Here is a 72,089-nt window from a genome sequence, read left to right on the forward strand (position 1 = left end):
TGGGACCAAATAAATATTTTGAGATATATGAGCTGTGGAATGGGTGGGAATAATTGTTCTTCTCATATCAACTCATATTCAGAAGCCTATGTTCCTATATGCTCCATTTAGCTTTTATGCTGAACCAATTGATACGGGCAATTAGACAAGCAGATCATGAGGAGATGATACAGATTTTGGATGCTGTCTGCAATTATCAGCTACAGCCTGTTCTGTTGGGCTCTCTGGTAGAATCCTCCCAAAAATTCACAGGTACAAATTTCAGACACACACACGTTTGAAAATTCAAAACAATGTTCTTTATAATGAAAATTCACTTAAACTAAGCCCTCTTTTGGTATAGCAAAGAGCACTGGTCTCCAAACAAACTGGTAATTTGTACAAGTCCCTTATCAGTTCTGTGATACTTAGCTTGCAGCTGTGAGGCAATTCACAGTCCTTCTTTCACAAAGTGAAACACACTTTGCTCTGGTTTAGTTTCAAAGTGGGGAAAAATCAGCACACACAAAAAGTCAAAGTCAGTAAAGCAGTCACGAAACACAACGATCAGATAATCCTCCACAATGGCCAAACCCACAGGCTGCTATTTATAGCAGCCTTGCTAATTACCACAGCCCCACCCACCCACAGGTGGCCTCATTTTCTTTGATAATAATCTCTCAGTTGTTGTTGCCTATGCATCGCTCTCCGCATGCGTGGCTATATCATTAACTCTTGTTCTGAATCCAAGGAGGAGCTAGATAATGGATCTCCTTCTGTGTTGTCTGCCACACTCTCCTCCTCCCTATCACTCATGTCTTCTTGGTCAGAGGAGCCTTCATCAGCAGATTCCACCGGGGGCAAAACAGGCCTGCAGCATGTGGATGTCATTATTATTATTATTATTATTATTATTATTATTATTATTATTTATTGGATTTATATGCTGCCCCTCTCCAAAAACTCGGGGCGGCTAACAGCAATCATAAACAGTATACAATAATAATCCAATACTAAAAGCAAATTAAAAACCCCTTAATATAAAAAACCAAACATACATACAAACATACCATACATACAATTGTAAAGGCCTAGGGGGAGAAGGAATCTTAATTCCCCCATGCCTGGTGACAGAGGTGGGTTTTAAGTAGCTTGCGAAAGGCAAGGAGGGTGGGGGCAATTCTAATCTCTGGGGGGAGTTGGTTCCAGAGGGCCGGGGCCACCACAGAGAAGGCTCTTTCCCTGGGTCCCGCCAAGCGGCATTGTTTAGTTGACAGGACCCAGAGAAGACCCACTCTGTGGGACCTAACTGGTCGCTGGGATTCGTGCGGCAGAAGACGGTCCCTGAGATAATCTGGTCCGGTGCCATGAAGGGCTTTATAGGTCATTACCAACACTTTGAATTGTGACCGGAAACTGATCGGCAACCAATGCAGACTGCGGAGTGTTGGTGTGACATGGGCATATTTAGGGAAGCCCATGATTGCTCTCGCAGCTGCATTCTGCACGATATGAAATTTCCGAACACTTTTCAAAGGTAGCCCCTTGTAGAGAGCGTTACAGTAGTTGAGCCTTGAGGTGATGAGGGCATGAGTGACTGTGAGCAGTGACTCCCAGTCTAAATAGGTCGCAACTTGTGCACCAGGCGAACCTGGGCGAATGCCCCCCTCGCCACAGCTGAAAGATGTTTCTCTAAGGTGAGCTGTGGATCGAGGAAGACGCCCAAGTTGCGAACCCTCTCTCAGGGGGTCAATGTCTCCCCCACATCCACAGTCCTTAGGGCAGGAGCTGGGCCAGAGCTAACCACAACACCACCAATACAACTAGGATATGTTTTCGAAGAAGGTTTCCAAGCCTCATACGCTAATGTTGGAAAAAATTCTGAAGAGAATATATCACTAACTTTAGTACTCTTAACTTCAGAATGCAGAAAGCAAGGAAGACTCTAAACTAGTGGTTGGATTCCCAATTGAATGCTACCGGTTCTGCAAGCTTACTTAGTATTCAACATTATCCAGCATTCTACAAGAGTTCATCAATTTCCAATGTATTCTGATTACATAGAAATAAATACAAAACATCATGAGAAATCCAAACTTAGATCTATAACTAATCCTAGAACCTAAAAAGCCCTTAAAATATAATAACATTTAATTAAGACTAATCCTAAAAGCCCAAGAATTAAAAACCATTCAACTACATTCATCCCAAGTCTGCGAAAAGGGGTGGCATACAAATCTAAATAATAATAATAATAATAATAATAATAATAATAATAATAATAATAATAATAATAATAATAATAATATTTGACTGGAGCAAGACATCAGTGCTCAACGGTCCCAGGCCTGCCGGTAAGTGTGTTTTTAAAGACTTGTGAAAGGCCAGGAGAGTGGGTGCAATGCAGATCTCTGGGGGGAGTTGATTCCAAAGGGCCGGGACCACCACAGAGAAGGTTCTTCCCCTAGGGCCCACCAGCCAACATTGTTTGGCTGATGGGACCTGGAGAAGGCTGACTCTGTGGGCCCTGACTGGCCACTGGCAATGAACTTTCAGTTGCCAATGAACTTTCTCAGGCATATGGTCTGGGGAACCTGCCCCCTTTGATGTATGACTGAGACCTATCTGAGCTCTGAAGTGAAGGTGATATTTTTATATACCCTACTGGGTTTCCAGTAGTTTTCAGTGAAGGCCATGGATTGTGGGAGGAGAGGTAATTATAATCCAATTATCATTTACAACATATAGGGGTGCTGTTCCACAGATCACTGGATCTATGACACCCTGTTCATTAAGATGACTTTAGGGCATGTCAGCATCCCAATAGCAATCCGAGAAATAAATCAAAGTCCAAATCTTGGCCTTCTTCCAAGCTCAGATTTATTAACATTGCCATGTGGGAACAGAACTGTGCCAAACCGATACTAATTTATCCTACAGTTCTCCACCCAAATTAAAGTTCATCCCACATCCCCATGCCCCAAAATTTCATCACATTGACCACTCCAGCCCTTCAGCATCCAGGGTCCACCCCCCACCCCTCCGGTATCTTCTGCTGGTGCAGAACAAAATATGACCTTGAATCTTCTGGAAGGAATGTATCCTGGCTAGTAACTTTCCCCTCTCATTCAACCACTCCTCCCCAACTCCCATAGAGTACTCTAATTGTGGCAGGCCAAAGCCTCTACTCCAATGAAGGCTTGGGCCTGACACTGAGATTGTTGCTGTGGCACCAGCTTCCCTGCTATAAAGCAACCTCTCTGCCTGATGTCCTTGACTCTATCTCTCAGTTGGAAAAGAACTGTTGCAGACATATGGTCTGGGGAATCTGCTTCCTTAGGAATGGAATTTGAGGTTACTCAAGAATTCAAGATAGTGGTCTCATCCTGGATGTTGTTCCTGCTTCAAAGTGTGTGGGGAGGTGTGCACTCAGGGATTTGGATCAGATCATATTCATGTGACCTTACATTCCTCAGTGTTCCTCAGATATGTCTAGAGCAGGGGTTGGCAAACTGCGGCTAATGAGCCATGTGAGGCTCTTTGGCCCCTTGAGTGTGTCTCTTATTTTTTTGAGAGAGAAAGAGAGAGAGAGAAAGAGAGGGAGAGGGGTTGTCTGCACACAGCCAGACCTGCTCTTTGTCGATAGCGGCATAATAAATCAAGATGTGGGAAGGGGGCGGGGTCTCGTGACTGCAGCACCAGAATATTTCCCTCTCTCCAGGGAAATGTCCCCAAGTCCCATTGCCCGAGGGTTTTGGTCCTTTTGGCCCAGACCGGATCTCTCCTGCAGGGAGAGTGACACATGGGATGTTGCCAGAGGCCTGGCAGGGGCTGGCATGCCCCGCTGGGTGAACTGGCTTGTCATGCACCAGCTGTGATGAAGCCGGACAGGCAGCCATGCCTATTCTGACACAGCTGCAGAGACTACCCAAGCCGGGAGGGTAGCCGAATGATTCCATCTGGAAAGAGAATTGGAAAGAGTTAACTTGCAGAGGGGAAGCAGAGTTTTTCTGTCTATGATGGTAAGCAGAGAGTGCCTGAATGGGATTTTAGACCTTTGTTTCTCGCTTGGTTGCTGGACAGAGCTAAAATGGCCTGAGATTGAAGAAGGCAGCTAACTATGCAATATGGCCTTTCAGTGAAAGTTTCTAAAATAGCGAAATTGCTCATCATTTGAATTATTTTCAACTACCTAATTGGTTCTCTTTGAAATTTGCCTTTTGGAATTGGAAGATTTTAACTTTTGTTTTGGAATCCTTATCTTTCTGTCCTCTTTAAACAAAGAACATCTAAGACAGGAAGTACAAACATGGAAGTTACAGTAAAAGAGTCATTTAAAGCTATTCAGAGAAGAGCCACATACAGAAGGCTTGGAGAATTGATCACTTAGTGACATCATGTGGCTGGAGGAAATATAGCAGTTTGCTACTGGTTTTAAATACAGTATGAATGACTAGCCAATGCATTAAGGAAGTCAACTTTCAAGATGAAATTATTTGAACTGAATTAACTGATTTAAATTGATTTGATTTAATTGGATTGATTGATTCACACTAAACACACGCTTTGATGGTGATGCGAACCAGTAAAGAATATAAGCAGAATCACCCCTGAAGGAATTAATGTAAACATAAAGCATATTCTTAAAGCCAGCAAGGCAGACAAGTAAGTTGGACTACTACTTAAATCTTCTTAGAATGGGAACTGAGGAAAAAAACCTCATCGTGCACCTTAACCATGTATTCTCCTTCAAATTGATTCCCCCCTTCACAGGACTTTATGACAGTTGATTCCTATGACTCATTTTGATTCAGCATATTTAGAAAGCCTTGACATTGCCAAGGTCAAAGGTAACTTAGCCTATTTCCTTCTTTAAATACATACAGTGTGTATGTGAATGTCAAAATCTGTTGCAATCTCTCATCTGAAAAATCATAGAAAGTACTGTGTGATTGTCACACTTTATTTCCTTCACATGGCAATATCCTGCCTTCCATACCTTATTTTTCTGCGAAGGCAGGGGGTCTTGTGCACAATGTCCCCATTGCTTTTAGACTGATGCACTCCATATACTTGTACTTGACTCATAAATAATTACCTCTTAACAACTGCTTGAGGAGAACTTTTCCTCATAATTGTTCAGTGAGTCATAACTTATACTGTAGAATGGCATTGAAGGGCTTCTCTAATTCTGACAATAATATCACAAGGGATCAAATGAATGTTTTGAGATATATGAGCTGTGGAATGAGCGGGAACAATTGCCCTTCTCATAACCACTCATATTCAGAACCCTATGTGCCTATATGCTCCATTTAACTTTTATGCTGAATGAATTTAGACAAGCAGATCACTGAGGAGATGAGAAACATTTTGGATGCTGCCTGCAACTATCAGCTACAGCCAATATGACTAGCATATGTTTTCTGAGAAGATTTCTAAGCCACAATCTTACTACACCAATCCTTGAAAAAAAATCTAAAGGAAATATATGTTTCAAAATGCAGAAAACAGGGAAAACCCTATACATATAAGAGTTTATGATGATCAGTAGGAGACCATAAGAAAGATATATGTATTTTGCTTCAAAATACTGCAAATCCTGAACAAAAAAAGGATTTCCATCCTAATAATTCTAGGCTATAAAAAAATAAAACGACTTGCACACTTTCCCCTCTCACGTTCTCCTATATGTCCTGCTAGCCGTAAATCTGAGCAATATGTTCAAAATGCAATTTGAAAAGGCACCAGGGATTAATTTCTGCATGAAATTTATGAGGCCCTTGTTATCTGTGGGGGACAACCAAGAGCAAAGAAATAGCTGAGCCCCTGTGGCCCTCTGCCTTTTTCGAACATGCTTTTTATTTTTTTATAACAATTTTTTTGTGTATACAAGTATAAAAGATTAACTGTACTAATTAACTGTACCATTAATTAATGATTAAATAATTTAATTTAATTATTTCAATTTGTATGCCACCCAACTCCCAAAGGACTCTAGGCGGCTCACAACTAAGATAAAAAAATACCATATAATATTTAAACCCCCCAAACAATTTAAAACAATTACATTTGACAGGTAAGAACCATAGATTTCAATTTATGGCCGAATATTGATGGTACACCATCAGATCAATGGCCCCAGGCTTGCCAGAAAAGCCAGCTTTCCGGAAGGCCAGTAGGGTGGAGGCAGCCCAGATCTCAGTGGGTAGCTGGTTCCAGAGAGTCAGAGCAGCAACAGAGAAGGCCCTCCCTCACAGACCCGTTTGGCTGACAGGACCTAGAATAGACCAACTCTGTGGGTCCTTATTGGTCACTGGGAGACATGTGGTAGAAGATGGTCTCAAAGATACATATATAATACATAACATATAGTATACAGACAGATCATGTCAAGGTGTAATTGCTAACTAAACAGAATATCTAATTAATCTTTTATCTTAGACAAACAGAAGAGTTTTAATTAACTTAGATAAACAGAAGCTGAGTAAATAATCATTTCCTTAAATAAATAAATAAATAAATAAACAAACAGACAAACAAATAAATAAATAAATAAATAGGATTAAATAAGTAGGTTTGCTTAATCACATTAACCAGACAGGCATTCCACATTCTTGGCAGAGGTATTGATAATCAACCTACAGTTTCATTTGAGTGTGACTATAATATTTATGAGTGTATTTTGTGGGCAAAGTGGGGAAATAGTCTCTAGATATCCGGATGGTGCTAAGAAATAGTGAAGCCTGTCTGGGGTATAAATGGACAACAGTGGGAGCTAGAGACCTGGATTGGAAGATGGGACTGCCTTTGATGGGTGGTAAGGGCAGGTCAAAGTATAATAGTGCTGACAGGCATGGGGTGATATGGTGGGAGACATGGAATAGTTTTTCCATGGAAAACAGAGCCATTGTCTTGTGGTTCCACATTCAGGAAACTGGTCACCAACCATGTTTCCAGTTAGTGGCACCAATTTCTAAATGTTAGGTTGGTTTGCAATAGGCCTCTCATTGAATAGATAATCCTTGATGAGAGGGCTGTCTTTTGATGCATTACTGAGACCTATCTGAGTCCTGAAGGTAGGCTGGTACTTTCAGAAATAAGCCCAACCGGGTTTCCAGCTAGGATCATGGATTGTGGGGGGAGAAGTGATTGTCATCCAACAATCTTTTTTCAATTTATGGGGTTGCTGCTCCACAGATCATTGAATCTGTGATACCCTGTTCTTTAAGATGGCTTTAGAGATCAACTGTGATTGTTGCTGCGGCACCAGTTTCCCTGCTACAAAGAAACCTCTCTGCCTGATGTCCATGACTCAGAATGACCTTTCTCAGAACCTGCTGCCTTAAGAATGGGGTCAGGAGTTAATGGGCCACACAAGATAGTGGTCACATTCTAGATAGTGTTATGGGGATGTTCCTATCAGAAGAGTGGCTATGTTATTTGAAATTGAAGGAGTCTTGGTGTCTTCCTTATCAATGTCAGATCATACCTGAATTATCATGAGGTTCTGTATTACCATTATCTGATGCAGTGAGTCTTGATCCATTACATTGATCCATCCTGGTGACTGATGGACACAGAGAGTTCCAGGCAGAGCTGATAATTATTCCACCTGTTTTGCTTGGTCACTGCTTCAAAGCCTTGGTCACTGCTTCAAATAGGTGGGAGGGCAAGGATTTGGATCAGATCATACCCGTGTGACCATTCATTTTTTATAAGCCACATCACTCCTCAGGGTTCATTGAGAATTGAGGCTATTGAAAAGAGAAAAGAGATGTCTACAGCATTGCTGATGCTTAATAAAGACTGAAACTAACTAAACATTAGTTAAGATTACTATTAACCCTACCTTGTGTCATTAAGGGTGGCAAAGTGTCAGTATTTCTGCATGCTCATTGCATCTGCAGATATTTAAACCATGGTTTTGTTTTCAGGCGACAGATGCTTTCTTGGGTGAAGGGGGCTCTGAGAGCATCTGGCAGGGGCATGTAAAATAATCTTTTCAGTCTTTGTCAAATTGAGTTTGAATCCTGGACCACACTATACTGGGTCATTTTCATTCAGTTTCACCCATTTTCATCTAACTTTCCTCTTTTGGGAAGAGTAACTGAGAAAATGGACCTTAGATGAAACAGATTATCTGGATCCCCTTCAGGGAAATTTTGGTATGTGGTGAAAATAACATTGGTCACCCTTTGAATGATCTCTGCTGTGGGTGAGATGGTGATCCTTTTGATAATCCAAGATGACGTCTCAATGTATAGTTAGATCTGGATACACAATGAATTATTTCATTTGTTATATTTTATTTTAGATTAGTGTCACAGTTTTCAAGTACAAGCACAATGACTAATTCAGCTTCAACCGCAACAACACAAGAGCACGCAACATATTCAAACTTAATATTAACCGGTCCAAACTTGACTGTAAAAAATATGACTTTAGCAATTGAGTTGTTGAAGCGTGGAACTCATTACCGGACTCAGTAGTGTCAACCCCTAACCCCCAACATTTTTCCCTTAGACTATCCACGATTGACCTCTCCAGGTTCCTAAGAGGTCAGTAAGGGGCGTACATAAGTGCACTAGCGTGCCTTCCGTCCCCTGTCCAATTGCCTCTCCTTTATCTCATATATCTTTTCTTCCTTTCATATATCTTCTCCTCTATTTTTATATCCTTTCTTCTATCCTTTTCTTTATATATATTACTACATGTCTATTCTCTTCAATGTGTATTGTGTATTGGACTGACTGACTAACTAGCTAACTAACTAGCTAACTAACTAACTAACTAACTACATACATACATACATACATACATACATACATACATACATAAATACATATATACATAAATACATACATACATAAATACATAAATAAAGACTGAACCCAACTAAACATTGGTTAGGACTACTACCCATGTTTTCCTGAAAATAAGACCCTGTCTTTTATTTTTTTGAACCCTGATATAAGCACTTGACCTTATTGACTTGCCTTCGATTGGGCTTATTATCAGGGGATGTTTTATTTTGGGGAAAGCAGGGTATAAAGCCTACCTTGTGTCAGTAAGGGTGGCAAAGTGTCGATATTTCTGCATGCTCGTTGCATCTGCAGATATTTGTTTCATGGTCTTGTTTCAGGTGACACATGCTCTCTTGGGTGAAGGGGGCTCTAAGAGCCTCCTACAGGGAGGTACCTAACCTCCCTATTTTGGGGAAGGTGACTGCGAAAATGGATGCAAAGGGCCTTTGATGAAATAGATTATATGGATCCAGAGGTGGGCTGCTAAGGTAGAACAGTGATGTGTGTTCGCCCCCGTGGCTCTGAATGCTAGTGGAGTCCAGTGCAATTCTGCTACGGCACCTGTACCTAGGAGACTAGTGTGCTACTGCACCTGCACCTAGAAGATCTCCAAGGTCCCTTTCCTTATTCTATTCTGTTCTATTCTATTCTACTTCATGGTCTCCCATGGATTTCATTTCCTTGTCTATAGCTTTTTTCCATTTTACTTGTTCAACTTTAGGTAATGCCAACACTTCCTTATAATTTCTTGGCTCATACCTTGCTGTGAGCCGCCCCGAGTCTGCAAAGAGGGGCGGCATACAAATTTAAATAATAATAATAATAATAATAATAATAATAATAATAATAATAATAATAATAATAATAATACATTGCACACTTTAACTTAACTAGCAGAATACCTGTCAGGTGGCATCCCTTTGTTCCATCGTTCTGACCTGTGTGGCATTTACTATTCCTTTCAATCCTTTCAATTAGTTTTTAGACTAATGCACTTCATATACTTTTATTTAGAAATTATTACCTCTTATCAGTTGCTTGAGGAGTTTTCCTCTTAATTTTTCAGTGAGTCATAATTTATACTGAAGAATGAGCTGAAAGGCTGCTCTAATCCTGAAGACAATTTCACATGGGGCCAAATGAATGTTTTGAGATATATCAGCTATGGAATGGGTAGGAGCAATTAATCTTCTCTTAACTATTCAGAAACCTACGTGCCTTCAGCTCCATTTAGCTTTTATACTGAACCACTTTGGATGGACTGTTACATGAACTTCAGACCCTAAGCAATTTTCAGGTGAACCAGTGAGAACCGGCTGCATTTCACCTGTGCTTCAGACCCTATATAAAGTCCAATCCAAAGCAGGGGTGCATTCCTCCTGATTTGGACCATTTTGCCCAAACCGGTAATGATGACTCGCTGATGATGTCACTGGACCAGATCAGTCGATGCCAGTCTGTGGGTGCCGCCACCTTTTTAATTTTTTTCTCTTTTTTTCTTTTGAGCATGTGCAGAAGCTGAGTTGCCATCTTGAGGAAGTGAACCAGCAGCCATGTAAGTGGAACCCACCACTGCTTGGGTCCCCTCAACTTTTCAGTCCCAGAAAGCAGCTGAAAAATGACCTTTTCCTGTTTTGCAGCTATGCACCATTTTCTATCCTTGCCTCCTTCCTGTTTTAATTTGGTTTGCCATCCCATTCTGAAAGCAAAAGGAAGTGGCGGGGGGAGAAGGATCCGGGAGTGAGAAGAGAAGGAATTGGAAGAATGAGAATGAGGAGGGCTTCCCAGCTCAAGGAAGGCTTGGAGTCTGGAATCCAGAGCAGGCCATTCCCCTTCTCTCTTGCAGTGCTTTTCTTTCCAAAGCTCCCCCCCCCCCCCCAGTCTCTTTTCCTAAAAACAGAGCTCTTGGTCCAAAGCAATTGGCATGAAATGAAAGCAAGATTTAAAGGACACAAAGTTAAGCTATTTTTTTATTTTATTTATTTATTTTGTCCAATACACAATGAGGGTTTTAGTGAGTATATATCAATAGACACATAGTAAAATACATGATGAAGGTTATAGAGGAGATACTCATAGTAAAATATATCTAAGAAAGAATAGAAAAGAAGATATAGGAATAGAATATATAGGAATAAAATATATAGAATATATAGAATATAGTAACAGAATATATATATATATATATATACATATACATACACACACATATATATATATATACATACATATACACATACACATACACATACATATACATACATACATACATACATACACATATATATATATACATATATATACACATATACATATATACATATAGGAATAGAGTATATCATGAAAGAATAGAAGAAGAGATAGAGGATATATAGGAGAGTAATAGGACAGGGGACGGAAGGCACTCTAGTGCACTTGTACTCGCCCCTTACTGACCTCTTAGGAATCTGGATAGGTCAACCGTAGATAATCTAAGGGTAAAGTGTTGGGGGTTTGGGGATGACACTATGGAGTCCGGTAATGAGTTCCACGCTTCGACAACTCTGTTACTGAAGTCATATTTTTTACAGTCAAGTTTGGAGCGGTTAATATTAAGTTTAAATCTGTTGTGTGCTCTTGTGTTGTTGTGGTTGAAGCTGAAGTAGTCGCCGACAGGCAGGACGTTGCAGCATATGATCTTGTGGGCAATACTTAGATCTTGTTTAAGGCGTCTTAGTTTCTAAACTTTCTAGGCCCAGGATTGAAAGTCTAGTCTCATAGGGTATTCTATTTCGAGTGGAGGAGTGAAGGGCTCTTCTGGTGAAGTATCTTTGAACATTTTCAAGGGTGCTAATGTCTGAGATACGATATGGGTTCCAAACAGATGAGCTGTATTCGAGGATGGGTCTGGCAAAAGTTTTGTAAGCTCTAGTAAGTAGTGTGAGATTGCCAGAGCAGAAGCTACGTAGGATTAGGTTTACAACTCTTGAAGCCTTCTTGGCTATATTGTTGCAGTGGGCTTTGGCACTTAAATCTTTTGTTATTAGTATACCAAGGTCTTTAACCGAGTGGGGATTATCTGTGATAATTTGATTATTCAATTCGTATTTGGTGTTCAGATTCTTCTTCCCAATGTGTAGGACAGAGCATTTGCTAGTTGAGATTTGGAGTTGCCATGTGTTAGACCACTCAGAAACAGCATCAAGGTCTTTTTGGAGAGTAGTTGTGTTATCGGTGGTGTTGAAGAGTTTTACATCATCGGCGAAGAGGACACAGTTGCTTGTGATGTAATCGCAAAGGTCATTGATGTAGAGAATGAAGAGCGTTGGTCCCAGTACACTACCTTGGGGAACACCGCTTTTAACTGGGACGGGAGTGGATATGGTGCTTCCTATTTTGACCACTTGTTGTCTGTTTGACAGGAATGCTGTAATCCATCTGTGGAGGGATCCTGAGATGCCATAGGATTTGAGCTTTAGGAGTAGTTTGTCGTGGACCACTGAATCAAAGGCTTTGCAGAAGTCAATATAAATTGCATCTGTAGATTTCCCTTGATCTAGATGAGTTGTCCATATATTTTTGCAGTGGAGGAGCTGCAGGTTGCAGGATAGTTTTTTTCTGAAACCAAATTGTTTGTTAGAGAGCAAATTTTTAGTTTCTAAATGGAGAGTAATTGATTTGTTTATAATTGATTCCATGACTTTGCATGGGACGCAGCATAGTGAAATTGGTCTGTAGTTATCTACAAGAGAGGGGTCTCCTTTTTTGAAGATGGGGATGACCATTGCTTTCGACCATAGCTTAGGAAGTGTGCTGGTTTATAAGCTAGTTTATAAGGAAAACAAATACAGTCAAGGTTCAGTGCAAGCCATATTAATATTCCAAATTAATGAGTCTTAATGTCTGGTTAAAATGAGTAGTACTTCCATTTAAAGAAGAAAAGCCCATGGGTTTGCTATGATTGTTTGCTCCTATATTCTGCTGTTTAGGTATAAATTTTGTTAATGTAGAAATTTTACTTAAAGCCTAGCTAGCTACCTGCCTGCAATCATATGTAACTATTAGGAGTAAATCCCACTGAAAGAGAGTAGCTTTACTGCGAAGTAAATATGCATATGCCGAGTCTGCGGAGAGGGGCGGCATACAAATCTAATAAATTATTATTATTATTATTATTATTATTATTATTATTATTATTATTATTATTATGTAGTTGAGAGACAGGGTATTTATTGGCATCACATATATTATAGAGAGAAATAAAAACTTATGAACAATAGATACTTTGTGCCCAGACTAGGTTATATGTGTGTGTGTGTGTGTGTGTGAGAGAGAGAGAGAGAGAGAGAGAGAAAGAGAGAGACGAAGCAAGACAAAGAGAGAAAGAAGAAGGGAGAAAGAAAGAAAGAGAAAGAGAGAAAGAAAGAAAGAAAGAGAAAGAAAGGGAGAGAGAGAGAGAGAAAGAAAGAAAGAAAGAAAGAAAGAGGGAGGGAGGGAAGGAATGAAGGAAGGAAGGAAGGAAGAAAGAAAGAAAGAAAGAAAGAAAGAAAGAAAGAAAGAAAGAAATCCTTTGCCTAGGATATCACATACAAGAGAACAATTAGAGTAATTTGTAAACACAACTATGAGCAATTCTGGTTGCATTAAAAAATAATAATTGTTTAAGACTTTGAAATGAATTTATGCACATCAATGAAAAAGAAGCCAATGTGATAAAAGTGTTGATTTATTTCCTCTTTATACTGCAGTCAGTTTCAACATTCTGTTTTCCAGAGATCGTATTAATAAATTAAAGAATGGAAATACTCGTCAGTGGAAATTCCCTTCCAATGGATACCATAATCCAATTTGGAAATATCCTGTTCATGATAAGCATACTGGTCAGAAACATAATCAGACAATCTTTATCCACAATAACTAATATGGATTATGGATATTATTGGGTAAAAAGTTTACTTGGCTAGTAAACCATTCTTTTTTTTTTTTAACAGCAGAAATAAGCCAATAAGCATTTCCAGTCGTGGAGTCTGGCCATTTAAGGAAAATACCACCTCTTCCAATTGACATCAAGACAAAGAGAAAGAACCAATCCGATTGTTCCTCTGTATTGCTGTCATTGATATTTGCATTTATAATGAAATGTACATCCCATGATGATTATTTAAAAGATAGAATGCAACATATCTTCTAGGCTTTTTTGGAGATTGGACTAGAGAAGAATAACCAGCCACCTTGAACTTGCCATAACCATGAAGCCTTGGTTTGTTCTTCTTTTCCTCACTTTTGTGATTTTTTCTGATCTGGGTAAGTCAATTCTGATGAAACTTTTACAATAACATTTATGATGAAGAGCCAGAAAAAAACATGTAATTAATCCAAACTGAATCTACCAAACTGAACAGCAAGTCAGATACAATATTTGCATACTTGATTCAGTATTTTAGGGTTGGTGTTATAAACTGCTTTGATGTCCAATTTTTGAATTTTTTTGGAAACCTTATCAAAACTGGGAAACAATAATCAAATCTTTTAAATTTCTGGTTATCATTTTGTCTACAAAAAAACAACAAATCTTCCCCTTTCCCCCCCTAGGCGGCTCTTTTTAAAAGTGTTCTTCCTAAAATAATACATGTTACTTTTCTAGGAAAACAGATCTACAAAATCTTTTAAAAACATGTTCTGGTGTTTGATTTCTCTTTTTCTTCCAGTTCCAGGGGAAGCAAAGAGCATAACAGATTGTGTTGCATTAAAAGGTTTTTGCAGCCAATATTGTCCAACCGGTACAACGAAAGTAGAAATTTGTAAAAACAACAATCCTTGCTGCTTAAAGTAAGATGCAAAAATTGAAATATTCCTAGCATTTATTTTATTTTACACCAAGGAAGTTTAGAAGTGTCTACCAGATGAGCCTTGTCTTCCATGAAAATCTATATGTTGGCAAATTAGATGTCAAACTTTCTAATAATAATAATAATAATAATAATAATAATAATATTATTATTATTATTATTATTATTATTATTATTATTATTTAGATTTGTATGCTGCCCCTCTCCAAGGACTCAAATTATCAAATTATTTCACTTGAATTTCCACTTTCATATTTTTCTATCTGAATACCAGTGAAGGTGGTGGGAGATCTTTTGCTGCCACTCATTTTTCAATTGAGAGATACTCACCTGACCTGGAAGAGGTAGAATCCCCCTTTCTCATGTAAACTATTTTAATTGGATTCCCAATTAGGTTTCCCCCCTTTTTACACAAATTTCAGACTAAATGGTGATTGCATACATGCCAAACACTGGAGTACCAAAAAAAGATTAAAAAATAATAAAGGTACCAAAATAGGAGTTTGAAATGGTATGTTAACCACAGGCAACTATCTGAGACTTGGGACTGAATTACCCTCCGTATCCCATCTAGAGTCATCTGCTTTCTAACTCTAGGGATGAGTCTCATTGAGAACCAAACACACACACACACACACACACACACACACACACACACACACAGATAGACAGATAGACATAAAATCTACGCCAATTTGTTATCCCACAAATCCCATTTTCTGCATCTGAAAGGAAGTACAGTGGCAATGATTTGAGTACCCTTGAAACATTGGGGAAAAAAAGAAAGGAAGGAAGTCTGAAATATTTTCAGATATTGCTTGAATGAGTTAATGGGAATGGAAGCATTTGGATGAAGAAAAAAAATGAGGAAGACATGGAATTCCATTACATTAACACTGGAAGCAAAATGGCCCATAGAGATCCATGGATTTAAAATTGTGGGTGGAATGGACGGACTATGTGCCACAATATTTAGCAGAGAAACCTGTGGCTGCAGAAAAAGGAATAAGGCAACTTCATAAACCAACCTGATAAATAAGAGTTATTAGATCCATTCATATTCTCCTCTCCTCCCAAGTAGAAATCATGTACAAAGGTTGAACTGAAAGGTATTTTGTGGGTTACTATCTGCACAAAGATAAAAAAAATAATTGAATGATTGTACTATACCAATTTATTTCAAATTATTTCCAATCATTTAGGAATTCCAACACATCTTCCACATGAATGCCCAATGGAATCTGGATTATAGAAGCTTTAAAACTATGCAAAAAATCCTTGCTGATTTGAATACTTTCAAACAATTATTCTTATTAAACTAATCTGGATTTACAAACCGTTGTATGTGCTGTTCTGTGTCTGAAAATCATTGAAAGACGTTCTTGAAATGTTCAACAAAATCCAATATTTATCCAAAGTGTAAAGCCCCCAAAGATCCCACTCAGTAATAATCATTAAACACTTGTGACCTATACAATAACTGACAATTCTGGTCAAAATCATACTGGTCAGATAAGACCTGAGTAGCACCACCCTGCTTAAGAAGCTAAAGTAATTAATAGACTAATACAGAAAGAAAGTGATGAGGGAACAGGGAAGGAGGGAGGGAGAGGGAGGGAGAGGGAGGAAGGGTGGTAGAGGGAGGGAGGGTGGGAGGAAGGTTTCCAATGCTCTCTTCTGGCTTCCTATAAGGAAGGCTTTCCATAAGGAAGAACAATCTGTCCTTCAGTCACTCTGGAGGTTGAGGTCCTGACTTTCCACTTCTGCTTAATAATTCAGGAGAAAACAAGGCAATACCTTCTTGCCATAATTGAAAAAAATAATGATAAACTCATGGCCACTTTTTTTTTTTTGCTGTTCATTAGAATGAAATGAAATTGCAAATTGCTAGAAGTTATTTCAATGTTTCAAAAGCTATCATCCTTTCCTTTATATTAATCTGAATAATATTGAATAATATCAGGAATACTGGGAAGAATCACAGTAATCAGGATGAATATTCTACATAAGATTCTTTTCCTATTTTAGACAATTCTGATAAAATTGAATCAAGAATATTTCATAAACTTAAATAGATAACAAGGAAATATATATGGCAGCCCAAAAAACTTAGAATTAAATTAAAATTATTGCAAGAATCAAAAGACAGAGGAGGGCTAGGATTGCCCAACTGGAAGGGTATTATCAAGCGGCAGTATTGTGTAGGCTAAAGATTGGATAAAACTAGAAGATAAGAGGATCTTACAATTAGAAGGCCATGATTTATAGGTGGGGTGGCACTCTTTTTTGTGGGATGGAAAACATATTGTACATCATTATTTTATATATCATTACATAAGAAGATTGTTGTTAAGCATTTGGTTAAAGACTAAAAAACAAATATATAGAGACATTATATATTGGTATTCTCCCTTAGAATCTTAAAAAAAAACAGGAAAATCAATAACAGATACAGAATTGATGAAGGAAGAAGGATCTCTCAAAACCAGAATAGAGTTAAAAGAAGAAGGGATTGATATGGAATAGTGGGAATATTTACAGGCAAAATTGAGTTATAAAAAAGATAAGAGAGAAAGGGGAATAGAACCAAAAACAGCATTAGATAAAATTTTATTAGAAACAGATGATAAAATGATTGATAAAGAAACTTCAAACCAAAAAAAGATCTCTCTGGGGTAAAAGCAAAATAGGCCAAGTAACCAACTTCAAAAGCCGCTACAAAAGCATATGCCAGCAAATAAAAGCAGAATGTCTCAACTATCACAGCAAACAAGAGGAAAACCTCCTTCGTACCAAATCTAACCGAGCCTTCTACAACTTCGTCAACAACAAACTCAATGACTCTAGACCTATTCCTCCTCTCATAGGACCCAACAACAAAGAATACCACGGTGATCCATCCAAAGCTAACCTCTTCAACTCTTTCTTTACTCTGTCTTTGTTAACAGTAATGGCTCATCCACCATCTTTGCAAATCGCACTTCAAACTCTCCCAACAACTTAACCCAAATAAACTTCACTATAGACCACGTTGAAAAAGCAATCCATGACCTCAAATATTCCTTATCAGACGGACCAGATGGTCTTTGTCCATACTTCCTTAAAAAAGCTCTCTTCTGCTATAGCTGGACCTCTAAGCATTATCTTCCAAAATTCCTTCAGGACCAGCACACTCCCCAAACTATGGTCAAAAGCAGTAGTCATCCCCATCTTCAAAAAAGGAGACCCTTCTTTCATTGACAACTACAGACCAATATCACTATGCTGCGTCTCATGTAAAATCATGGAATCAATCATATATCAATTATAAATCAATCTATCACCCTTTGCTTAGAGTCTAATAACCTACAGTCTAACAAACAATTTTGATTCAGAAAGAAATTATCCTGCAACCTACAACTACTTCACTGCAAAAACATATGGACTACCCAGCTAGATCAAGGAAAATGCATTGATGCAATTTATATTGACTTTTGCAAAGCCTTCGACTCAGTAGTCCATGACAAACTACTCCTAAAACTCAAATCCTATGGCATCTCAGGATTCCTCCACAGCTGGATTACTGCATTCCTGTCAAACAGGCAACAAGTTCTAAAAATTGGAAGCGCCATTTCCATCCCTATCCCTGACAAAAGTGGTGTTCCCCGGGGCAGCGTGATAGGTCCTACTCTCTTCATTCTCTACATCAACGACCTTTGCTATCACATCACAAGCAACTGTGTTCTTTTCGCCGATGATGTAAAACATTTCAACACCACGGACAACACATCTACTCTCCCAAAAGACCTCAACTTTGTCTCAGATTGGTCTAACACCTGGCAACTTCAAATATCAACCACCAAATGCTCTATCCTCCACATCGGCAAAAAGAACCCGAGCCTCATATATAAATTGAATAAACAAAATCTCACAGCCAACCCCCACTCAGTAGAAGACCTTGGAATTCTAATATCAAATGACCTAAGTGCCAAAGCCCACTGCAACAATATCGCCAAAAAGGCTTCTAGAGTTGTTAACCTGATCCTATGCAGCTTCTGCTCCGGCAATCTCACACTACTCACAAGAGCCTACAAAACTTTTGCCAGACCCATCCTTGAATACAACTCATCTGTCTGGAATCCATACCACATCTTGGACATCAACACCCTCGAAAATGTCCAAAGATACTTCACCAGAAGAGCCCTTCACTCCTCCACTCGAAACAGAATACCCTACGAAAATAGACTAACAATACAGGGTCTAGAAAGCTTAGAACTACCCTAAAACACAATCTAAGTATTGCCCACAAGATCATATGTTGCAATGTCCTACCTGTCAATGACTACTTCAGCTTCAACCGCAACAACACAAGAGCACGCAACAGATTCAAACTTAATGTTAACCGCTCCAAACCTGACTGTAAAAAATATGACTTTAACAATCAAGTTGTTGAAGCATGGAACTCATTACCGAACTCAGTAGTGTCAACCCCTAAATCCCAACATTTTTCCCTTAGACTATCCACGATTGACCTCTCCAGGTTCCTAAGAGGTCGTAAGGGGCACACATAAGTGCACCAGTGTGCCTTTTGTCCCCTGTCCAATTGTCTCTCCTTTATCTCATATATCTTTTTTTCCTTTCATATATCTTCTCTATTTTTATATCTTTTCTCCTATCCTTTTCTTTATATATATTACTACATGTCTATTCTCTTCAATATGTATTGTGTATTGGACAAATAAATAAATAAAAATAAATAAATCAACTGAGATTGTTGCTGCAGGACCAGCTTCCCTGTTACAAAGAAACATTCTGCCTGATGTCCTTGACTCCATCTCTCAGTTGGCAATGAACTTTCTCAGACATATGGTCTGGGGAAAGTGCCCCCTTAAGAATGGGGTCAGGGAGTTCATGGTTGTGGTTTCATCCTTGATAGTGGTTCCATCCTTGATAGTGCTGTTCCTGTCAGCAGAATGGCTATGTTATCTGAAATTGGGGGAGTCTTGGTGTCTCCCTTATCAATGTCAGATCATACATAAATTATCATCAGGTGCAGTATTGCCTTATCTGATGCAATGGGGCTTGACCCGTTAGGTTGGTCTGTCCTGGTGACTGATGGACCTGGATGAGTTTCAGGTGGAGTTGAGAATTATTCCATCCCCTGCTGCACAGTCCAATTAAAGCCTTGGTCACTGCTTCGAATAGGTGAGAGGTCAAGGATTTGGATCAGATCATACCCATGTGACCATTCCCTTCTATAAGCCGCATCACTCCTCAGGGTTCATTGAGAATAGAGGCTGTTGAAAAGAGGAAAGAGATATCTATAGCATTGCTGATGCTTAATAAAGACTGAACCTAACTAAACGTTAGTTAAGATTATTATTATTATTATTATTATTATTATTATTATTATTATTTATTGGATTTGTATGCCGCCCCTCTCCGCAGACTATTAAGATTACTATTAACCCTACCTTGTGTCATTAAGGGTGGCAGAGTGTCTATATTTCTGCATGCTCATTGCATCCAAGGGCATGGGGTGAGGTACCATCAGTACGCAGATGATACCCAGCTGTACATCTCCATCCCATGTCCAGTCAACGAAGCAGTGGAAGTGATGTGCCAGTGCCTGGAGGCTGCTGGGGTCTGGATGGGTGTCAACAGGCTCAAACTCAACCCGGATAAAATGGAGTGGCTGTGGGTTCTGCCTCCCAAGGACAATTCCATCTGCCCGTCCATAACCCGGGGGGGGGAATTATTGACCCCCTCAGAGAGGGTCCACAACTTGGGCGTCTTCCTCGATCCACAGCTCACATTAGAGAACCATCTTTCAGCTGTGGTGAGGGGGACGTTTGCACAGGTTCGCCTGGTGCACCAGTTGCAGTCCTATTTGGACCAGGACTCACTGCTCACAGTCACTCATGCCCTCATCACCTTGAGATTCGACTACTGTAATGCTCTCTACATGGGGCTACCTTTGAAAAGTGTTCGGAAACTTCAGATCGTGCAGAGAGCAATCATGGGCTTCCCTAGGTATGCCCATGTTATATCAACACTCCGCAGTCTGCATTGGTTGCCGATCAATTTCCAGTCACAATTCAAAGTGTTGGTTATAATCTATAAAGCCCTTCATGGCATCGGACCAGAATATCCCCGGGACCGCCTTCTGCCGCACAAATCCCAGCGACCAATTAGGTCCCACAGAGTTGGCCTTCTCCGGGTCCCGTCGACTAAACAATGTCGTCTGGCGGGTCCCAGGGGAAGAGCCTTCTCTGTGGTGGCCCTGACTCTCTGGAACCAGCTCCCTCCGGAGATTAGAACTGCCCCCACCCTTCTTGCCTTCCGTAAACTCCTTAAAACCCACCTCTGCCGTCAGGCATGGGGGAATTGAGGCATTCCTCCCTCCCCCGGGCCTATACAATTTATGTATGGTATGTCTGTGTGTATGTCTGGTTTAATAATGGGTTTTTTAAAAAATTTTAATTTATTAGATTTGTTGTGAATTGTTTTATTGTATGTTGTGAGCCGCCCTGAGTCTACAGAGAGGGCCGACATACAAATCTAATAAATAAATAAATAAATAAATAAATCTGCAGATATTTATCCTATGGTTTTGTTTCAGGTGACACATGCTCTCTTGGGTGAAGGGGGCTCTGAGAGCCTCCTGCAGGGGCATGTAAGAGAATCTTTCAGCCTTTTGTCAAATTGACTTTGAATCCTGGACCCTGGACCCACACTGTACTGGGTCATTTTCATCCAGTTTCATCCATTTTCATCTAACGTTTCTCTTTTGGGAAAAGTAACTGAGAAAATGTACATTAAATGAAATAGATTATCTGGATTCCCTTCAGGGGAATTTTAGTATGTGGTGAAACTAGCATTGGTCACCTTTTGAATGATCTTTGCTGTGGTTGAGATGGAGATCCTTTTGATAATCCAAGATGACATCCCATTGTATAGTTAGATCCGGATATACAATGAATTATTTGTTTATTTGTTATATTGTATTTTAGAGTCACAGTTTTCAAGTACAATTTTTAGATACCGTACTTGTAAAAATATTCATTTTTAAAAGGAGCAATACTTTGAGGCCGGTCTGAGCCTGGTGACTTTGAATCATCCAGTGAGTTTCCATAGTTATAGGTGACTTGGACGTAAGTGTATCCAATTCTAGTCCAACTTATATCACATAGGTTCTCAAGGTTATTTCCAGAAAGAAATCATTTTTAAATTCTTATGCTTTTTTAGGAAACCAAAATGTTTTTGTCCATAATTTAGATTTCTTCCCTAGAAATATTCATGAGTATTTCCACTGTAATTTTCAGTGATCTGCACTAATATTCATTTATTCACAAGCATTAAATATATGAAATAATTTAACATAAGATTCTAGCATCTCTAATATGGACAAAATGCGGACATTTAATAGTGAGATTTTGATTAATCAAAAGAAACCAAGGTTAGGTTTTTTCCTGGACAGGAATGTTACCTTTATTTATTGATTTGTGTTATCAAAACCTAAAGCCTTCCTTCTCATCACAGATGGAGTTCTATGGAAGTCTTGTTCATTTGAATGATAATTATAAAAATATACAATAATTGCAACTTTTATCTCCATTACATGGAAATTGCCACTGTTCTAGAACTTACTGTTCAAGATTTATGGATGCTCATATTGTTCTTTCCAGATTATTACCCTGTGTAGTGTTTCAGATCCTTCCAAAAACCATGACCTTCTCATAAATTATACTTAACTGATTGGTACTTTTTTAAAAAAAGAGTGAAAAGATCTTCAGAAACTGGAACCCAGTTAGTATATCCACTCAGTTGACCCCTGGCAAGAGTCCTACAGTGTCTCATATTAACAAACTACAGGAAGGTAAAAGATTTCATCAAATCAACAAAATCTATATCAATGATGGTGAACCTTTTTTTTGTTGCATGCCACACATCATGCGTGCCAATACCCATAATGCAGCATGCCCCCCACATACACACACAACCCCCCCTCCAAACGCACACCACACTGCACACGCGCCCCATTTGGAATTGGCTTTATAAAAATTGGGGCAGTGCAAAGTCGACTGCAACTGGTGTGATGTCTGCCGCTAGGTGATCCGAGTTGAGGAAGGAGCAGAAGGCAGCTGCAAATGCTGCCTCGTGCACCTGAGCTGGCTCCCAGCATTCCTTGTGCACAGCCCTGCCACCACAGAAGAGCACTGGCAGCTGCACTGGGAAAGGCAAGAGCTACCAGCCAGCTCATGCATACCTTGCCCTCTTCCCATGATTCCCTTGCGCACCCCATCTTCTTATCAGCCCTTGCCGCTGCTTTCACAAACACACATGCCTGACTCATTTCAAAACACGAATCAAAACACAAGGGGGCAAGGGTGGCCACGCCACGTAAACTGCTGGGGCTGCCAGGAAGGAAAGGATCCAAAATGCAGGCAGGCAGGTGAGTGTCCCGAAGCTCAAAAAGGAAAAGGGAGGAAAGGAGCCTGAGCTGAGTTTCCCAGCCTTTTCGAGCCACCGTATGCTGCAGTGTAATCAGACAATCTTTATCCATAATAACTAATATGGATTATGGATATTATTGGGTAAAAAGTTTACTTGGCTAGTAAACCATTCTTTTTTTTTTTAACAGCAGAAATAAGCCAATAAGCATTTCCAGTCGTGGAGTCTGGCCATTTAAGGAAAATACCACCTCTTCCAATTGACATCAAGACAAAGAGAAAGAACCAATCCGATTGTTCCTCTGTCTTGCTGTCATTGATATTTGCATTTATAATGAAATGTATATCCCATGATGATTATTTAAAAGATAGAATGCAACATATCTTCTAGGCTTTTTTGGTGATTGGACTAGAGAAGAATAACCAGCCACTTTGAACTTGCCATAACCATGAAGGCTTGGTTTGTTCTTCTTTTCCTCACTTTTGTGATTCCTTCTGATCTGGGTAAGTCAGTTCTGATGAAACTTTTACACTAACGTTTATGATGAAGAGCCAGAAAAAACATGTAATTAATCCAAACTGAATCTACCAAACTGAACAGCAAGTCAGATACTATATTTGCATACTTGATTCAGTATTCTAGGTTTGGTTTTATAAACTGCTTTGATGTCCAATTTTTTTAATTTTTTTTTAAACCTTATCAAAACTGGGAAACAATAATCAAATCTTTTAAATTTCTGGTTAACATTTTGTCTACAAAAAAACAACAAATCTTCCCTTTCCCCCCCCTAGGCGGCTCTTTTTAGAAGTGTTCTTCCTAAAATAATACATGTTACTTTTCTTAGGAAAACAGATCTACAAAATCTTTTAAAAACATGTTCTGGTTTTTTATTTCTCTTTTTCTTCCAGTTCCAGGGGAATCAAAGAGCATAAAAGATTGTGTTGCATTAAATGGTTTTTGCAGCCATTATTGTCCAACCTCTACAATGAAAGTAGGACTGTGTAGAAACAACAACCCTTGCTGCTTAAAGTAAGATTCAAAAATTGAAATATTCCTAGCATTTATTTTATTTTACACCAAGGAAGTTTTGAAGTGTCTACCAGATGAGCCTTGTCTTCCATGAAAATCTATATGTTGTCAAATTAGATGTCAAACTTTCTAATAATAATAATAATAATAATAATAATAATAATAATAATAATAATTATTATTATTATTATTATTATTATTATTATTATCATTATCATTATCATTATCATTATCATTATCATTATCATTATCATTATCATTATCATTATCATTATCATTATCATTATCATTATCATTATCATTTAGATTTGTATGCTGCCCCTCTCCGAGGACTCAAATTATCAAATTATTTCACTGGAATTTCTACTTTCATATTTTTCTATCTGAGTACCAGTGAAGGCAGTGGGAGATCTCTTGCTGCCACTCATTTTTCAATTGAGAGATACTCACCTGACCTGGAAGAGGTAGAATCCCCCTTTCTCATGTAACAATTTTAATTGGATTCCCAATTAGGTTTTCCCCCTTTTTACACAAATTTCAGACTAAATGGTGATTGCATACATGCCAAACACTGGAGTAACAAAAAAAGATTAAAAAATAATAAAGGTACCAAAATAGGAGTTTGAAATGGTATGTTAACCACAGGCAACTATCTGAGACTTGGGACAGAATTACCCTCCGTATCCCATCTAGGGTCATCTGCTTTCTAACTCTAGGGATGAGTCTCATTGAGAACCAAACACACACACACACACACACACACACACACACACACAGAGAGAGAGAGACAGATAGACAGACAGACAGACAGACAGACAGACATAAAATCTACACCAATTTGTTATCCCACAAATCCCATTTTCTGCATCTGAAAGGAAGTACAGTGGCAATGATTTGAGTACCCTTGAAACATTGGGAAAAGAAGAAAGAAAGGAAGTCTGAAATATTTTCAGATATTGCTTGAATGAGTTAATAGGAATAATATTATAAGGGAAGGAAGCATTTGGAGGAAGAAAAAAATGAGGAAGACATGGAATTCCATTACATTATCACTGGAAGCAAAATGGTCCATGGAGATCCATGGATTTAAAATTGTGGGTGGAATGGACGGACTATGTGCCACAATATTTACAAGAGAAACCTGTGGCTGCAGACAAAGGAATAAGGCAACTTCATAAACCAACCTGATAAATAAGAGTTATTAGATCCATTCATATTCTCCTCTCCTCCCAAGTAGAAATCATGTACAAAGGTTGAACTGAATGGTATTTTGTGGGATACTATCTGCACAAAGATAAAAAAAATAATTGAATGATTGTACTATACCAATTTATTTCAAATTATTTCCAATCATTTAGGAATTCCAACACATCTTCCACATGAATGCCCAATGGAATCTGGATTATAGAAGCTTTAAAACTATGCAAAAAATCCTTGCTGATTTGAATACTTTCAAACAATTATTCTTATTAAACTAATCTGGATTTACAAACTGTTGTATGTGCTGTTCTGTGTCTGAAAATCATTGAAAGATGTTCTTGAAATGTTGAACAAAATCCAATATTTATCCAAAGTGTAAAGCCCCCAAAGATCCCACTCAGTAATAATCATTAAACACTTGTGACCTATACAATAACTGACAATTCTGGTCAAAATCATACTGGTCAGATAAGACCTGAGTAGCAGCACCCTGTTTAAGAAGCTAAAGTAATTAATAGACTAATACAGAAAGAAAGTGATGAGGAAACAGAGAAGGAGGGAGGGAGAGAGGGAGGGAGGGAGAGGGTGGGAGAGGGAGGGTGGGAGAGGGAGGGAGGGTGGGAGGAAGGTTTCCAATGCTCTCTTCTGGCTTCCTATAAGGAAGGCTTTCCATAAGGAAGAACAATCTGTCCTTCAGTCACTCTGGAGGTTGAGGTCCTGACTTTCCACTTCTGCTTAATAATTCAGGAGAAAACAAGGCAATACCTTCTTGCCATAATTGAAAAAAATAATAATAAACTCATGGCCACTTTTTCTTTTTTTTTGCTGTTCATTAGAATGAAATGAAATTGCAAATTGCTAGAAGTTATTGCAATGTTTTAAAAGCTATCATCCTTTCCTTTATATTAATCTGAATAATATTGAATAATATCAGGAATACTGGGAAGAATCACAGTAATCAAGATGAATATTCTACCTAAGATTCTTTTCCTATTTTAGACAATTCCGATAAAATTAAATCATGAATATTTCATAAAATTAAATAGATAACAAGGGAATATATATGGCAGCCCAAAAAATTAGAATTAAATTAAAATTATTGCAAGAATCAAAAGACAGAGGAGGGCTAGGATTGCCCAACTGGAAGGGGTATTATCAAGCAGCAGTATTGTGTAAAGATTGGATAAAACTAGAAGATAAGAGGATCTTACAATTAGAAGGCCATGATTTATAGGTGAGGTGGCACTCTTTTTTGTGGAATGGAAAACATATTGTACATCATTATTTTATATATCATTACATAAGAAGATTGTTGTTAAGCATTTGGTTAAAGACTAAAAAACAAATATATAGAGACATTATATATTGGTTTTTTCCCTTAGAATCTTAAAAAAACAGGAAAAGCAATAACAGATACAGAATTGATGAAGGAAGAAGGATCTATCAAAACCAGAATAGAGTTAAAAGAAGAAAGGATTGATATGGAATAGTGGGAATATTTACAGGCAAATTTGAGTTATGAAAAAGATAAGAGAGAAAGGGGAATAGAACCAAAAACAGCATTAGATAAAATTTTATTGGGAACAGATGGTAAAATGATTGATAAAGAAACTGCAAACCAAAAAAAGATCTCTCTGGGGTAAAAGCAAAAAAGGCCAAGTAACCAACTTCAAAAGCCACTACAAAAGCATATGCCAGCAAATAAAAGCAGAATGTCTCAACTATCACAGCAAACAAGAGGAAAACCTCCTTCGTACCAAATCTAACCGAGCCTTCTACAACTTCGTCAACAACAAACTAAATGACTCTAGACCTATTCCTCCTCTCATAGGACCCAACAACAAAGAATACCACGACGATCCATCCAAAGCTAACCTCTTCAACTCTTTCTTTGGCTCTGTCTTTGTTAACAGTAATGGCTCATCCCCCATCTTTGCAAATCGCACTTCAAACTTTCTCAACAACCTAACCCAAATAAACTTCACTGTAGACCACGTTGAAAAAGCAATCCATGACCTCAAACATTCCTTATCAGATGGACCAGACGGTCTTTGTCCATACTTCCTTTAAAAAGCTCTCTTCTGCTATAGCTGGACCTCTAAGCATTATCTTCCAAAATTCCTTCAGGACCAGCACACTCCCCAAACTATGGTCAAAAGCAGTAGTCATCCCCATCTTCAAAAAAGGAGACCCTTCTCTCGTTGACAACTACAGACCAATATCACTATGCTGCGTCTCATGTAAAATCATGGAATCAATCATATATCAATTATAAATCAATCTATCACCCTTTGCTTAGAGTCTAATCACCTACACTCTAACAAACAATTTGGATTCAGAAAGAAATTATCCTGCAACCTACAACTACTTCACTGCAAAAACATATGGACTACCCAGCTAGATCAAGGAAAATGCATTGATGCAATTTATATTGACTTTTGCAAAGCCTTCAACTCAGTAGTCCATGACAAACTACTCCTAAAACTCAAATCCTATGGCATCTCAGGATTCCTCCACAGCTGGATTACTGCATTCCTGTCAAACAGGCAACAAGTTCTAAAAATTGGAAGCGCCATTTCCATCCCTATCCCTGACAAAAGTGGTGTTCCCCGGGGCAGCGTGATAGGTCCTACTCTCTTCATTCTCTACATCAACGACCTTTGCTATCACATCACAAGCAACTGTGTTCTTTTCGCCGATGATGTAAAACATTTCAACACCACGGACAACACATCTACTCTCCCAAAAGACCTCAACTTTGTCTCAGATTGGTCTAACACCTGGCAACTTCAAATATCAACCAACAAATGCTCTATCCTCCACATCGGCAAAAAGAACCCGAGCCTCATATATAAATTGAATAAACAAAATCTCACAGCCAACCCCCACTCAGTAGAAGACCTTGGAATTCTAATATCAAATGACCTAAGTGCCAAAGCCCACTGCAACAATATCGCCAAAAAGGCTTCTAGAGTTGTTAACCTGATCCTATGCAGCTTCTGCTCCGTCAATCTCACACTACTCACAAGAGCCTACAAAACTTTTGCCAGACCCATCCTTGAATACAACTCATCTGTCTGGAATCCATACCACATCTTGGACATCAACACCCTCGAAAATGTCCAAAGATACTTCACCAGAAGAGCCCTTCACTCCTCCACTCGAAACAGAATACCCTACGAAAATAGACTAACAATACAGGGTCTAGAAAGCTTAGAACTACCCTAAAACACAATCTAAGTATTGCCCACAAGATCATATGTTGCAATGTCCTACCTGTCAATGACTACTTCAGCTTCAACCGCAACAACACAAGAGCACGCAACAGATTCAAACTTAATGTTAACCGCTCCAAACCTGACTGTAAAAAATATGACTTTAACAATCAAGTTGTTGAAGCATGGAACTCATTACCGAACTCAGTAGTGTCAACCCCTAAATCCCAACATTTTTCCCTTAGACTATCCACGATTGACCTCTCCAGGTTCCTAAGAGGTCGTAAGGGGCGTACATAAGTGCACCAGTGTGCCTTTTGTCCCCTGTCCAATTGTCTCTCCTTTATCTCATATATATTTTTTTCCTTTCATATATCTTCTCTATTTTTATATCTTTTCTTTTATCCTTTTCTTTATATATATTACTACATGTCTATTCTCTTCAATATGTATTGTGTATTGGACAAATAAATAAATAAATAAAAATAAATAAATAAATCAACTGAGATTGTTGCTGCAGGACCAGCTTCCCTGTTACAAAGAAACATTCTGCCTGATGTCCTTGACTCCATCTCTCAGTTGGCAATGAACTTTCTCAGACATATGGTCTGGGGAAAATGCCCCTTAAGAATGGGGTCAGGGAGTTCATGGTTGTGGTTTCATCCTTGATAGTGGTTCCATCCTTGATAGTGCTGTTCCTGTCAGCAGAATGGCTATGTTATCTGAAATTGGGGGAGTCTTGGTGTCTCCCTTATCAATGTCAGATCATACATAAATTATCATCAGGTGCAGTATTGCCTTATCTGATGCAATGGGGCTTGACCCGTTAGGTTGGTCTGTCCTGGTGACTGATGGACCTGGATGAGTTTCAGGTGGAGTTGAGAATTATTCCATCCCCTGCTGCACAGTCCAATTAAAGCCTTGGTCACTGCTTCGAATAGGTGAGAGATCAAGGATTTGGATCAGATCATACCCATGTGACCATTCCCTTCTATAAGCCGCATCACTCCTCAGGGTTCATTGAGAATAGAGGCTGTTGAAAAGAGGAAAGAGATATCTATAGCATTGCTGATGCTTAATAAAGACTGAACCTAACTAAGCGTTAGTTAAGATTATTACTATTATTATTATTATTATTATTATTATTATTATTATTATTATTTATTGGATTTGTATGCCGCCCCTCTCCGCAGACTATTAAGATTACTATTAACCCTACCTTGTGTCATTAAGGGTGGCAGAGTGTCTATATTTCTGCATGCTCATTGCATCCAAGGGCATGGGGTGAGGTACCATCAGTACGCAGATGATACCCAGCTGTACATTTCCATCCCATGTCCAGTCAACGAAGCAGTGGAAGTGATGTGCCGTTGCCTGGAGGCTGCTGGGGTCTGGATGGGTGTCAACAGGCTCAAACTCAACCCGGATAAAATGGAGTGACTGTGGGTTCTGCCTCCCAAGGACAATTCCATCTGCCCGTCCATAACCCGGGGGGGGGGGAATTATTGACCCCCTCAGAGAGGGTCCACAACTTGGGCGTCTTCCTCGATCCACAGCTCACATTAGAGAACCATCTTTCAGCTGTGGTGAGGGGGACGTTTGCCCAGGTTCGCCTGGTGCACCAGTTGCAGTCCTATTTGGACCAGGACTCACTGCTCACAGTCACTCATGCCCTCATCACCTTGAGATTCGACTACTGTAATGCTCTCTACATGGGGCTACCTTTGAAAAGTGTTCGGAAACTTCAGATCGTGCAGAGAGCAATCATGGGCTTCCCTAGGTATGCCCATGTTATATCAACACTCCGCAGTCTGCATTGGTTGCCGATCAATTTCCAGTCACAATTCAAAGTGTTGGTTATAATCTATAAAGCCCTTCATGGCATCGGACCAGAATATCCCCGGGACCGCCTTCTGCCGCACAAATCCCAGCGACCAATTAGGTCCCACAGAGTTGGCCTTCTCCGGGTCCCGTCGACTAAACAATGTCGTCTGGCGGGTCCCAGGGGAAGAGCCTTCTCTGTGGTGGCCCTGACTCTCTGGAACCAGCTCCCCCCGGAGATTAGAACTGCCTCCACCCTTCTTGCCTTACGTAAACTCCTTAAAACCCACCTCTGCCGTCAGGCATGGGGGAATTGAGGCATTCCTCCCTCCCCCGGGCCTATACAATTTATGTATGGTATGTCTGTGTGTATGTCTGGTTTAATAATGGGTTTTTTTAATTTTTTTAATTTATTAGATTTGTTGTGAATTGTTTTATTGTATGTTGTGAGCCGCCCTGAGTCTACAGAGAGGGCCGACATACAAATCTAATAAATAAATAAATAAATAAATAAATCTGCAGATATTTATCCTATGGTTTTGTTTCAGGTGACACATGCTCTCTTGGGTGAAGGGGGCTCTGAGAGCCTCCTGCAGGGGCATGTAAGAGAATCTTTCAGCCTTTTGTCAAATTGACTTTGAATCCTGGACCCTGGACCCACACTGTACTGGGTCATTTTCATCCATTTTCATCCATTTTCATCTAACGTTTCTCTTTTGGGAAAAGTAACTGAGAAAATGTACATTAAATGAAATAGATTATCTGGATTCCCTTCAGGGGAATTTTAGTATGTGGTGAAACTAGCATTGGTCACCTTTTGAATGATCTTTGCTGTGGTTGAGATGGAGATTCTTTTGATAATCCAAGATGACATCCCATTGTATAGTTAGATCCGGATATACAATGAATTATTTGTTTATTTGTTATATTGTATTTTAGAGTCACAGTTTTCAAGTACAATTTTTAGATACCGTACTTGTAAAAATATTCATTTTTAAAAGGAGCAATACTTTGAGGCCGGTCTGAGCCTGGTGACTTTGAATCATCCAGTGAGTTTCCATAGTTATAGGTGACTTGGACGTAAGTGTATCCAATTCTAGTCCAACTTATATCACATAGGTTCTCAAGGTTATTTCCAGAAAGAAATCATTTTTAAATTCTTATGCTTTTTTAGGAAACCAAAATGTTTTTGTCCATAGTTTAGATTTCTTCCCCAGAAATATTCATGAGTATTTCCACTGTAATTTTCAGTGATCTGCACTAATATTCATTTATTCACAAGCATTAATATATGAAATAATTTAACATAAGATTCTAGCATCTCTAATATGGACAAAATGCGGACATTTAATAGTGAGATTTTGATCAAAAGAAACCAAGGTTAGGTTTTTTCCTGGACAGGAATGTTACCTTTATTTATTGATTTGTGTTATCAAAACCTAAAGCCTTCCTTCTCATCACAGATGGAGTTCTATGGAAGTCTTGTTCATTTGAATGATAATTATAAAAATATACAATAATTGCAACTTTTATCTCCATTACATGGAAATTGCCACTGTTCTAGAACTTACTGTTCAAGATTTATGGATGCTCATATTGTTCTTTCCAGATTATTACCCTGTGTAGTGTTTCAGATCCTTCCAAAAACCATGACCTTCTCATAAATTATACTTAACTGATTGGTACTTTTTTAAAAAAAGAGTGAAAAGATCTTCAGAAACTGGAACCCAGTTAGTATATCCACTCAGTTGACCCCTGGCATGAGTCCTACAGTGTCTCATATTAACAAACTACAGGAAGGTAAAAGATTTCATCAAATCAACAAAATCTATATCAATGATGGTGAACCTTTTTTTTGTTGCATGCCACACATCATGCGTGCCAATACCCATAATGCAGCATGCCCCCCACATACACACACAACCCCCCCCCCCATATGCACACCACACTGCATATGCGCCCCATTTGGATTTGGCTTTATAAAAATTGGGGCAGTGCAAAGTCAACTGCAACTGGTGTGATGTCTGCCGCTAGGTGATCCGAGTTGAGGAAGGAGCAGAAGGCAGCTGCAAATGCTGCCTCGTGTACCTGAGCTGGCTCCCAGCATTCCTCGTGCACAGCCCTGCCACCACAGAAAAGCACTGGCAGCTGCACTGGGAAGGGCAAGAGCTACCAGCCAGCTCATGCATATCTTGCCCTCTTCCCACGATTCTCTTGCCCACCCAATCTTCTTATCTGCCCTTGCCGCCGCTGCTGCTTTCACAAACACACATGCCTGACTCATTTCAAAACACAAATCAAAACACAAGGGGGCAAGGGGGGCCACGCCACGCAAACTGCTGGGGCTGCCAGGAAGGAAAGGATCCGAAATGCAGGCAGGCAGGTGAGTGTCCCGAAGCTCAAAAAGGAAACGGGAGGAAAGGAGCCTGAGCTGAGTTTCCCAGCCTTTTCGAGCCACCGTAAGCTGCAGTGTACAGGTGCAAAGGGATTTGCCACTGCTGCTTCCTTCCTGGAGTGGCAGGGAGAGAAAGGCAAAATCTGAAAGATAAGTCATAGCGTTCCCTTCCTCCTTCTCTGTCTCTGTGCACAGAAGGAGCGGAGCAAACCAGGGCTCCCTGCCGCTCCAGGAAGAAAGCAGCAGTAGCAAATCTCTTTGCACCCTTTGCAGCGTGTGATGGCTGGAAATGGCTGGGAGGCTCAGTGCATGCTCCTTTCCTCCCTTTTCCTGCTTGGGTTTCAGGACACTCACCTGCCCCCCCACAACCCCTGCCATTCCTGCTGCCAGCTGAGCTCTCTTCTTCTCCACTTTCGCCGCCACCACTTTCTCTTTCTCCACAGAGGGCACTGTCTTCTCCACTTTCACTGCCACTGCTGCTTCCCTTAGTGCACATGCGCCTGGCCAATGGCCAGTTCATTCTCCTACCGGCCTGCATTATAACATTTTCCTGTTAGTTTGTTGGACAAACTAACAGGAGAGTAAATGCTTGTGTTGCAGAACATAAGAATGCATTAAGGAAAAAAGAAAAAAACCTCCTCTCTTTTCCAACACTTCAAAACTACAGGACATGAAATTGATTTTGACAGTACCAAATTAATTTCCAAAACAGAGCAAAAGAATAATCATGGAAGCCATCGAGATAGAAAAACATCCCCAAAATATGAACAAGCGGGATGATACCTCCCGCCTACCAGACATCTGGAAACCAGCCCTCATTAACAAACATATCACAGCCATAGAAACTGGAACCAGACTCAGAACACACATTGCAAAATAACCAAGTAGTCTGCAGGCTCCAACTATTCAGGATATCATGCCTAATCCACAATCATTAACTAATCAGCATACCTCAGTTACATCAACGACCCCAGGTGTTACCCCACTGACTCACCAGGAAGTTTCTACATAGCAGGCAATTGCTGAGCCATCAAACCACATCCAGCCACCAGTATTTATACAAGGAAGGCAGCTCAGGTCTCGCTGTGTTCGCCCTAGAACAATGACAGAAGCACCAGCCTGAAGATGATGAGTGGGACCTTGTCGAAACGTCACCAGAAATTTCCAAATCTCAGGCGAATACTGCCTGAGAACAGTGTTCGCCTGAGAACAAGAACAGAAACACCAGCCTGAAGATGACAAGTGAGACCTCGTCGAAACGTCACCAGAAATTTCCAAATCCTACACTGGAAGAAACCCGAATATGCCAAGACCGTCATACCTGTACCCATGAAAATCTACGAAAACACACACACACACACACACACACACACACACATATATGTCACATATATATATATGTGTGAATGATGAGGCAGCAGCCATCTCGATCACCGGAACATAGAAACTTTAATAAAACCACTTAGCTTTCGTTAGCGTGCTGCTCTGACGAAGTTAGCAGCACGCTAACGAAAGCTAAGTGATTTTATTAAAGTTTCTATGTTCCGGTGATCGAGATGGCTGCTGCCTCATCATTCACACACATACCACACCTACCCACTAAAACTCTCATTGTGTATTGGACAAAATAAATAAATAAAAATTTTCCTAGCCATGGATATTTGGAAGCCCACAATACTGAATTAGTCTCTTATGATAAGTAATAAGTGATTCTTTTTAAAATATATTTATTTTCTTTTATCATAAAAGGTAAAATACAAACCAGTAAACAAAGAAAAAGAAAAATATTTGTCCACAATCACCAATTTCTTTTTTTTTAAAAAAAGGTGATTTTTTTTTAAAGAAAAAATTGTGATTTTTCTTAGTGAAGAAAATGGTGATCCAAATACCAAATAAATTTAACATTTAACGTATAGAATCCATCCTGACTGGATGCTGAAAAAAAGTAAATTCTCCTTCCCTTTTACAGATATGTACATATATATATAAGAAGATAAAAGAAAAAGCAGTCACCAGGTTAAACTAAACATTATGCTAATCTTCAAATCCCTCTCTTAACCATCTGTTATTGTATTTAACGCATAAAAAGTCCACAAACAGTTTCCAGTCTTTTATAAAACTGTCTAGCACATAATCTCTGATCAAAGCAGTTATTTTTACCATCACTGCTAATTCAATCAATTTTAAAATCCATTCTTCAACAGTAGCATCCCTTTTTCCTTCCAGTGCTTGGCTGTCACCGTGTGGAGCAAAATTGTTTTTCAGTTGGCTTGTCCATAATACCTAAAAGAAAAGCCTCGGGTTTCATTAATATTTGTTTTTTAATTATTTTCTACATTATCATTGTTATGTTTGTCTACTATGTTTTCATATATTGGCAAGACCACCACATTTGATAAAATGAACTTGGATTTTGGCTACATTTCCAGCACTTATTAGAAATCCATTTATACATTTTAACTAGTCTATTTGGGTTGAACTACAGTGATATATCATTTTATAAAAATTATCTTTAAAGCTATAATTTAATGTAATTTTATTCCATTACTTCATACAATCTCCCATTTATCTAGTGTCATGTTATATCCAAAAATGTTTAACCCATTTTGCAATACAAACTTTAACATGTACGTATTCATCTTCCAGGTTCATCTTGAGTAACATTTTATATATTTTAGCAATCAAATGGTCATCTTCAGAACCTAAATTAACATCCAATTCACATTTAGTTCCTGTGAAAACAAATCTTTTTTATCAAGTTTGAATCTTTCAAAAAATCTGTAATAATTAAACCAATCACAAGTAAATCCTTTCCTTACTAATTGTTTTCTTGTCTTTATCTTGATTCCCTCTTTTTTAAATATCAATGTCCTGGTATGTCATTCATTTACATTCTGATATCATCTCTGCTATATGTAACACATATTGACATGATAGCCAAAGTGGCAGTAACATCTACTCTTCTATTATACTTCCACCATACACATCCAGTTGATTTCCTAATAGTATGAATCTGAAAACCAGGGTTAACTTTTATATTGTCATACTACAAATAGGCATGCCACTTAAATCTCAAATCCAAAGCTTTGAGATCTAACAGCCTTGAATGTTTTAAAGTTATCTAATCTTTTAACTATATGAGATAATAAGCATCATAATGTAATCTAAAATTTGTCAAACCCAGACCTCTTCTATCTTTGGAGTTTTGTTGCAGCTTATATTTATTTTACCAAATAAATTTAGATATATCTTTCTGCCACTGATTGAAAGAGGAATCTCTAATCAATATTGATATAGTATGAAATAGAAATAACATCCTAGATATTACATTCATTTTAATTACTGAAATTCTTTCCATTAATAACAAATTCCCCATGGATAAATAGGCAGCAATATAAACTCAATACATACAGTAAATGCACACCCACCCACACACATACATATATACATACATACATACATGTTTGTCATATATTTAATTCCAATTTTATCTACTTATATATTTTACAAATATTTTTTGTGAATCTTAGAATTTTCCTCAGCAAGAATAATTTCCAAGTATTTTTTTTCAAATAAAACAATGTTTGTTTGTTTGTTTGTTTGTTTGTTTGTTTGTTTGTTTGTTTATTTATTTATTTATTTATTTATTTATTTATTTATTTATTTATTTATTTATTTATTTATTTATTTATTTATTTATTTATTTATTTATTTATTTATTATTTAGATTTGTATGCCGCCCCTCTCCGCAGACTCGGGGCAGCTCACAACAAAGTGAAAACAATTTACAACAAATCTAAATTACTGTTTAAAAATATTTTAAAAACCCATTTTCTAAACACACATACATACAAACATACCATTCATAAATTGTATATGCCCGGGGGAGATGTCTCAGTTCCCCCATGCCTGATGACAAAGGTGGGTCTTAAGGAGCTTACGAAAGGCAAGGAGAGTAGGGGCAGTTCTAATCTGTGGGGGCCGCCACAGAGAAGGCTCTTCCCCTGGGGCCCGCCAACCGACATTGTTTAGTTGACGGGACCCGGAGAAGGCCCACTCTGTGGGACCTAATCGGTCGCTGGGATTCGTGCGGCAGCAGACGGTCTCGGAGATATTCTGGTCCAGTGCCATGAAGGGCTGTAAAGGTCATAACCAACACTTTGAATTGTGACCGGAAGTTGATCGGCAACCAATGCAGACTGCAGAGTGTTGGTGAAACATGGGCATACCTAGGTAAGCCCACGACTGCTCTCGTAGCTGCATTCTGCACGATCTGAAGTTTCCGAACACTTTTCAAAGGTAGCCCCATGTAGAGAGCATTACATTCCAGTTTCTTGTGAAGTTTGACATTTATGTTCTTTATATTGTTGTCTTTAATTTATTTATTCTTAAACCCACCATTTTTCCGAACATTTAGATCTTCCTCGTAACATATTCAATGTTCTCTAGCAGGTCTGCATAATCAAGACCAAATAATCAGCAAATGCATGTAGTTCGTAATTGAGCACTTTAATTTGCAGTCCTTTTACTTTGTTATCTTCTCTAATATCTTGATGGATGATCTCTGGTGGGCCCGGGACAGGGGCTTGTCCTCTGTCCTGGTGCTTCTTGACCTCTCAGCGGCTTTTCATACCATCGGCCATGGTATCCTTCTGCGCCAGCTGGAGGGGCTGGGAGTGGGAGGCACTGTTCTCCAATGGTTCTCTTCCTACCTCTCTGGTCAGTCGCAGTCGGGGTTAGTGGTGGTTCAGAGGTCGATCTCTAGGTCTGTCCCTTATGGGGTGCCTCAGTGGTCAGTCCTCTCCCCCCTGCTATTTAATATCTACTTGAATCCACTGGGTGAGATCATCCAAGGGCATGGGGTGAGGTATCATCAATATGCCGATGATACCCAGTTATACATCTCCACCCCATGTCCAGTCAACGAAGCACTGGAAGTGATGTGCCAGTGCCTGGAGGCTGTTGGGGCCTGGATGGGTGTCAACAAACTGAAACTCAACCCTGACAAGACGGAGTACCTGTGGGTCTTGCCTCCCAAGGACAAGTCTATCTGTCCTTCCATCACCCTGGGGGGGGGGGAAACTACTGACCCCCTCAGAGAGGGTACGCAACTTGGGCGTCCTCCTCGATCCACAGCTGACATTGGAACATCTTCTTTCGGCTGTGGTGAGGAGGGTGTTTGCCCAGGTTCGCCTGGTGCACCAGTTATGGCCATATTTGGACAGGGAGTCATTGCTCACAGTCGCTCATGCCCTCATCACCTTGAGGTTCGATTACTGCAACGTGCTCTACATGGGGCTACCTTTGAAAAGTGTTCGGAAACTTCAGATCGTGGGGCTTCCCAGATTCGCCCACATTTCTACAACACTCCGTGGCCTGCATTGGCTGCTGATCAGTTTCCAGTCACAATTCAAAGTGTTGGTTATGACCTTTAAAGCCCTACATGGCATTGGACCAGAGTACCTCCAGAACCACCTGCTACTGCATGAATCCCAGCGACCGATAAGGTCCACAGAGTTGGCCTTCTCCGGGTCCCGTCGACTAAACAATGTCATCTGGCAGGCCTCAGGAGAAGAGCCTTCTCTGTGGTGGCCCTGGCCCTCTGGAATCAACTCCCCCCAGAGAATAGAACTGCCCCCACCCTCCTTGTCTTTCGTAAATTGCTCAAGACCCACCTATACCGCCAGGCATGGGGGAGTTGAGACACCTTTCCCCCAGGCTCTTTATATTTTATGTTTGGTATGTATGTGTTGTTTGGTTTCAAATATGATAGGGTTTTATATACTTCTTTTTAATATTAGATTTGTTCACTATAATATTGTTTTTTATCATTGTTGTGAGCCACCCCAAGTCTTCGGAGAGGGGCGGCATACAAATCTCATAAATTATTATTATTATATTATTATCTCTGTTTACAGTTCCAACACTAGAATAAATAATAACCGTGATAAAAGACATCCCTTTCTTGTTCCTTTCTGAATTTTGCGTGCTTTGTCAAATCTCCATTCACCATAATCCAAGCTTTCTGGATGTTCAAACCATATATAAAGTCCAATCCAAAATCTATCTTTTCCCCAACGTTAAACATAAAGGCCCAGTTTAAATTGTCAAATGCTGTTTCTGTATCTAGAAAAATTAATGCAACCTATCTTTCACTCTGTTGTTATTTTAAATATTCAATTATAGTCAAAGTCATCTGCTTTCTGACTCAAGGGATGAGTCTCACTGAGAACCATAGAGAGAGAGAGACATAAAATATATATCAATTTATCATGACACAAATTCTATCTTCTGCCCCTGAAAAAAAGCACTGTGACAATGATTTGAGTACCATTGAAACATTAAAAGGAAGTCTAAAATATTTTCAAATATTGTTGGCATGAGTTAATAGGAATACAGTAATACCATTAGAAAAGAAAGAAACATTTGGACAAGAAAAAAAAAGTTGAGGACATGGACTTTCCTTTCATTAACACTGGAAGCAAAATGGTTTATTGAGACCCACGGATTTAAAATTGTGGGTGGAATGGACGGACAATGTGCCATAATATTTATCAAAGGACCCTGTGGCTGCAGAAAAAGGAATAAGGTGACTTCATAAACCAACCTGATAAATAAGAGTTATTAGATCCATTCATATTCTCCTCTCCTCCCAAGTAGAAACCATGTACAAAGGTTGCACTGAATGATGTTTTGTTGGTTACAAGATGCAAAAAGATTAAAAAATAAATGAATGATTGCACCATACCAATATATTTCAAATTATTACCAACCATTTAGGATTAGCAATGGGAAAGACTTCTGATCAAGACATGGAAAAACCATCCTATTCTACATGAATTTCTGATTGAATATGGATAAAAGCTTTAAAAATATGAGAAAAATCCTTGCTGGTTTGAATGCTTTCAAACAATTATTCTTATTAAAATATTCAGGATTTATAAATGATTGTATAAACTCTTCTAGTTTCCCATAAGAAATGTCAATGGGAAAGTTGGTTGGACATCAACAATTGCTCCTGGTCCTTGTGTATTACATCACAACAATTTTTGAATCTAGAAATCTCTAGATTTGGAGGCCTTGACATTGCCAAGGTCAAAGGCAACTTAACACAATTCCTTCTTTAGCTGCAGATACTGTGTATATGATTGACAAAGCATGTTGCATGGCTCATTTAGAAAAACATTGCATTTTTTTTCCTTCACAAAGCAACATCTTGCCTTCCAGACCTTATTTTTTCTGAGAAGGCAAAGTCTTATGCACAATGTTCCCATTGTTTTCAGACTAATGCACTCCATATACTTTTACTTCATTCAAAAATCATTGCCTTTTATCAGTTGCTTGAGTAGAGGTTTTCCTCATAATTGTTCAGTGAGTCATAACTTATACTAGAGAATGGAAGGAAAGACTGCTCTAATCTTTAAGACAATTTCACATGGGACCAAATGAATGTTTGAGATATATGAGCTGTTAAATAGGTGAAACCATTACTCTTCTCCTCACAACTCATGTTCAGAAGTCTGTGTACCTACATGCTCCATTTAGCTTTTATGCTGGACCAGTTTGGATGGTATTAGACAAACAAATGGCCGAGGAGATGATAGGTTTTTGGATGTTGGCTGCATTTATCAGCTATGATATGCTTTCTGAGAAGGTTTCCAAACCACAATCTTCCAATCACATCTTTGGGGTGAAAGGTTTCTGAGAGAAATATATGGGCTATGCTTAGGTCCTGTTTTAGGCGATATAGTTCTAAGCTTTCTAAACCTAAGATTTTAAGTCTAGTTGTGTAGGGTATTCTGTTGCAAGTGGGGAAGTGGAGGGCTCTACTAGAGATACAAGTAAAGTATCTCTAGATATTTTCTACAGTGTCAGTGTCCGAAATGTGGTGTGGGTTCCAGACAGATGAGCTGCATTCAAGTATTGCTATGGCAAAAGTATGCTCTGGTTAGTAGTGTGAGATTACCAGAGCAGACGCTATATTGTAGTATGCTACAATGTCCTTCCTGTCAATGGCTACTTCAGCTTCAACCACAACAACACATGAGCACACAACAGATACAAACTTAAAGTAATCTGCTCTAAACCTGACTGCAGGAAATATGGCTTTAGTAACCGAGTAGTTGATGCATGGAACTCACTAACAGACTGTGTATTATCATCACCTAACCCCCAAAAGTTTACCCTTAGACTATCCACTGTTGACCAATCCCGATTCCTAAGAGGTCAGTAAGGGGCATGCATAAATGCATCAGAGTGCCATCCATCCCCTGTCCTAATGTTTCTATTTTACTAGTATCATGTATGTAAATATTATTATATCTTTGTATATCACCAATACATACCTGACAAAACAAATAAATAAATAAAATAAATAAAAATATTACCATTTTTTTACACGTGACGTCAGAATACAGAAAACTGGGAAGACCTTACACGCTAAGATCTCTTCTTCCAGCTGACTATAAAAATATAAGGAAATAAAATAAATTGCACACCCTCCACCTTCCTCTTTGCCATGTACTGTATTTATGTATTATTGTCCAATAATAATAATAATAATAATAATAATAATAATAATAATAATAATAATAATATAATAATAATAATTTATTAGATTTGTATGCCACCCTTTCAGAGGACTCAGAGTGGCTCACAACAGTAATACAATATACAAATTCAATGTTAAAAGCAAAAACAGTTTTAAAACCCTTAATTAAAAACAATCATACAACCCAAACAAACCATACATAAAATGGAGCAGCCAAGGGTAATCAATTTCCTAATGCCTGGCGACAAAGATGGGTTTTTAGGAGTTTGCGAATGGCAAGGAGGGTGGGGGCAGTCCCAATCTCTGGGGGGGGAGTTGATTCCAGAGGGCCAGTGCCGCCACAGAGGCTCTTCCCCTGGGGTCCGCCAAACGGCATTGTTTTGTTGATGGGAACCGGAGAAGGCCAACTTTGTGGGACCTAATCGATCGCTGGGATTCGTGCGGCAGAAGGCGATCCATGGGGTATTCTGGTCTGATGCCATGAAGGGCTTTATAGGGCATAACCAACACTTTGAATTGTGACTGGAAACTGATCAGCAGCCAGTGCAGGCTGCGGAGTGTTGATGAAACATGGGCACATCTAGGAAAGCCCATGATTGCTCTCGCAGCTGCATTCTGCACGGACCCAGATTGTTGGGGGCAATATGCTGATTCTGTAAACCGCTTAGAGAGGAATGAATAGATTGCCTCTTTTGCCTGGGATGTCACAAGTGTGGTTTCAGGCAGCTCTTAACAGGGTGACAATATTCCCAGGATTCTTAGACTTGGGACTGAATATCCCTCCACTCTCCATCATCAAGTCCTTTGCTTTCTGACTCTAGAGATCAATCTCACGGAGAACCAAACAAACACACACATAGGAAGAGACAGAGACAGACATACAACATGCACATATTTCTCACTTCATGAGAATTTGCCTCTGAAAGGAACCACTGTGACAATGGTTTGAGTGTACTTGAAACATTAATGAATAGAAAAGAAGTCTGAAATATTTTCAGATATTGTTTGCATAATTAACAGGAATCATATTATTATAAGGGAAGGAAGCATTTAGAGGAAGAAAAAAAATTCCTCCCTTTATATGGCTCTGATTGTTGATTCCTATGGCTCATTTTGTGTCAATGGCCACTGAGCTTTCATTCAGCAAATTTGGAAAGCCTTGACATTGCCAAGGTCAGAGGCTACTTAGCCCAATTCTTTCTTTAAATACATACAGTGCAGGCAGTGATTGCCACTCCCTCTGCTACTGGTGCACTGCATGCACAGCTTTGGGTCATTGGCGGGTGCATGTATGCATACCAGCGAGATTTTGCAAAATCATCTGCAAAATCATAGCAATCTTGCCCTCCAGACTTTAGTTTTCTGTGAAGTCTTGTGCATAATGTTCCCATTGTTTTTAGACTAATGCACTCCATATACTTTTACTTCTTTCAAAAATCATTACTTCCTATCAACTGTTTGAGAAATTTTCCTCATAATTTTTCAGTGAATCATAACTTATGCTACAGAATGGGACAAAGGGCTGCTCTACTCCTAAAGACAATTTTACATGGGACAAATGAATGTTTGAGTTATATGAGCTGTAGAATGGGTGGGAACATTACTCTTCTCATAACCACTCATGTTCAGAAGTCTATGTGCTTATATGCTCTATTTAGCTTTTATGAACCAACTTTGATAGGTTATTAGACAAGCAGACCATTGAGGAGATAAATGCTTTGGATGCTGGCTGCAATTATCAGCTACATCCTATATGAATATGTTTTCTGAGAAGGTTTCCAAGCCATAATCTTACTACACCAATGCTTGAAAGAAAATCTAAACGAAATATATCACAACTTTTCTTCAGAATGCAGAAAATACGGAAGACCCTATACAAATAAGGGGTTATGATGACCCATAAACGTTATAAGAATGGTATAATTATTTTGTTTAAAAATACTGCAAATCCTGAACAAAAACACGATCTCCATTCTAGGCTATAAAAAAATAAAATAAGTTGCACACTTTCCTCTCTCATTTTTCCTCTATATGTCCTGCTAGCTGCAAATCTGAGCAATATGTTCAAGAAGTAGTTTGGAAAGGCAAATATGGCAAAAGTCTTTGCAAAGGGTGGCTTCAGGCCTCCCTTCCATTTGCAAAGCCTCTGCTCCAGGCCTCTTTTTGCAGAGAACAGAGGCCTAAACTACCCTTAGGGGTGAGATCAGTAGCAGAAGATCTCGTGCTACTGATCTCATGTGATCTTGCAATACTTCAGGCCTCCTCTCTCTGTAAGTACACTGAAGGCCTGAAGCATGAATAGGCCAAGAATCATAAAACTCCCTGGATCTTCACAAGGGTATTATCCAAAGGCCTACTGACTGTAGAGACCTGGCAAGGAGTAGGGGAGAATAGGCAAGGTAAATGTTGCAGAGCCTCTGCACTCATTTCTAAGTGTGAATGGCTGCCATGGTGCTACAACATTTGTAATTTCAGGTGGAATTAGGCCATAACTTTGAATGGTATCTAAATGAACTGTCACACCTCAGGGATCCTTATTAATAATGATCCTTAAGATCCTTATTAATAATGGTAAAAATTAGGAAAGAGACATCTTTGGAACAATACAACGCATCTTACTACCTTTCACCTCCCATAATGAAAAAATAATTAATGAAGTAATGTTCCTCATACAAAAGAGGGAAGGGAGGGGAATTCATGGTGCTTTTAGAACGGAAAAGTAACAGATGAGAGCTGGTCAAATTAATTTTCTTTCCCTTTACCTCGGATACCACATACAAGAGAACAGTAAGAGTAATTTGTAAAAACAACTATTAGCAATTCTGGCTGCATTTTAAAAAATAATTGTTTAAGACTTTGAAATGAAGAATCAGTATTTTATGCAACATCAATGAAAAAGAAACCAATGCGCTAAAAGTGTTGATTTATTTCCTCTCTATACTGCAGTCAGTTTCAACATTCTGTTTTCCAGAGATCTTATTAATAAATTAAAGAATGGAAATACTCTTCAGTGGAAACTCCTTTCTAATGGATACCATAATCCAATTTGGAAATATCCTGGCCCTGAGAGGTATCCTGGTCAGAAAGGTAATCAGACAATCTTTATCCATGATAACTATCAGCTGGATTATGGATATTATTTGATAAAAGATTTACTTGGCTAGGAAACCACTTTTTTTTTACAGTAGAAATGAGCCAATTAGCATTTCCAGTCATGGAGTCTGGCCATGACTGGAAATGACCATCTCTTCCAATTAACATCAGACACGGAGGAAGAAACAACCAATCCAATTGTTCCTCTTTCTTGCTGTCATTGATATTTGCATTTGTAATTAAATATACATCCCATGATGATGATTTAAAAGGTGGAATGGAACATACCTTCTAGACTTCTTTTGGTGACTGAACTAGAGAAGATTAACCAGCCACCTTGAACTTGCCATAACCATGAAGCTTTGGTGTGTTCTTCTTTTCCTCAGCTTGGTGATTCTTTCTGATCTGGGTAAGTCAATTCCAATGAAACTTTTATACTATCTTTATACCATCAAGCCCTTTGAAACTATACTAGTATAGCACCAAGCCCTTCAGAAATAAACATTTGTTTAAACCAAATAGAGTAGACCTACCAAACTAAACAAGAAATCAGAAACTTAATTTTTCATGCTTTATTCAATACTCTTGGGTTGGTTTTATAAGCTGCTTTCATCTACTATATTCTTGAAAGTTTTCTGTATACTTTTTCAAGACTGGTAAGCAATTCTCAAACGTTTTAAACCAGAAAGTAAATAAATAATCAAACTTCTTAAACTATATGTAAAGAATCTAAGATTCTAGTTAAAATATTGTCTTGAAAAATAATATATTCTTCTTTTTTTAACTAAGGGGTTCTTTTCTATATGTGTTCCTAAAACAATACATTAAGTATTAGTATTAGTAACTAAACTTTTCCTAGCAATTCAATTCTACAAATTTTGAAAAGGTTATGACCATCCTTGCTTTCTCTTCCTTCTCCAGGGGAAGCAGACAAGATATTGAATTCAAGAGAATGCGTTTTAAAAAAGGGAACTTGCAGAAAGAGAGCATGTGCTGCCGGTGAAAACAAGATAGGACTTTGTCACGTCAACGAGCCTTGCTGCAAACGGTAAGATGCAGAAACTGAAATATTCATAGCATTTATTTCATTTTGTCTCATAATTAGAATTTCACTAATCCATAATTAGGATCAAAATTTTCCATGTTACGTCCATGCATACATATTCTCTTCATAAACATATACCTCTTCACTATCAAATTCATCACAAAAGTCGCTAAAATGAGTTCAAATTCCTTGGATTAGCCTATGCAAAATCCATGGAACAGAAGCATCAATCAAACTACACCAGGCAAGCCTTTGTTTCCATCAGATAAGCATTGCCTTCCATGCAAATTTAAATCCTGTTGCATCAGACATTGAACTCTTCAATTTAGATAACTTCAATGAATGAGCAGATTGCCTCTTTTGCCTGGGATGTCACAAATGTGGTTTCGGACAGCTCTTAAAAGGGAGAAAATATTCCCAGGATCCTTAGACTTGGGACTGAATGTCCCTCCACTCTCCATCATCAAGTCCTTTGCTTTCTCACTCTAAAAATGAATCTCACTGAAAACCAAACAAACACACATATACAAAGAGGCAGAGAGACACACAGACACAGACCTACAACATACACCAATTTCTCCCTTCATGAGAAATTGCCTCTGAAAGGAAGCACTGTGACAATGGTTTGCATAACAGACATTAATGCAATTGAAGAAGTCCAGAAATACTTCACAAGAAGAGTCCTCCACTCCTCCTTACGCAACAAATTACCTTAATCCTCCAGGCTTCAATTACTATGTTTAGAAAATTTACAGCTACGCCGCCTCCGAACTGATTTAACTGTTGTTCATAAAATCATACATCACAATGTACTCCCTGTTAGCGACTACTTCACCTTTAGCAACAACACAAGACCATGCAATAGATACAAACTAAATGTAAATCGCTCCAAACTAGACTGCAGAAAATACAATTTCAGCAATAGAGTGGTCAACGCACGGAATTCACTACCGGGCTCTGTTGTTTCTTCCCCCAATCCCAAAATCTTCAACCTTATATCATCTACAAGAGACCTCTCCCCTTTTGTAAGAGGTCTGTAAGGGGTGTGCATAAGCGCACCTTTGTGTCTACCGTTCCTGTCCTAATATCTTTTTATCTTTTCTAGCTCTACTTTATATTATGTTAAACATATTAAAATACAATACTATATTTGTATGACAAATAAAGTAAATAAATAAACAAAATAAAAATAAAAGTGTGCTTGAGACACACTTTTATATGTTATATTATGTTAAAACATATTAAAATACAATACTATATTTGTATGACAAATAAAGTAAATAAATAAACAAAATAAAAATAAAAAGTGTGCTTGAGATATTAATGAATAGAAAGGAAATATGAAATATTTTCAGATACTGCTTGCATAATGTAATAGGAACCATACTACCGGTATTATAAGAGAAGGAAGCATTTGGAGGAAGAAAAAAGATGATGAGAATATGGACTACCCTGGAAGCAAAACGGTCTATGGAGACCCATAGATTTATTGCCTCTTTATTGCCCATATAAAACTATGAGTGGAATGGAGGGACAATGTGCCATAATATTTAACAAGGGAACTTGGGGCTGCAGAATAAGGAATAAGATGACTTCATAAACCAACCCTGATGGATTAGATGTTTTTTGGTACATTCATAGAAACAATGTAAAAAGGTTGCACTGTATGATATTTTGTACATATATCTGCATAAAAAAGGAATGATTGCATCATATAAATATATTTTAAATTATTTCCAACCATTTTTCCAACAGCTAAGGGAAAGACTTCTGATCATGACATGGAAAAACCATCCTCTTCAACATGAATGCCTGATTGAATCTGGACGACATTGAAGCTTTAAGAAAGCCTTGCTGCTTGAAATACTTTCAAACAATTATTCTTATTAAACTTATCAGGCTTTACAAATGATTGTATGTGTCCCTCTGTGTCACTGAAAGAAATTGTTGGAATACTGAACAAAATCTAATATTTGTCCAAATTCCAATTGATAATCCTAATCAATGATAATCTTGAAGCACTTGTGATTTATACAATGACTCACAATTCTGGTAAATTCATATTGGTCAGATAAGACTTAAAACCTACCACCCTCCTTGCATATTTGGAAGTTGCTGCTGAATACCACAATGACTTCAACTCTATAGGCGAACCAATAATCTGAACCCATCCTAGCACTAATATATACTATGTATTAAACATTTTGAAAGTATAATAATAGAACTAGGATTGAAAACCAATAAATATAGATTATTAAAATATGTTAGGCTAGCAATGCAGAAGAATTTTCAATATAATCAATAATTTAGACATTTTAAGAAGCTAAAGCTGTTAGGCTAATAGCAATAGCACTTAGAGCACTTCATATTGTCTTACAGGCTCTAGAAAGAGTGCAGAGAAGAACAACAAAGTTGATTAGGGGATTAGAAACTAAAACATATAAAGAACAATTGCTGGAATTAGATATGCCTAATTTTGATGAAAAGAAGGACTAGGGGTGACATGACAGCAGTGTTCCATCTTTGCGTCAGATACAGAATAAGAACATGGACAACAAAGAGCTGGGATTTAAATGGGTCACTTTATGAAAGTTAAATGGACTCTAACTCATTATCAACCAAATAACCAGGACCTGCAGAGGCCACTAAACAATTTGGGGAGGAAATAATTCACGAATAACCTTCCTGGGCAACTATGAGCGTAGCTCCTTGCTGAACAAGATGAAGGAAGCTACCTTCACCTGGTTCCTGGCCATGCTCTTAAAGTGTGTGGGAAGAGCTCACCATCCAATCCCTTTCAGGTTATTGGATTAGGTGAGTCTCTTCCAATCACCAAGGACTTGCAAGCCTATAGTTCCTAGCAATAGGAAGCCCATCATCTTTCAAGAGATGCCCTAAAGGAGAACACCAGTTGCTATCGCTGCCCATTTCCACCCCTAACCTGCCAACCCCAGTGAGCCAAAGGAAAGCCAATTACTTGCTACCTGGCTTCTGATAAAACCTCAAGGGTCGGGCACTACTGAGAGGGCCATGGCCCTACCTGCCTCGATCTTCCACTGCTCGGGAGCCCACCCAGGCTCCACAGGTGGCAGGGGAAGGCTTCCGGTGATGCGCGAGCCCACAGAGCCAGCGTCCAAAACCTAGACAGCTGACCACGGGACAAGGCGCCAGCGATCCCTTTATCAAGCCCGGGAACGTGCCGGGCCAGAAACAATGCATTTAGAGACAAAGACCTGTGCACAAAATGGCGAACAAGCTGCATGACCCTGTCATTTTTAGAAGACAGGGCATTCACAATGTGGAGCACCGCCAGGTTGTCACACCAAAAGTGCACAGTCTTGTCCCTAAATTGCTCCCCCCAGATCTCTAAAGCTACCACCAAAGGGAAGAGTTCTAAAAAGGTCAAATCCTTGACCACTGGAGAGGCCCTCCATTCCAGAGGCCACATGGAATACCACCACTGGTTGCCTAAAATAAACCCGAACCCGCAGGTTCCTGCAGCGTCCGAACACAATTGCAACTCAGCTTCCAATAGAAGCTCATTCCTCCAGAAGGACAGACCATTGAAGTGAGCTAAGAAGACCCGCCAGACCTGTAGGTCATTCCTGACCCCAGCACTTAATCGTGTTCGATGACGGGGCAAACGGAGCCCCTTCATCGCCATGTACACATGCCGGGAAAAGGCCCTGCCGGGGGCCACCACTCGGCAAGCAAAATTAAGCAGCCCGGCCAATTCCTGAAGCTGGCGAAGGTCACCTTACGGCTAGCCAACACTTGGTCCAATTTACCCTGGATCTTAATTAGCTTTTCTAAGGGCAATCTACAAGATTGCTCGACAGAGTCTAATTCAATACCTAAAAAGGTAATCCTGGTGGCGGGGCCTTCGGTCTTCTAAGGGGCTAAAGGAACCCCCCAAATGAGCACAAAGGGTCTCGAAGGCCAACTTTAGAGCCGAACACTGCTCCGAATGTGCAGGCCCAGCCACCAGGAAATCATCAAGGTAATGAATTACCGAATCCGAACTGGATCACCTCCTGAGCACCCACTCTAAGAAGGTGCTGAAGCTCTCAAACAGGGAGCAAGAGATGGAGCAGCCCATGGGCAGTACTCTATCTACATAATAGCCACCTTTAAAGTGGAAACCCAGAAGCTCGAAATCATCCTGGTGTATGGGAAGGAGCCGGAATGCAGACTTAATGTCGCATTTTCCCATGCGAGTTCCTACGCCACACTTCCTAACCATATCCACCGCCGTGTCAAAGGACGCATAGCGAACTGAGCAAAGCTCATCAGGAATGAAATCATTCACTGATTCTCCCTTCGGGAAGGACAAGTGGTGAAACAACCGAAATTCACCACTAGCCTTCTTGGGAACCACTCCCAGGGGGTACACCCTAAGAGCCGGCGAAGACGGGCACGGGAAGGGGCCCAATACCCTTCCTTCGGCCATCTCCTTCTGAATTTCAGCCCTAACAATATCTTCATGACCCACCACCGACTTAAGGTTCTTGGCCATGAAAGCCTTCCTAGGCCCGAAATATGGTATCCTAAAGCCCTCTGTAAAACCCTGCAAGAGCACCTCCGCGCTCCTGCGAGGGTGATACTCTTGAAGCATCTCTTGCAGAACCCTTAACCTAATCAGGGTGGGGCCCTTTTGTCCCAGAGGGGGGCAGCCGCTTAGCCAGTCTAGCCCCGTCCTTCTTATCCTTACTGCCCTTATTGGGCCTGGTGCCAGCGTTGGGACTTCTCTGTTCAGGAGGGAGAATAAATCGTTATATTCTTCATTCCCAACCCGTACCCTAATGGAGGGATGCCAGTGAAACCCTTGAGGGGTAGAAGGCAACCCCCATGGAATGGCCACTGCCTGCACGGAAGCCGAAGGATCTGGTACCGGGGAGGCCCACCTAGTCCCTAGCAAATTAACCTAGCAAATTAACATTGCTTGCTGGAGGATCCCTTGACCTATTCCCCTGTCCAGCTCGGGCCTCCTCCTGGGCCAGCTGGGCCCTAACCAAAAGCCTCATGGCCCTCCTGGGCTGTGCTACTGTCTCCAGAGCCGGAGACAGAGGTTTTTGTCTCTTGGGATCATTTATTTATTTATTTATATTTATTTATTTATTTTTAAATCTAAACACCCCTGCCTGAAAGGCGAGGGGTGGGGGAAAAGCTCCCCCAGGGCACCCCCCTGTAGGCCCCAGCAAGGCCTGCAGGCCTGCAAGACCGACCACCTCCCTATACCCGGGCCAATGAAGGCCGAAAGGGGAACGGAGCCCCCCAAAGAAAGGGAGGCTGCTCAAAAGGACTCCCCTCCATGATGTCGGAGGGGATCCCTGGTTCCTTTTCACCCTCCCCCACAAACTACAACAGGGCCTGTTAGGCCTGAAGCCTCTGGCCTAGAAAATGGCCGATGCCATGAGGCCTGCCGATGTCTTCAGCGAACCTCAGCCGAACCGGGCCTCAAAGGGGGAAAATGTTCCCCCAAAAAGGGAAAGGCTACAGCCCAAGAAAATTCCCCCCCAATGTCTAAAGGGAGGATCCCTGATCCTCTCGCCCCCACCGCGACTCCAAACCAGGCCCAGACCCACAATGCAGCCGTCAAAATGGCCGAAGCCACGAGGCTGCTCGAGATTTGAAAGGCGAACCCCAGCCGGGTCTTCACCTGCTCGTTGTCAGGGGCAAAAAGGATGCCCCGAGCCTGCACAGCTCCTTTTATAGGGCTGGCAGGCTCCGCCCCGGCAACGTCATCGGCAATGGCCGATGACCAGGCATGGCCGGGATCTCGCAAAATCTCACAAGATCCCGGCCACAAAATGGCGGCCATGCCACGATCGCATCTCCCTGGCCCCGCAGCAAATCCGGGCCTGTGGGTAAGTCGCTGGCCAGGCATTCTGTGGATCTGAAATTTCCATGATTTTCCTTCAGGTTCATTCCTCTATTCATTTGACTCTGTGATTGTTTATTTCTATACTCATTTTGTGCTGGTGGGCCTTGATCTTTGAATCAACAAAGTTGGAAGGCCTTGACATTGCCAAGGTCAAAGGCAACTTAACCCAATTCCTTCTTTAGCTGCAGATACTGTGTATGTGATTGACAAGGCATGTTGCATGGCTCATTTAGAAAAACATTGCATTTTGTTTCCTTCAGAAAGCAACATCTTGCCTTCCAGACCTTATTTTTTCTGAGAAGGCAGAGTCTTATGCACAATGTTCCCATTGCTTTCAGACTAATGCACTCCATATACTTTTACTTGATTCAAAAATCATTTATCAGTTGCTTGAGGAGAAGTTTTCCTCATAATTGTTCAGTGAGTCATAACTTATACTAGAGAATGGAAGGAAAGACTGCTCTAATCTTGAAGACAATTTCACATAGGACCAAATGAATGTTTGAGATATACGAGCTGTTAAATAGGGGAAACCATTACTCTTCTCCTAACAACTCATGTTCAGAGGTCTGTGTACCTACTTGCTCCATTTAGCTTTTATGCTGGACCAGTTTGGATGGTATTAGACAAACAGATGGCCGAGGACATGATAAGTTTTTGGATGTTGGCTGCATTGATCAGCTATGATATGCTTTCTGAGAAGGTTTCCAAACCACAGTCTTCCAATCACATCTTTGGGGTAAAAGGTTTCTGAGAGAAATATATGGGCTATGCTTAGGTCCTGTTTTAGGCGATATAGTTCTAAGCTTTCTAAACCTAGGATTTTAAGTCTAGTTGTGTAGGGTATTCTGTTGCAAGTGGAGAAGTGGAGGGCTCTACTAGAGATACAAGTAAAGTATCTCTGGACATTTTCTACAGTGTTAGTGTCCGAAATGTGGTGAGGGTTCCAGACAGATGAGCTGCATTCAAGTATTGGTATGGCAAAAGTATGCTCTGGTTAGGAGTGTGAGATTACCAGAGCAGACGCTATATTGTAGTATGCTACAATGTGCTTCCTATCAATGCCACCGGCGACTCACCAGCCGGCTGGGATTTGCGGTGCGGTCGGGGTAAGGAGGCCGTCATTTTGTGGGCGGAGCCTGCGGCCCCACGTCATCCCCGGGGGCCGCAGTGACGTTGTTGTAGTGCGCTGTGCACTCATTGGCCGGGCGAGGGTGAGGCAGCCCTATAAAAGGGGCTGCCTCGTGGCGCAGTTTCTCTCGCCCGGCATTGTGAGGACAGCCCTGCAAGCACCCGGACGCAGCATGAGAGCGCGGCTAGGTCCGACGGCCGAAGAGGACGCGTGGGCGGCATTTGTGTGGCTGGGGCCGGCAGCGAGAGGAAGGTCAGCTGTCTGTCGGGTTTTTTCTCGGTCTGATTCGGGGTTTTTTTAATGGCGTGGGGCAGCAGGGCTAGGTCAGAAACCCGGCGGCGGGCAGCGGAGGGGCAGGCTGACGATCAGGGCACACACCCACATCGCGCCCCGCCGTACGGGACAGAAGAGGGCCCCCAAAAGGATATGGGGGGAGGCCCCTGGGGCTGGACAGGCCAGTAGGCCGGGCGGAGAGGGAAGCTCCAGGGGGGAGGAAGGCAGCAGGGGGCAGGCCGCAAGGCGCCGGGGGCTGACCCCGAGGGCTGCAGGCTGCCACCAGGGGAGGGCCCCATCTCGGGGGCCACGTGGTAGGAGGACAGAGGCCTCTGATCCTGGGGAGGGGGACCCCAGCCCAGTAGAAATTAGTGGGTCAGATGGGGGGTCCCCTACGGCAAGGGCAATTGGGAATGAGGGTGCAGGGGATGATTCAGTGTCTGTCTCCTCACACCTTCTTTCTGCCTTGCTCGAGAAACTGGATGGGGGGCCGAGGAAGAGGGGCAGGCCCCGGCACGAGGGCGCCAGGGGTGCCACGAGCACGGAGGGGACCCGGAGCTCCTTGGACTCGGCGGAAAGGTCCCAGAGGGAGAGATCCGACCGTCGCGCTAAGAAAAAGCGCAAGAGGAGGCGGGGAAGCAGGGCTGCTTCCTGCTCTGAGGATGCTGATGACGACTCTTCACATTGGGGTGAGTGCCCTGTGCCTAAGCATCGGTGGTCCCGGCCACGGGGGCCACGAGGCAGGCTACAGGCTGTTAAACACAATACACATAAGTCACACAGAACATGGCGTTCGCGCACGGCAGCCCAGGTGTGGGGGAGGGGCCGCAAGCATGGGGTGACAAAGCGGGGCAGAAAGAGAAGGGACACATCGAGGGATAGCTCGGAGTCCACAACAACGGAGTCCACTGACCCCTACGAGGGCGACAGTGACAACCCCTTTGCACCCGGCCTCCCTGACACGCCGCTGAGCATGCATATGTCGCAGGCCCTTAAGCGGAAAATTTGGCGCGGGGCCTATGTGGCTATATTCAACATTTTGTTACCCGAGAAATCCAAGAAGGATAGGGACAAGGACGGTAAGAAGGGGTCTGACGAAGCAAAGGACACCAAAATGGATAAGGGGATATTAGCGTGGGCCTACGCCTTCCTGGCGTATCATTCAGTGGTAGTTGAGGATGATGTGCACAAGACCCACGAGCTTATCCTATATATGAATATGATTTTAATGGCGTATCAGGAGTTTGGGGGTGAGGCTTGGAAGCAGTAGGATGAGATGTTTCGGAGATTTGCCGCACACAATAGGCACTGGCCTTGGGACATGAGGCATAACGACCTGTGGCTTCAAGCCACGCAGCAAGCAGCTACCCCGGCTAGCGGGCAGACGCCTACTGGCCACCTGCTGCTGACCCAAGGAAAGGAAGCCACCCTCCCCCGCCCAGGGGTGGGTTCGGGGACCCAGGGTTCTGCACAGCGTGCTGGGGCGGGTTCGTCTTTTTGGATCCCGCCGTACTGTTACGAGTACGGCACCAGGGGAGCCTGTTCCAGGCCAGTTTGCCGCTTTCGCCACGCCTGCGCTTTGTGTAATGGCAGGCACCCAACATCAGCCTGCTACAGGGGCAGGGGGGGAGGCGGCAATAAGGATGCAGGGGTCCCTCCCAAGCCCCAGGCGGGAGGAGCTCAGGGTAAGGGGACCAACCCCCGTTAGGTTGGACAGGTTGCGAGACAGGCTTACCGGCTACCGACCTAAGAAAGGTGCAGAGTTTTTGGTTGCAGGTTTTTCTGAGGGCTTTAGGATTCCATACGAGGGGCCTAGGATCGCTTGCCTTGCGGACAATTTGAGGTCAGTAGCTGGCATGGGGCAAGTGGTACGGGAAAAAATTATGAAGGAGGTGCGGGAGGGCCGGGTGCTGTTTGCACACGCGCAGAAGCAAAAAATCAAAATAATCTCATGCACCTGTGTGTCCCCTTCTGAGATTTTGCTTCCTGTGCATGTGCAGAAGCAAAATCTCATTGGGACATGAGTGCACGCACAGCAGGGACCTGAAGCTGTGTGCATAGCTTTATTTTTGCTATGGGTATACTATCCGCTACCGTTCAGGTAGCAACCCGATACTGTTACATTGTATGTGATTTTCAAAACCTGTTGCAATCCCTCATCTGGAAAATCATAGCAATGACATGGCAATGTCTTGACCTCCAGACTTTATTTTTCTGTGAAGTCTTGTGCATAATGTTCCCATTGTTTTTAGACTAATGCACTCCATATACTTTTACTTCATTCAAAAATCATTACCTCCTATCAACTGTTTGAGAACTTTTCCTCATAATTTTTCAGTGAATCATAACTTATACTACAGAATGGGACAAAGGGCTGCTCTAATCCTAAAGACAATTTCAGATAGGTGAAATGAATATTTGAGATATATGAGCTGTAGGAACATTACTCTTCTCATAACCGCTCATGTTCAGAAGTCTATGTGCCTATATGCTCTATTTAGCTTTTATGAACCAACTTGGATAGGTTATTAGACAAGCAGACCATTGAGGAGATAAATGCTTTGGATGCTGCCTGCAATTATCAGCTACATCCAATATGAATATATTTTCTGAGAAGGTTTCCAAGCCATAATCTTACTACATCAATTCTTGAAAGAAAATCTAAACGAAATATATCACAACTTTTCTTCAGAATGCAAAAAATAGGGAAGACCCTATATAAATATGGGGTCATGATGACCCATAAACATTTATAAGAAAGGTATATTTATTTTGTTTCAAAATACTGCAAATCCTGAACAAAAACATGATCTCCATTCTAGGCTATAAAAAAATAAAATAAGTTACACACTTTCCTCTCTCATTTTTCCTCTATATGTCCTGCTAGCCGCAAATCTGAGCAATATGTTCAAGAAGTAGTTTGGAAAGGCACCAAGGATTAATTTTTACATGAAATTTATGAGGACCTTGTTATCTATGAGGGGGAACAAGAGCAAAGAAATAGCTGACCCCAGAGGTCTTTCCTTCAGCTGATCCTAAATGGACAGAAACAATTTGAAATATATTGGTATAGTCCAATCATTCATTCGTTTTTTAATCTTTCCACAGCTGGTAACCAAAAGATATCATTCAGTGCAAACTTTGTACATAGTTTCTACTTGGGACAAGAGGAGAATATGAATGGATCTAATATCTCCTATTTATCAGGTCAATAAGGGCCAATAAAAATTCCTTCATTTACTTTTTCAGCACTAAGTGATAGAAATTTACTTATCAGGTACATGAAAGCTCCTTTATTCCTATCCATTGCCTTCACGAAATTTTTCATTAATCTCAACTATATGATATATAATGTAACATCATATATCATAAAATATCACTGTTCTCTATAACATGTCATGTCAGTCATTTATGTCATATCATGTTATGTTATACTATAAATAATAAAAATAACAATAGAGTTGGAAGTGACCTTGGAGGTCTTCTAGTCCAACCCTCCATTTAGGCAGGAAACCCTACACTATTTCAGACAGATGGTTATCCACCATCTTTTTAAAAATGTCCAGTGTCAGAGCATTCACAACTTCTGGAGACAAGCTGTTCCATTGATCAATTGTTCTAACTGTCAGGAAATTTCGCCTTAGCTCTAAATTGCTTCTTGTTAAGTTAGGTTAGGTTAGGTTAGATTACCTTACGTTAGGTTACATAAGGTTATGTTACATTATGTTGTTTTTCAATGTGTGGTTTGTATTTAATGTTTTTTAAAAAAACTTTAATAAAAACTATTTTTTTAAAAAAATAGAAATGATATGCTATTGGAGATGTTATTAGAACAACAGAAAATCCATCCTACTCCTTAAAATAAAAAAGCAAAGAGATAGCTGACCCCCTGTGTCCTTTCACACACAGTATTCATCTGGTCTTTTGCAGAAGGGAAGGGGAAACAGAAAACCTGCTAATTTCAACCTTTCTTCCATTCTAAACATTTATTTGGATGAATATAGCTGGAATAATCTCTGAATCCTTAAAGCAAACAAATCAATTGTTTGTGTATTTTAAAGCTAAGCTGTTGATGGGCTTAAGGTAAAATACAATTATTGTGGAGAGTGCTCAGCAGAGAAAAGGAAGCAACTGTGCTTGTGAGTTTCTAATTGTCCCAGAAAATGTTTCCAATATCCTAATGAATATGTCTATTTAAGGAGCTTAGTAATCAATATTATCCAGCAGTCTTCAAGGGTTCCCCAATTTCCAGCACAAATTCAACAGTCTATGATAGACTAGGATTTGAGATCAGTGGGGTAGGGGAACTATGAGTGTGATTGTTATCAGTGTGTTTTGTGTGTAGAGTTGGGAGAAGGGCCCTCCGAGCCTCCATTTTCTTCAGCAAAGTCCTCTTCAGGTCATTTGCTAATAAGAACAGAGGCTCAGATGACTGCATGCATCTCCTCTGGGTCTCCATTCTCATCAGCAAAGGGTCTGAGGAGGCCTTTCTAGATGAGAACAGAGGCCCAGAGGGATGGACACATAATGGTTCCATTCTCCTTGGCAAAGGGCCTGAGAAGGACTTTATTGACAAGAATAGAGACCATGAGGAATATGGGGTCTATTTTATAATTGGCAAAGGGTTTGAGGAGTTCTTTGCCAATTAGAATGGAGGCCTGGAGGGACGGACATACCCATCCTGTCCTCCATTCTCAATAGCAAATGGTTTTTGCAAATATGGCAAAGGTCTTTGCAAAGGGAGGCTTCAGGCCTCCCTTCCATTCGCAAAGCTTTGCTCCAGGCCTCTATTTGCAGAGAACAGAGACCTAAAGTACCCTCAGTGTGAGATCAGTAGCAGACGATATTCTGCTACTGATCTCATGTGATCTTGCAATACTTCGGGCCTCCTCTCTCTGCAAGTACACTGAAACCCTGAAGCATGAACAGGACAAGAATCATAAAGCTCCCTGGATCTTCACAAGGGTATTATCCAAAGGCCTACTGACTGTAGAGACCTGGCAGGGAGTGGGGGGGAATAGGCAAGGTAAATGTTGCAGAGCCTCTGCACTCATTTCTAAGTGTGAATGGCTGCCATGGTGCTAAAACATTTGTAATTTCAGGATTGTGTGATACGTACTTTGGGTGGAATTAGGCCGTAACTTTGAATGGTATCTAAATGAACTGTCATACCTCAGGGATCCTTATTAATAATGATCCTTAAGATCCTTATTAATAATGGTAAAAATGAGGAAAGAGACATCTTTGGAACAATACAAAGCATCTTACTACCTTTCACCTCCCATAATGAAAAAAGAATTAACAAAGTAATGTTCCTCATACAAAAGAGGGAAGGGAGGGGAATTCATGGTGCTTTTAGAACCAAAAAGTAACAGATGAGAGCTGGTCAAATTAATTTTCTTTCCCTTTACCTTGGATACCACATACAAGAGAACAGTAAGAGTAATTTTTAAACACAACTGTGAGCAATTCTGGCTGCATTTAAAAAAATAATTGTTTAAGACTTTGAAATGAAGAATCAGTATTTTATGCACATCAATGAAAAATATACCAAAGTGATAAAAGTGTTGATTTATTTCCTATTTATACTGCATTCAGTTTCAACATTATGTTTTCCAGAGATCTTATTAATAAATTAAAGAATGGAAATACTCTTCAGTGGAAACTCCTTTCCAATGGATACCATAATCCAATTTGGAAATATCCTGGCCCTGAGAGGTATCCTGGTCAGAAAGGTAATCAGACAATCTTTATCCATGATAACTATCAGCTGGATTATGGATATTATCTGGTAAAAGATTTACTTGGCTTTTTTTTTTTACAGTAGAAATAAGCCAATTAGCATTTCCAGTCATGGAGTCTGGCCATTTAAGGAAAATACCATCTCTTCCAATTAACATCAGACACGGAGGAAGAAACAACCAATCCAATTGTTCCTCTTTCTTTCTGTCATTGATATTTGCATTTGTAATTAAATGTACATCCCATGATGATGATTTAAAAGGTGGAATGGAACATACCTTCTAGACTTCTTTTGGTGACTGAACTAGAGAAGAATAACCAGCCACCTTGAACTTGCCATAACCATGAAGCTTTGGTGTGTTCTTCTTTTCCTCAGCTTGGTGATTTTTTCTGATCTGGGTAAGTCAATTCCAATGAAACTTTTATACTATCTTTATAGCATCAAGCTCTTTGAAACTATACTAGTATAGTATCAAGCCCTTCAGAAATAAACATTTGTTTAAACCAAATAGAGTGGACCTACCAAACTAAACAAGAAATCAGAAACTTAATTTTTCATGCTTTATTCAATACTCTTGGGTTGGTTTTATAAGCTGCTTTCATCTACTATATTCTTGAAAGTTTTCAAGAATGGTAAGCAATTCTCAAATGTTTTAAATCAGAAAGTAAATAAATAACCAAACTTCTTTAACTATATGTAAAGAATCTAAGATTCTAGTTAAAATATTGTCTTGAAAAATAATATATTCTTCTTTTTTTAACTAAGGGGTTCTTTTCTATATGTGTTCCTAAAACAATACATTAAGTATTAGTATTAGTAACTAAACTTTTCCTAGCAATTCAAATCTACAAATTTTCCAAAGGTTATGATCAGCTTCGCTTTCTCTTCCTTCTCCAGGGGAAGCGCAGAGGATATTGAATTCAAGAGCATGTGTTTTGCAAAAGGGAATTTGCAGAAAGAAAGCATGTAATGCCGGTGAAAACAAGATAGGACTTTGTCACGTCAACGAGCCTTGCTGCAAAAGGTAAGATGCAGAAACTGAAATATTCATAGCATTTATTTCATTTTATCTCATAATTAGAATTTCACTAATCCATAATTAGGACCAAAATTTTCCATGTTATGTCCATGCATGCATATTCTCTTCATAAACATATACCTCTTCAGTATCAAATTCATCACACAAGTCGCTAAAATGAGTTCAAATTCCTTGGATTAGCCTCTGCAAAATCCATGTAACAGAAGCATCAATCAAACTACACCAGGCAAGCCTTTGTGTTTCCATCAGATAAGCATTGCCTTCCACACAAATTTAAATCCTGTTGCATCAATTTAGATAACTTCAATGAGTGAGCAGATTGCCTCTTTTGCCTGGGATGTCACAAATGTGGTTTCGGACAGCTCTTAAAAGGGAGACAATATTCCCAGGATTCTTAGACTTGGGACTGAATGTCCCTCCACTCTCCATCATCAAGTCCTTTGCTTTCTCACTCTAAAAATGAATCTCACTGAAAACCAAACAAACACACATATAGAAAGAGGCAGAGAGACACACAAACACAGACATACAACATACACAAATTTCTCACTTCATGAGAAATCGCCTCTGAAAGAAGCCCTGTGACAATGGTTTGCATAACAGACATTAATGCAATTGAAGGAGTCCAGAAATACTTCACAAGAAGAGTCCTCCACTCCTCCTTACACAACAAATTACCTTAATCCTCCAGGCTTCAATTACTATGTTTAGAAAATTTACAGCTACGCCGCCTCCGAACTGATTTAACTGTTGTTCATAAAATCATACATCACAATGTATTCCCTGTTAACGACTACTTCACCTTTAACAACAACAACACAAGAGCATGCAATGGATACAAACTAAATGTAAATCGCTCCAAACTAGACTGCAGAAAATACGATTTCAGCAATACAGTGGTCAACACCTGGAATTCACTACCGGACTCTGTTGTTTCTTCCCCCAATCCCAAAATCTTCAACCTTATATTATCTACAATAGACCTCTCCCCTTTTCAAAGAGGTCTGTAAGGGGTGTGCATAAGTACACCTTTGTATCTACCGTTCCTGTCCTAATGTCTTTTTATCTTTTCTATCTCTACTTTATACTTATATTATGTTAAACACTACAATACAATACTATATTTGTATGACAAATAATTTAAATAAATAAATAAAATTAAAATAAAAAGTGTTCTTGAGACATTAATGAATAGAAAGGAAATCTGAAATATTTTCAGATACTGCTTGCATAATGTAATAGGAATGACACTACCGGTATTATAAGAGAAGGAAGCATTTGGAGGAAGAAAAAAGATGATGAGAATAGGAGTTTTTTGATCCATTCATAGAAACAATGTAAAAAGGTTGCACTGTATGATATTTTGTAGGTATATCTGCATAAAAAAGGAATGATTGCATCATATCAATATATTTTAAATTATTTCCAACCATTTTTCCAACAGCTAAGGGAAAGACTTCTGATCATGACATGGAAAAAACATCCTCTTCAACATGAATGCCTGATTGAATCTGGATGACATTGAAGCTTTAAGAAAGCCTTGCTGCCTGAAATACTTTCAAACAATTACAGTATTCTTATTAAACTTATCAGGCTTTACAAATGATTGTATGTGTCCCTCTGTGTCACTGAAAAACATTGTTGGAATATTGAACAAAATCTAATATTTGTCCAAATTCCAATTGATAATCCTAATCAATGATAATCATGAAACGCTTGGGGTTTATACAATGACTCACAATTCTGGTAGATGTAAGGTCTACCACCCTCCTTGCAGATTTGGAAGTTGCTGCTGAATAGCACAGTGACTTCAACTCTATAGGTAAACCAATAATCTGAACCCATCCTAGCACTAATATATACTATGTATTACACATTTTGAAAGTACAATAATAGAACTAGAATTGATAACCAGTAAATATAGATTATTAAAATATGTTAGGCTAGCAATGCAGAAGACTTTTCAATATAATCAATAATTTAGATATTTTAAACAGCTAAAGCTGTTAGGCTAATAGCAATAGCAGTTAGAGCAGTTCATATTGCCTTACAGGCTCTAGAAAGAGTGCAGAGAAGAACAACAAAGTTGATTAGGGGATTGGAAACTAAAACAAAGAACGATTGCTGGAATTAGATATGCCTAGTTTTGATGAAAAGAAGGACTAGGGGTAACATGACAGCAGTGTTCCATCTTTGCGTCGGATACAGAATAAAAACACAGACAACAAAGAGCTGGGATTTAAATGGGTCACTTTATGAAAGTTAAATGGACTTTAACTGATTATCAACCAAATAACCAGGACCTGCAGAGGCCACTAAACAATTTGGGGAGGAAATAATTCACGAATAACCTTCCTGGGCAACTATGAGCGTAGCTCCTTGCTGAACAAGATGAAGGAAGCTACCTTCACCTGGTTCCTGGCCATGCTCTTAAAGTGTGTGGGAAGAGCTCACCATCCAATCCCTTTCAGGTTATTGGATTAGGTGAGTCTCTTCCAATCACCAAGGACTTGCAAGCCTATAGTTCCTAGCAATAGGAAGCCCATCATATTTCAAGAGATGCCCTAAAGGAGAACACCAGTTGCTATCGCTGCCCATTTCCACCTCTATCCTGCCAACCCCAGTGAGCCACAACCCCTATCCAGTCCCTCCTCACTCCCCAGGGTGGAATAGGTAAAAAAATGGTCGCAACTAAAGCAGTGAAACTGCAAAAAATTCCTATTCAGCATCCGTGGACGACCCCCTCAGAGCAAACTATAACATATGGTGTCCACTTTCAGTGTCCGGGGGACAAAAGGAGGAATTGCCCCAGACTAGCCCTATTTATAGGGCTTTACTGGCATGCCCCCCGGCCAGAAATGCTGCATGCAGCGGCACGCAGCCAATATGGGCAATCTCGCGAGGCATCGCAAGATAGCTGATATTAAAAGGCAGAAGTGCCGAGGCCCGTGTTCTCTGGCCCCAACGCAATTTCACCCACCACTAAATGTGGTTAGCTGGGCATTTGCGTTGGATGCGGAATAAGAACACGGGCAACAAGAGCTGGGATTTAAATGGGTCACTTTATTAAAGTTCAATGAACTTTTACTGATTATCAGCCAAATAACCAGTTCACATCCAGTTCACATTTAGTTCCTGTGAAAACAAATCCTTTTTTTATCAACTTTGAATCTTTCAAAAATTCTATCAGAATTAAACCAATCACAAGTAAATCCTTCCCTTACTAATTGTTTTCTTGTCTTTATCTTGATTCCCTCTTTTTCAAATATCAATGTCCTGGTATGTCATCCGTTTACATTCTGATATTATCACTGTTCTATGTAGCACATATTGAGATGATAGCCACAATGGCAGTAACATCTAATCTTCTATTATACTTCCACCATACATACCCAGTTGATTTCCTAATAGTAGGAATCTGAAAACCAGGGTTAATTTTAATATTGTCATACCACAAATAGGCATGCCACTTAAATCTCAAATCAAAAGCTTTGAGATCTATATATTTAATTCTTGTTTTTTGTTTTAATTTTACCAAATAAATTTAGATATATCTTTCTGCCACTGTTTGAAAGAGGAATCTCTAATCTGTATTGATGTAGTATGAAATAGAAAGGTATGAGATAGTACATTCATTTTAATTACTAAAATTATTTCCATTAATAGCAAATTCACCATGGATAAATAGGCAGCAATATAAATTCAATACATGCATGCTTACATGCACACATACATACATATTTGTCACATATTTAAATCCAATTTTATCTTTTTTTTATCTTTATTTATTTATTTGTAAAATATTTATATATTTTGTAATTATTTTTGTAAATCTTAGAATATTCCTCAGCAAGAAACATTTCCAAACACTTTATTTTTTCAAATTAAAACCAGTTTTATATTCCAGTTTCTTGTGACCTTCCACATTCATGTTCTTTATATTGTCGTCTTTAATTTATTTATTCTTAATCCCATTTTTCCAAATGTTTAAGTCTTCCTCGTAACATATTCAATGTTCTCCAAAAGGTCTGCATAATCAATACCAAATCATCATCAAATGCATGTAGTTCATAATTGTGCACTTTAATTTGTAGATCTTTTGCTTTGTTATCTTCTCTGATATCTCTCTTTTACAATTCCAACACTAGAATAAATAATAATCAGGATAAAAGACATCCCTTTCTTGTTCCTTTCTGAATTTTACATGCATTGTCAAATCTCCTTTTACCATAATCCAAGCTTTCTGAATATTCAAACGATATATAAAGTCCAATCAGTGATGGGCTACCCAAATTTTTACTACCACACTGTGGGTGTGGCTTATGCATTTTGTTTCAATATCTTTCAGTGCAAATTGGGTGCTCTGGGATGGAGCTCCAAATTTTGCTACCGGAACTGCGTTCTTGACCATTCTTCTAGGAGCCCATCACTGAATACAATCCAAAATCCATCTTTTCCTCTACTTTAAACATAAAGGCCCAGTTCAAATTGTCAAATGCTGTTTCTGTATCTAGAAAAAATAATGCCACCTATCTATTACTATGTTTTTGCAAATATTCAATTATAGACAATTTCATCTGCTTTCTGACTCTAGGGATGAGTCTCACTGAGAAGCACAGAAAGAGAGAGACATAAAATATATACCAATTTCTCATCCCACAAATCCTATTTTCTGCCTCTGAAAAGAAGCACTGTGACAATGATTTGAGTACCCTTGAAACATTGAAAAAAAGAAAGGAAGTCTAAAATATTTTCAAATATTATTGGCATGAGTTAACAGGAATAATACCATTAGAAGAGAAAGAAGCATTTGGAGGAAGAAAAATGTTGAGGACATGGACTTTCATTACATTAAAACATTTAAATTTACATAACATTTATACTAACACTGAAACCCATGGATTTAAAATTGTGGGTGGAATGGACGGACAGTGTGCCATAATGTTTATCAAAGGACCCTGTAGCTGCAGAAAAAGGAATAAAGTGACTTCATAAACCAACCTGATAAATAAATTAGATCCATTCATATTTTCTTCTCCTACCAAGTAGAAACCATGAACAAAGTTTGCACTGAATGATGTTTTGTTGGTTACTAGCTGCAAAAAGATTAAAAAATAAATGAATGCTTGTACCATACCAATATATTCCATTTAGGATTAGCTAAGGGAAAGACTTCTGATCAAGACATGGAAAAACCATCTTCTACACGAATGTCTGATGGAATCTGGATTATAGAAGCTTTAAAAAAAACATGAGAAAAATCCTTACTGGTTTGAATGCTTTCAAACAATTATTCTTATTAAAATAATCTGGATTTATAAATGATTGGATAAACTCTTCCAGCTTCCCATAAGAAAAGTCAATGGGAAAGTTGGTAGGACATCAGCAATTGCTCCTGGTTCTTGTGCATTATACCACAACAATTTTTGAATCTAGAAATCTCTGTGATCATATTGCTAGCTACTGTGTTCTTTTTGCTGACGATGTAAAACTTTTCAACACCACTGACAACACATTTACTCTCCAAAAAGACCTTGACTTTGTCTCAGATTGGTCTAACACCTGACAACTTCAAATATCAACCAACAAATGCTCTACCCTCCACATCGGCAAAAAGAATCCAAACCTCATATATAAACTGAATAAACAAATTCTCACAGCCAACCCACACTCAGTAAAAGACCTTGGAATACTAATATCAAATGACCTAAGTGCTAAAGCCCACTACAACAATATCGCCAAAAAGGCTTCTAGAGTGGTTAACCTGATCCTACGTAGCTTCTGCTCCAGCAATCTCACACTACTCACAAGAGCCTACAAAACTTTTGCCAGCTCATCTGTCTGGAACCCCATACTACATCTCGGACATCAACACCCTTGAAAACGTCCAAAGATATTTCACCAGAAGAGCCCTTCACTCCTCCACTCGAAACAGAATACCCTACAAAAATAGACTAACAATCCTAGGCCTAGAAAGCTTAGAACTACGGCACCTAAAACATGATTTAAGTATTGCCCACAAGATCATATGCTGCAACGTCCTACCGGTCAATGACTACTTCAGCTTCAACCGCAACAACACAAGAGCACGCAACAGATTCAAACTTAATATTAACGGCTCCAAACTTGACTGTAAAAAATATGACTTTAACAATCGAGTTGTTGAAGCGTGGAACTCATTACCGGACTCAATAGTGTCAACCCCTAACCCCCAACATTTCTCCCATAGACTATCCATGATTGACCTCCCCAGGTTCCTAAGAGGTCAGTAAGGGGCGTACATAAGTGCACTAGTGTGTCTTTCGTCCTCTATCCAATTGTCTTTCCTTTATCTCATATATCATATATATTTTCTTCCTTTCATATATCTTCTCTATTTTTACATATTATCTTTATATATATTACTTCATGTCTATTCTCTTCCATATGTATTGTGTATTGGACAAATGAATAAATAAAATAAATAAAAGTTCTTAAAGAATGTACTTTTAAAAATTGGGACACATTACTTCTGTGGAACTGAAATTTCCATGATTTTCCTTCAGGTTCATTCCTCTATTCATTCGACTCTGTGATTGTTGATTTCTATACTCATTTTGTGCTGGTGGGCCTTGATCTTTGAATCAGCAAAGTTTGGAGGCCTTGACATTGCCAAGGTCAAAGGCAACTTAATCCAATTCCTTCTTTAGCTGCAGATACTGTGTATGTGATTGACAAAGCATGTTGCATGGCTCATTTAGAAAAACATAGCATTTTGTTTCCTTCACAGACCTTATTTTTTCTGAGAAGGCAGAGTCTTATGCACAATGTTCCCATTGATTTCAGACTAATGCACTCCATATACTTTTACTTCATTCAAAAATCATTACCTTTTATCAGTTGCTTGAGGAGAAGTTTTCCACATAATTGTTCAGTGAGTCATAACTTATACTAGAGAATGGAAGGAAAGACTGTTCTAATCTTGAAGACAATTTTACATGGGACCAAATGAATGTTTGAGATATATGAGCTGTTAAATAGGGGAAACCATTACTCTTCTCCTAACAACTCATGTTCAGAAGTCTTTGTACCTGCTTGCTCCATTTAGCTTTTATGCTGAACCAATTTGGATGGTATTAGACAAACAGATGGCCGAGGAGATGATAGGTTTTTGGATGTTGGCTGCATTTTTTTAAAAATATATTTTTATTGGTTTTGCACATTAACATAAATTAACATAAACAAACATAAAACGGTGCACAGTGCATGTGCCCATCACCCGACTGACAATTCCACCACCACCACTAATTGCGGGGGATTCAAATATTTACTAGTTTATATTCTTTTATTTCCTTAGCTCTACTTTGCATTTGTTTATTATTGAAAGAGTGATTGGAGTTTATTTTTCACATTTTCGTCACTAATTCTACTCAGCATATAATCTTTCACCTTATTCCATCGTACCATCAGATTCTCCAATTTATTTTCGTCAAAATTGTTTAATCTTATTTCCATGATTTCAAAATTAATGTGATCCACCATGTACCAGTACCAATTCTATAATGTCCATTTTTTAGACTCTTTCCAAACCAATACCACTAGCGCTTGAGCGCTTTCCAATGCTGCAGTTTTTATTTCTTTGAAGTCTCTTAATTCTCTTTGTTTAACTAATATCGCTATTTCTTTTGTAATTATCCACTTAATATTTAATATTTTATTTATTTCATTCTGCACTTCCTTCCAAAATTTCTGAACTTCAGCACACTCCCAGAACGTATGCATGAAGATTCCTTTCTTTTGGCAACCATGCCAACAATTACCTTTTCCTTTCCTCTGGAACTGTGAAAGTTGTGCTGGTGTATAGTACCATTTATGTAAAATTTTCCTTCTCATCTCTTTAACTCTTGTATTCTTAGTTTTATATATATTTGCTACTATTTCTTTCATTTCTCTTTCATCAATTTGTAAATCATTTTGCCATCATTATGTCAAGCCTTTTATTACTCCCTCTTCCGCTTGCGATAACATTCTGTATATATTACTTGCCTGTGCTTTTGTATCATTAATCTTTTCTTTTAATATTTTCTCTAAGCAATTTTCTTCTCTCAAAAAGGCTTCTTTATTCTCACTTTTATTTAAATATTTACATATTGCATTAATCTCCAGCCATTTCTGTTGACCCAGCCACCATTCCAGCCGAGTTCTACTAACTCTTCCGTCCTTCTCATATAATTGTTCTATTCTCATTAACCCTTTACAATTTAATTCTTTTATAATTCTGCTTAAGTTAATGTCATTACTTGTATTCAATACATGTAATGTTGATAATTTTGAGTTTCTAATTCCCAATTTCCCCTGCCATTTTAACCATATTTCTAAAACTGCTTTCAGAGGATCGGTTAAATTATTAATTTCTATTTTACTCCATTTTTAAAATAATAACTCCTTATTATTTATATTATTGATTTCCTTTTCCAATTTCACCCACTTCTTTTCCCCCAATAACTGTAGTTCCATTAATCTTTCTATTTGAAATGCTTCCCTATATAACTCTAAGCTCTGTCTCCCCCACCCACCCCTCTTTCTCATTGGCAAACAGCCATCTTTTCCTTATTCTAGGTCTTTTATTTCCTTCAATCCAAAAATTTAGTTTACTATCCCATTCCCTCAATTTTGCCCCTGGAAAGGTACCTGGTAAGACCTGAAATAAATACATCATTTTTTGAATAATCATCATTTTAAGAGCTCTAATCTTTGCCATTCTTCTCAACCATTTTTTCTTCCAGTTTTTTATCTGCTTTTGAAGTCTCTTCCATATTGAGTTATAATTAACCATCACAATTTTATTAGCATTTTTTAATAACCAAACTCCTAAATATTTAATTTTTTGTCATCCTAATTTCAATCCTTAAACTTTTTGTATCTCAATTTGCTCTTTAGGACCTGTATTTAAACAAATTATCTCTGATTTCTCTATATTAACTGAAAGACCCGATTGATCTTTAAATTCCTGAAGTAAAACCATTATTCTTTTCATCATTTCAATTGGGGTTTCAGTCAATACTATAGCATCATCTGCAAAAATATTTAGTTTTAATTCAAGTTTTCCTATTTGGTAACCTCTCCACTCCTTATCATTTCTAATTTTATTTGCTAAGACCTCAATTGCCAATGCAAATAGCATTGGGGATAGTGGACAGCCCTGCTTAGTCCCATTTTGAATTTTAACCTTCTCTGTTCTATTTTCATTTACCCTTATATAAGCTGTATTATCCTTATAAATTGCTCTTATAATTTGACAAAAATTATCTCCCATATTTAAATCCTTACACAACTGAAACAAGTAATCATGGTTAACTTTATCAAAAGCTTTGTACACGTCTAACTTTAAAATACTTAATTTCCTTTTGGTAGTGGTAGCATGGTGTATCACATTAACAACATTTCTAATTGGTTCATAAATCTTTCTTCCTTTAACAAATCCATATTGATCTTCTCCAATTATCTTTGGTAAGATATTCTCTATTCTGTTTGCCAATATTTTCATAAATATTTTATAATCCTGATTAAGTAAACTGATAGGACGATAGGAACCTGGGTCCATTAGATCGCGATCCGGCTTTGGGATAGTTATAATCTCCGAGATCTTCCATGACTGTGGAATATCAAAGGTTGGGAAAACATTATTAAACAATTTCTCCAAATGTGGTAATAATTCATTCATATAAGTCTTATAGTATTCACCAGTGAAACCATCTGGGCCTGGAGCCTTAGCAGGTTTTAGCCCTTTAATAACTCTAGATATTTCATCATTTATTATTTTTGCATTTAAGATTTGTTTATCTTCTTCCGTTAATTTCTGCTTAACTTCTATAGTTTGCATTATAATTTGTTCTTTTTATATAAATTTTCATAAAAGTCTTTCATTATTTTTTCCAGTTCAATATTACTAGGTTTTATTACACCATCCTTATCTTTTAAAGTAGGGATACAAGATTTCTCCTTTCTTTTTTTCAAATAATGTACCATTTGTTTCATTGATTTGTTCCCCCATCCCATCTCTGTTTTACAACCACCTTCATTTTATTCCATTGTTTCTCCTCAAGAAATTGTAATTTCTTTTTCTTAAGTTGTAATAATTTATTCCATTCCCTATTTCTTGTGATTCTCAGACTCTCTTGGATTAGATCTATTTCTTTAATTATTCTTTCTCTTTCTACTTCCCATCTTTTTTTAATATAAGTTTCAGTACTAATGCAATTGCCTCTCATAAAAGCCTTGTGTGTATCCCAAACTATTGTTTGCTTAATTTCTCCTGTATCGTTTATATTAAAAAAATGACACAATTCTTTTTGTAATTTGAGTATCATTGAGGAATGATACGTTTTTGGATGTTGGCTGCATTTATCAGCTATGATATGCTTTCTGATAAGGTTTCCAAACCTTATAAATAATAATTTATTAGATTTCTATGCCGTCTTTCTCAGAGGACTCGAAGTGGCTCACAACAGTAAAACAATATACAAAATCAATGTTAAAAGCAAAAACAGTTTTAAAACCCTTAATTAAAAACAATCATACAACCCAAACAAACCATACATAAATACAAGGCCGGTGACTTATCCCCGGCCTGTTTTGCTGCAGGGCCAGAGAGACACTGACCTTCGGCGCGGCCGCCATCTTGTCTCTTCGACCGAGATCTTGTGAGATTTGGTGAGATCTCGGCCACCTCCTGGGAAGGCTTTGGCCTTCCCAGTGATGTCATCCAGGGCGAAGCCTGCAGCCCTATAAAAGGGCCGGACAGGCTCCAGGGCCTTCTTTTCGCCCTGCATGGCAAGAGGCGAACATCCACCCGCCCTCCCTATCTTTCAGTGTGCCAGTGGGGGTCACCCCTCGGGGGGCCGAATAGGAATTTTTGGCGGTCGCAGTATTTTTTCGCCTATTCCACACTGCGGTGACGGATATGCGGTTAGGGGGTGCTTCGCTTATGTTCAGGCTAATTGGCATACCTTTGGTCATTTGGGTAAGCAGGTTAGGGGTGGAAAACTGGGTGGTGGTTTAGCAACTGCGTGTTCTCCATTGGGCATCTTTGGGGATGATTGACAGGTTCTCTCCAAAGGCTTGTGGTGGAAGCGACCTGAGTAATTGGGGGGAACCTGTCTTTGGGTCCCACCCATTGCTTTCCCCTTGTATGGGATAGACGGTGGGACCTCCCACATGCAAGTGCATGGCAGTGAGTCAGGTGAGGGCATGGCCCCTCACCTGGATCAGCATGGAGCTACGCCCATAGTTGCCCCGGAAGTTTTTATTACATCATTTTCCACCCCGGAAGCAATTGTTTGACCCTGCAGGTCCTTCTTTAGGGTTATAGTTAATTTATGCAAATTTATTTAAATAAATTATGCAAATTTAATTAATAAAAATGACCCAGTTTAAATCCAGCTCTTGTGTCTGTGTCGTTACTCTGCCTCTGCTGCAAATGGAGTAGCCAAGGGGAGTCAATTTCTCCATGCCTGGCGACAAAGGTGGGTTTTTAGGAGTTTGCAAAAGGCAAGGAGGGTGGGGGCAGTCCTAATCTCTGGGGGGGAGTTGATTCCAGAGGGCCAGTGCCGCCACAGAGGCTCTTCCCCTGGGGACCGCCAAACAGCATTGTTTTGTTGATGGGAACCAGAGAAGGCCAACTCAGTGGGACCTAATCGATCGCTGGGATTCGTGCGGCAGAAGGCGATCCATGGGGTATTCTGGTCTGATGCCATGAAGGGTTTTATAGGTCATAACCAACACTTTGAATTGTGACTGGAACCTGATCTGCAGCCAGTGCAGACTGCTGAGTGTTGAGGAAACATGGGCACATCTAGGAAAGCCCATGATTGCTCTCGCAGCTGCATTCTGCATGGACCCAGATTGTTGGGGGCAATATGCTGATTCTGTAAACCGCTTAGAGAGGAATGAATAGATTGCCTCTTTTCCCTGGGATGTCACAAGTGTGGTTTCGGGCAACTGTTAACAGGGTGACAATATTCCCAGGATTCTTAGACTTGGGACTGAATATCCCTCCACTCTCCATCATCAAGTCCTTTGCTTTCTGATTCTAGAGATAAATCATACTGGGAACCAAACAAACACACACATAGGAAGAGACAGAGACAGACATACAACATGCACATATTTCTCACTTCATGAGAAATTGCCTCTGAAAGGAACCACTGTGACAATGGTTTGAGTGTTCTTGAAACATTAATGAATAGAAAAGAAGTCTGAAATATTTTCAGATATTGTTTGCATAATTAACAGGAATCATATTATTATAAGAGAAGGAAGCATTTAGAGGAAGAAAAAATATTTCCTCCCTTTACATGACTCTGGCTGTTGATTCCTATGGCTCGTTTTGTGTCAATGGCCCCTGATCCTTGATTCAGCAAATTTGGAAAGCCTTGACATTGCCAAGGTCAAAGGCTAATTAGCCCAATTCTTTCTTTAAATACATACAGTGCAGGCAGTGATTGCCGCTCCCTCTGCTACTGGTGCACTGCATGCACAGCTTTGGGTCATTGGCGGGTGCATGTATGCATACCAGCGAGATTTTGCTTCCGTGTAGGAAGCAAAATCTTGCGAGGGGACGCGTGCGAGAGAGATTTTGGTT

The 72,089-nt window shown here is 39.5% G+C and overlaps 3 long non-coding RNA genes across 4 annotated transcripts; 2 read left to right on the forward strand and 1 right to left on the reverse strand.

The window, feature by feature from the left end:
- Nucleotides 1–7,504: 7,504 nt before the first annotated feature.
- LOC139161922 (uncharacterized) lies at nt 7,505–39,371 on the reverse strand. 2 transcript variants are annotated; one of them, XR_011558179.1, is made up of 5 exons: nt 39,315–39,371; nt 25,261–25,360; nt 19,656–19,890; nt 15,643–15,742; nt 7,505–7,736 (listed from the first exon to the last, which is right to left on the reverse strand). It is a non-coding gene; the product is annotated as an uncharacterized lncRNA (long non-coding RNA). The 2 variants fall into 2 exon arrangements; XR_011558178.1 differs by lacking the exon at nt 7,505–7,736 and adding an exon at nt 12,003–12,383.
- LOC139161918 (uncharacterized) lies at nt 23,458–25,515 on the forward strand. The gene is made up of 3 exons (XR_011558176.1): nt 23,458–23,550; nt 23,956–24,076; nt 25,435–25,515. It is a non-coding gene; the product is annotated as an uncharacterized lncRNA (long non-coding RNA).
- Nucleotides 39,372–44,522: 5,151 nt separating the features above from the next.
- Nucleotides 44,523–47,241, forward strand: LOC139161924 (uncharacterized). The gene is made up of 3 exons (XR_011558181.1): nt 44,523–44,760; nt 45,273–45,399; nt 47,152–47,241. It is a non-coding gene; the product is annotated as an uncharacterized lncRNA (long non-coding RNA).
- Nucleotides 47,242–72,089: the final 24,848 nt, after the last annotated feature.

The sequence above is a fragment of the Erythrolamprus reginae genome, chromosome 1 (assembly GCF_031021105.1).
Source record: "Erythrolamprus reginae isolate rEryReg1 chromosome 1, rEryReg1.hap1, whole genome shotgun sequence".
Classification (NCBI taxonomy): Eukaryota; Metazoa; Chordata; class Lepidosauria; order Squamata; family Dipsadidae; genus Erythrolamprus; species Erythrolamprus reginae.